Source organism: Oncorhynchus nerka, linkage group LG20 (genome assembly GCF_034236695.1).
Source record: "Oncorhynchus nerka isolate Pitt River linkage group LG20, Oner_Uvic_2.0, whole genome shotgun sequence".
NCBI classification, from domain to species: Eukaryota; Metazoa; Chordata; class Actinopteri; order Salmoniformes; family Salmonidae; genus Oncorhynchus; species Oncorhynchus nerka.
The window spans coordinates 47839279-47911367 of record NC_088415.1 but is presented as its reverse complement, the minus strand read 5'-3'; the positions used below and the strand labels follow the sequence as shown (position 1 = coordinate 47911367).

Sequence of the window (72089 nt, the reverse complement as noted above, 5' to 3'; positions counted from 1 at the left end):
GGAAAGAAGGGAGAGATGATAGTATAGGAGAGGAGAGAGAGATCAAAGATTGCAACAGCACATGAACATCTGGGTGGAGGCTGAGTAGCGAGGGTTGGAGGAAAGGGAGAGAAAAGGAAGCAAAGTAGTGATCAGAGACCTGGAGGGGGGTTGCAGTGAGATTAGTAGAGGAACAGCCTGTCTTGCCTTGCTTATCAAGGTGTCAAGCTCATTGAGGAACTCTAAGGGCACCTGGTAGGTGATATATGACAACAATGTTAAGCTTGAGTTGACAAGTGACAGTGACAGCATGGAATTCAAATGAGGAGACTGACAGGTGAGAGAGGAGATGGACAGGTGAGAGAGGAGATGGACAGGTGAGAGAGGGAGAAAAGAGAACATCTCCAATTAGGTGAAATAAGTAGCCCTGTGCCACCACCGGGACGACCAGATGCTCTAAAACTATGAGAAAAAGCATAATCAGATTAAGAGACAGCCGCTTAAGTAGCAGTGTTCTCTGGGGTGATCCATGTCTCCGTCAGGGAGTCTGAAGGGCAGTGGTGGAAAAAGTATCCAATTGTCATACTTGAGTAAAAGTAAAGATATCTTAATAGAAAATGACTTAAGTAAAAGTCACCCAGTAAAATACTGCTTGAGTAAAAGTATTTGGTTTTAAAAATATACTTAAGTATCAAAAGTAAATGTAACTAGCAAAATATAAAGTAGTAAAAACTATTTAAACAATCCAGACAGCACGATTCTTTTATTTTTATTTTTTACGGCTAGCCAGGGGCAAACTCCAACACTCAGAAATCATTTACAAAGAAAGCATGTGTTTTGTGAGTCCACCAGATCAGATGCTGTTGAGATGACCAGGGATGTCTCCTATTCTCGCTATACACCAAGTCACTTGGCTCTGTCATAACCTCACATGGTCTCTCCTATCATTGCTATGCAGACGACACACAATTAATCTTCTCCTTTCCCCCTTCTGATGACCAGGTGGCGAATCGCATCTCTGCATGTCTGGCAGACATATCAGTGTGGATGACGGATCACCACCTCAAGCTGAACCTCGGCAAGACGGAGCTGCTCTTCCTCCCGGGGAAGGACTGCCCGTTCCATGATCTCGCCATCACGGTTGACAACTCCATTGTGTCCTCCTCCCAGAGCGCTAAGAACCTTGGCGTGATCCTGGACAACACCCTGTCGTTCTCAACTAACATCAAGGCGGTGGCCCGTTCTTGTAGGTTCATGCTCTACAACATCCGCAGAGTACGACCCTGCCTCACACAGGAAGCGGCGCAGGTCCTAATCCAGGCACTTGTCATCTCCCGTCTGGATTACTGCAACTCGCTGTTGGCTGGGCTCCCTGCCTGTGCCATTAAACCCCTACAACTCATCCAGAACGCCGCAGCCCGTCTGGTGTTCAACCTTCCCAAGTTCTCTCACGTCACCCCGCTCCTCCGCTCTCTCCACTGGCTTCCAGTTGAAGCTCGCATCCGCTACAAGACCATGGTGCTTGCCTACGGAGCTGTGAGGGGAACGACACCTCAGTACCTCCAGGCTCTGATCAGGCCCTACACCCAAACAAGGGCACTGCGTTCATCCACCTCTGGCCTGCTCGCCTCCCTACCACTGAGGAAGTACAGTTCCCACGCAGCCCAGTCAAAACTGTTCGCTGCTCTGGCCCCCCAATGGTGGAACAAACTCCCTCACGACGCCAGGACAGCGGAGTCAATCACCACCTTCCGGAGACACCTGAAACCCCACCTCTTTCAGGAATACCTAGGATAGGATAAAGTAATCCTTCTCACCCCCCTTAAAAGATTTAGATGCACTATTGTAAAGTGGCTGTTCCACTGGATGTCTTAAGGTGAACGCACCAATTTGTAAGTCGCTCTGGATAAGAGCGTCTGCTAAATGACTTAAATGTAAAAATGTAAATGGATGTTCTCTTGATAAGTGCGTGAATTGGACAATTTTCCTATCCTGCCAAGTATTCTAAATGTAATGAGTACTTTTGGGTGTCAGGGAAAATGTATGGAGTAGAAAGTACATTATTTTCTTTAGGAATGTAGTGGAGTAAAAGTTGTCAAAACTAGAAATAGTAAAGTAAAATACAGATCACCCAAAAACTAGTAGTACTTTAAAGTATTTTTACTTAAGTACTTCACACCACTGCTGAAGGGCAGCATAGGCTGAGATGAACAGCAGTTCCAAACAGGATTTGCACCAGTGGAGGCTGCTGAGGGCAGGACTACTCATAATGGCTGGAACGGAACAAATGGAATGGCATCAAACCATGTGTTTGATACCATTCCACTAGTTCCGCTCCAGCCATTACCACGAGCCCGTCCTCCCCAAGGGGCCACCAACCTCCTATGAATTCCACATATGTTGTGCGAGCAGGGTACACCAAATTAGAAGGGTTGCAGCTAAGGGGTGTGGAGCGTCTTTAAAGTCAGCAGGGAGAGGAGAGAGCAGGTTTAGAAAACACACGTACATAGTCACAAAAGCTACAAAAAAGCATTTTGTAAGTTGTATGGGTTATCCCGTAGTCTAATGCCAGGTGTACACTACACGACTTTAAAAATTCTAACATCGCTGAGCCTCTCATATTGAATGACCATCTTTCCTGTTGTCTTGCCAAATGTTTGGTTAAACGCAAGTACAAACACATACCACTAGTAGGGATTGCTCCTGCTCGAGTTTACACATTCTGGGGGATGCCAAACGTTATCATGTCACTGGCTTCTTCTCTAGCGAGCTCTTATTGGCTGTTGCTGATCACTGTTCTCAAAGCTTGTTGTTAGACATCTCACACTACAAGAGCAGATTTTGAGCCAATAAAATCAAACATGTTTAAAAATATCGGGACGTCTGAGACTGCTCAAAATGGGATTGGTTGCCCTCAGGTTGCATCTCTGACCCTCTCACATGAAATGAGTGTCGGTGACGGCCACGCACCCAAAGTAGTCTCCGATTTCAAACACGTGCCTGGGACAGTAAAATCAGGGCCAAAATTGTTTAGTGTACACCCGGCTTAAGACAATGCAACCGGTGTGGATTAATAACCATACTGTCTACATAAGTTCAGTGAGGTAAACAGCAAAATAGAGTCTCAAACTCAAGGCCGGGAGCCACATTAGGTCCACAAGCTGATTTTTTTGTTGCCCTTAGACTGATATCTGATTGCTACATTAGGTCCACAAGCTGATTTTTTTGTGGCCCTTAGACTGATATCTGATTGCTATATTAGGTCCTCAAGAGGATTTCTATACTATTTGGAATCAATTCATGTGCAAAAATAGTTTTATAACTATGGCATGTTACAGACCATATTTTTTTGAAGCAACCACAGACCACCTAAACTGGCACAGCCATCACTATAAACTCCATTTAATAACAGTGAATACAGGTAAAAAAGTGAATGAGCCCCCAGTATATGATCATCTTTTTTGCACTATTTTGCACAATGCTGGCAATACTGGAAATTACCCCCATGAGAATAAGTAGGTTTATCACATTGGCCCCCAGGTAATTTGAGTTTGAGGTAAAGAAAGATAGAAGGATTGGCAGCACCTCCTATTTTTCTGTAAAAAGACCTGTGTTTCTAATTGCCAGACCACTAATTACACCTTGTTATTTATTTTTGGTATTTTCACCCCAATTTCATGGTATCCAATTGGTAGTTACAGTCTTGTCTCATCGCTGCAACTCCCGTACGGACTTGGGAGAGGCAAAGGTTGAGAGCCATGCATCTTCCGAAACACAACCCAACCAAGCCGCACTGCTTCTTGACATACTGCCCATTTAACCCGGAAGCCAGCCGCACCAATGTTTCAGAGGAAACACCGTACACCTGGCAACCATGTCAGCATGCACTGCGCCTGGCCTGCGCGATGGGACAAGGATATCCCTGCCGGCCAAACCCTCCCTTAACCCGGACAATGCTGGGCCAATTGTGCACCTCCCCATGGGTCTCCCGGTCATGTCCAGCTGCGACAGAGCCTGGACTCGAACCCAGGATCTCTAGTAGCACAGCTAGCACTGCGATGCAGTGCCTTAGACCACTGCGCCACTCTAACTATTGAAAATGAAATACAGAAAAATCTAATTTACGTAAGTATTCACACGTTAGAATCACCTTTGGCACTGATTAAAGCTGTGAGTCTTTCTGGGTAAGTCTCTAAGAGCTTTGCACACCCAGATTGTACAATATTTACACATTATTCATTTTTGAAATCTTTAAGCTCTGTCAAGTTGCTTGTTGATAATTGCTAGACAGCCATTTTCAAGCCTTGCCATATATTTTCAAGCTGATTTAAGTCAAAACAGTAACCAGGCCACTCAGGAACATTCAATGTTTCTCTAAGATGTTGCCTGTGCTTAGCTCTATTCTGTTTCTTTTTATTTAAAAAAACCTCCCAAGTCCTTGCCAATGACAAGCATACCCATAACATGATGCAGCCACCACCATGCTTGAAAATATGAAAAGTGGTACTCAGTGATGTGTTGTGTTGGATTTGCCCCAAACATAACACTTTGCATTCAGGATATTGTCACGACTTCCGCCGAAGTCGGTCCCTCTCCTTGTTCGGGCGGCGTTCGGCGGTTGACGTCACCGGCTTTCTAGCTACCGCCAATCCAATTTTTCATTTCCCATTTGTTTTGTCTTTGTTTCACACACCTGTTTTCAATCCCACAACCACCTGTCAATATTTATCCCTCTGTTCCCCCCCATGGTTTTTGTGAGTGATTGTTTATTTGTATTTTCGGTCTGTCATGGTGTACGTGGATTTGTTACTTTGTATATTGACAAAAGTACGTTTGATTACTCATATCTGCTGTCCTGCGCCTGACTCTCTACACCAGCTACACCTAGAGCCATTACAGATATGAAGTTGATTTCTTTGCCACATGTTTTGCATTTTTACTTTTGTGCATTATTATTACAAATATTTTTTATTCTGTACAGGCTTCCATCTTTTCACTCTGTCATTTAGGTTAGAATTGTGGAGAATCTACAATGTTGTTGATCCATCCTCAGATTTCTGCTAACAAAGCCATTCATCTCTGTAATGTTTTTAATGTCACCATTGGCCTCCCATAGTAGTTTCCTTCTTCTCCGGCAACTGAGTTAGAAAGGACAGCTGTTTCTTTATAGTGATTGGGTGTATTGATACCATCTGGTTGACCTGGTGTCTGTATTTGCTACATTATTAAGAGAATCATCAAGCCATTCTTTAGGGTAAGAACGAGTCTCAAACTGTGTACATTATCATAGCCTCATTCTTAAAGTTGATTTCTGTAGTACAATGTGCTTTCTAAGTATTCCTCTTTTTTATACTTACTCACCGAGAACTGAAACAATTTTTTTAAAGGACCTTTAAAGAGCGCAGATAGCCTCTCAACATTTCAAACTTCAAGGGCCATATTAGATAACTCTAGTCTAAAATGAATATGCCAATTACCAAAATGAAAGTGCAATTATCTCACAATTATCTACAACCTGGAGGTTTGAGCATTACCGTGTATAGTTCAACAGGTTGGTTATATAGCCACCCCCCCACCCTGGGCCAAAAACATGGTCTATCCACAACAGACAACGACATAGATGAAGTTGCACCACATATGAATTCTTCTACCTGTGAATTTAGTTGAGGAGTGGTCGTCTTTTAGTCTCTCTCTTCCCTTACAGCTCCAGTTGGTCTTCTAATCTCTGAGTTGGCTGCCCATGGCTCAAAAGACAAGGACTCCGAACACATCGCCCACATCGAAGCCGACGGACAGATGCGTAATAGAGAATCCAGGCTTGTTTTGTCACTGTTTTTCATGGGACTCGGACCCTGGTATGAATTATCACTGTAAGGTTCCAGCTCCATGGTGTAGGAGGATGGCAAAAACATATATTTAAGATGTCAAAACAGGACTATGGTGAGTAATAGGCCTATGCAACAGCTATATTGCCTGAAGATGTACCGTGTGTCCGTGCCCATCTATAAAGTGGACAACAAAGAGATTGTCCTTCAGTTGATTTGAGCACTACATCATCGAGCAAACATTGTTTTTTACAATAGTTTTTTGACACAATCTTCTCTAAGGAAAGTGCATGGATCATTCTTCAACATATAAAATAGCGCCTCCTGTTGTTGAAATTAGTGGCAATGGGAGAAAGATCACTGAATGGGTGTCAGGTCAGAGTTGGGGCATACAGTCAATCACTGAACACAACCAGTGCTTATTAGAGACAGGCTTCTATTTGAGCCAAGTGTCTATTTCCTTAACACTAGAAAAGCCGGGCCTCGATACCCCCGTACTTAAGTCAATGTCTTCTTGACGTCAACATTCTAACAACAGTTTAATAAATGCATTTCATGCCCAAGGAAAACTGATCACCAAAAAGTGGAAAAAATATCAATGCGCCACTTGCATGTATTGTCCATGGCACAGCAAATTAGATGGGGCCGAGATTGCAAGTCCAACAGCTTCCACACGATGTCGCCAGTCTTGTCAATTGCCTGGGGGTTGTTTCTTGGTCAAACGAGGAAGAGAGACCCCATTCCTTCCGGTCTCCGACAGGATGTTTTGGAAGAGAGATTTCCGACCATGATTTGAAGACGTGGAGCTATTGAATACACATCGCCCCGTGATCAATTTGATAGATTATTAATGTTTACTAATACCTAAAGTTGGATTACAAAAGTATTTCGAAGTGTTTTGTGAAAGTTTATCGTCGACTTTTTTAATTTTAAAAAATGACGTTGCGTTTTAAAACGTTGTTTTTTTCTCGATCACACACTTTTCATAGATCGATATTTTGGGTATATATGGACAGATTTAATCGAAAAAAAGACCCAATAGTGATGTTTATGGGACATATAGGAGTGCCAACAAAGAAGCTCGTCAAAGGTAATGAATGTTTTATATTTTATTTCTGCGTTTTGTGTAGCGCCGGCTATGCTAATTATTTTGTTTACGTCCCCTTCAGGTATTTCGGGGTGTTGCATGCTATCAGATAATAGCTTCTCATGCTTTCGCCGAAAAGCATTTTGACAAATCTGACTTGTTGGCTAGATGCACAAATAGTGTAGCTTTAATTCAGTACCCTGCATGTGTGTTTTAATGAACGTTTGAGTTTTAACGAGTGCTATTAGCATTTAGCGTAGTGCATTTGCATTTCCAGATGGCTAGATGGGACGCCTGCGTGTCGGGTGGGCTTAAGAGGTTTTAAGAACAAATTCTTATTTTCAATGACGGCCTAGGAACAGTGGGTTAACTGCCTGTTCAAGTACAACTGTCTATATAAGGTCCCACAGTTGACAGTGCATGTCAGTTTTACGGCCATCAACATCATTGTTTTCATGTGTAAGGTGCATTTTATGTGCCCTATATAGATTTTTTGACAACCATTTTTTTTCTTTAAAGCAGCAATATCTTATTCATTAAACATGTCCCACTTTCTCCTGTCACCAAGTTCTTGACATTACAACTTGCATATTTGTATGTATGCATAGGCAACTTAGCACCCTGAAAATAACATTTCATTCCACAGGTTGAAGGGTGATGATCACACCTTACACTTATTGGCTTGCATGGAAGGTTGTGATACATGTAATTCAATTGTCTCAAAATGTGTTGCAATCAGATAGAAACCAAGAGACCACATTATGTTCAATACCCAGGTGGGTATTGAAACCTGAGGGTTGCGAAATCTGGATTAAAATGTCATATTTCATAGTGAGACCTCATTTAAATGTGTTAGATATGACAGGATTATCAACCTTCTTGTCTGATGAGACAAAGACAGACAATCAAGACAGTAAACAAACTTGCGGTAAAGTTTTGTATTAACTTTAAAATGTCGATGTCGTGAGTGACTCAAACAAAATAAATGTTCACCCCAATCCTAACCCAAACACAGCCTGACTCTGGCCAGTCTACTCGAGTCTGTTCAAATGATAGCACTATCAACCTACACATGGCCCCCATGCAGCAGAATTCCATTCTATGTCCAAAAAAAGATCAAATAAAAAATACATTATTTAAAGATGACTTATGTCATATCACGTCTTATTCTACATGACTGAGAATCAGGTTATGACTTTCTGAATACAGGAACCCCTGAGTGCATGGAATACAGTTCAATTATTGATGAAAGACTGGAGCCTCTACACTGCCCATTGCTGTTACAGGTTATTGGGTTTGCCATAGATTTAGAGAAAATGTTTCCCCTAGTGGTTACTGAACACCAGGGGCCTCATTTATAAATGTGGTGTATGCACAAAATATGCCCAGTTTTCACAACAAAGTTGGTATTTATCAGAACTGACCTTGACATGAGAATGTGCTTATCTTCGCTCAAATTTCAGACCCTGCGTAATCACAGTTTATATTGGCTGAAGTATTGCAATGGGAGAAGGCAAACGTAGCCTATATTAGTAGTAGTCTTGTGCAAATGGGAAATAGATGACGAGAAACGTATTCATAACTAAAAAACAGGTAGACATATAATAACAAGATGTAATCATTTGCCTTTACTGAGAAGAGTGAAAATCAATGCATTCTAAAATAATTAGAAATAGGCATTTCCTATTATTAATTTTGTTTCGATGGTCATAGCATAATACATTTCTCACTTTTTTTCTGACTGTGATGGTTTGAAACTCACGAAATAGCCTAAAGGCTTACGACAAAGGATAGGCTGCCATTCGTCCCATCTCTAATTTAATTGGACCCCCGGAAGACCACACATTCCACTTTTACATCAACGTTTGTAGTCTAAATACTGTAATGTCACATTATTCTAGTACACAATATTTCATTTATATTCATAAAACATACATTATATACAAAAGTATGTGGACTCCCCTTCAAATGAGTGGATTTGGCTATTTCATCAAATCGAGCACACAGCCATGCAATCTCCATAGACAAACATTGGTAGTAGAATGGCCTTACTGAAGAGCTCTGTGACTTTCAACGTGGCACCGTCATAGGATGCCACCTTTCCAACAAGTCAGTTCGTCACATTTCTGTCCTGCTAGAGCTGCCCCAGTCAACAATAAATTAAGCCAAAGCATATTGAATGTACAGTAACAGACAGTTACATGACCTACAGCATGGTCAAGCAAGTTAATGTTTCCGACATTTTCGGACCACTTAACAACTATTGATTTAGAACCACAGAGAGTTACCGCAAGTTGCAAAGAAAACAGGAGCTGCCTCCACTATTCCAGCACCAATTCAACTTCAACATCGTCAAATCACCTCTGCTAATACAGTGACGACTAAAATATACCAATAACAATTTAGTTCAATCAACGTAAGCTATATATGACGTGGCTGTCCATTTCTGTTTGCACGTGTATGTACATGCCTGTTCGTACAAGCAGAAAAACATGTTCTGTCCTCGGTTGCAACACTCACTACCGAGTTCCAAACTGCCTCTGTAAGCAACATCACAACATCGCACAATAACTTTTCACTCGCCTAAGATCATCATGCGCAATGCCACGTGTCCCTGGAGTGATGAATCACGTTTCACCATCTGGCAGTACAACAGACAAATCTGGGTTTGGCGGATGCCAGGATACCTTACCTGCCCCAATGCATAGTGCCAACTGTAAAGTTTGGTGGAGTCCCAGTGAAGGGAAATCGTAACGCTACAGCATACAATGACATTCTAGATGATTCTGTGCTTCCAACTTTGTGGCAACAGTATGGGGAAGGCCCTTTCCTGTTTCAGCATGACAGTGCCCCCTTGCACAAAGTGAGGTCCATACATTAAGGGTTTGTCGAGATCGGTGTGGAAGAACTTGAATGGCCTGCACAGAGCCCTGACCTCAACCCGAACGAACACCTTTGGGATGAATTGGAACGCAGACTGCGAGTCAGGGATAATTACCCAACATCAGTGCCCGACCTCACTAATGCTCTTGTGGCTGAATGCAAGCAAGTCCCTGCATCAATGTTCCACCATCTAGTGGTAAGCCTTCCCAGAAGAGTGGAGGCTGTTATAGCAGAAAATGGGGGACCAACTCCATATTAATGCCCATAATTTTGGATTGAGATGTTCGACAAGAAGGTGTCCACATACTTTTGTAGTGTATATCATAACCATTGCAGAATAAATGTCTCACCTTTTCTGACGATGAGTTCATTTTCTCGAAGTAGCCTATAAAACCTATCGTTCCAGTGCTTTTCTTCAGACAGAAATTCTCCGGTTGGAAGCTTATTGATGTTTTCTGTTAAAAACATGCTAAAGATTGATTCCATACATCGTTTGACTTGTTTCTACAACCTGTAACGGAACTTTTCTAGTTTTTGTCTGGACGAAGTGTTTGCGCCTCAGATTAGGATAGAAAACACTCTAAAGTTTCCAAAACTGTCAAAATGTTGTCTGTGAGTTAAACACAACTGATATTGCAGGCTAAAACCTGAGGAAAATCCAATCAGGAAGTGCCCCTGTTTTTGAAACCTCTCTGTTCTTATGCATCCCTATTACCCATTTAAAGGGATATAACCAGATTCCTTTTTCTATGGCTTCCCTAAGGTGTCAACAGCCTTTAGACATAGTTTCAGGCTTTTATTTTGAAGAATGAGCGTGAACGACCACATTGCGTAAGTGGATAGGTGGGGGCTCTCAGAGTGAGTTGTGCGCAAAAGAGAAAGGCGGCCATTGTTACTCCCGGTCCTAGTGAAAAGCCAACTGTCCCGGTTGATATATTATCAAATAGATATTTGAAAAACACCCTGAGGATTGATTATAAAAAATGTTTGACATGTTTCTGTGGACATTATGGATGTAATTTGGAATATAATTTGGATATAATTTTTGTCTGCGTTGTCGTGACCGCTCTTTCCGGTGGATTCCTGGGCATAACGTACCAAACTAACGGAGGTATTTGGATATAAAAAATATCTTTATGGAACAAAAGGAACATCTGTTGTCTCGTGAGTGACAACATCCGAAGATCATCAAAGGTAAACGATTCATTTGATTGCTTTTCTGATTTTCGTGACCAAGTTACCTGATGCTAAGTGTACCTATTGCTTTGTCTAGCGATCGATAAACTTACACAAACGCTTGTATTGCTTTCGCTGTAAAGCATCATTTCAAAATCTGAGACAACAGGTGGATTAACAAAAGGCTAAACTGTATTTTGCAATATTGCACTTGAGATTTCATGAATATGAATATTTTCTAGTAATATTATTTGACTGTGGCGCTATGCTATTCAGCGTTGCTGATGACAATTATACCGGATCCGGGATGGGTGGTTCAGAGAGGTTAACAAGAATATAAGCTTTCTGCCCATATAAGACACTTATATTTACCAGAAAATTGGTTGTTGTTTACAACAACGCTCTAGTCACATTATGCATATTGAGCAACAAGACGGGACACCGACAAGTTGCCCTTAACTAACAATGCAGTTTTTTAAAAAGTGTTAAGTAAAAAATAGATAAGTATTTTCTTTTTATAACAAATATTTTAAGAGCAGCAGTAAAATAACAGTAGCAAGGCTATTTACAGGGGGTACTGGTACAAAGTCAATGTGCGGGGACACAGGTTAGGTAATATGTACATGTAGGTAGAGGTTAAAGTGACCATGCATAGATAATAAACAGAGAGTAGCAGTAGAGTAAAGGGGGGGGTGGCCATTTGATTAGCTGTTCAGGAGTCTTATGGCTTGGGGGTAGAAGCTGTTAATAAGCCTTTTGGACCTAGACTTGGTGCTCCGGTACCGCTTGCCGTACCAGAGCGCCATGCGGTAGCAGAGACAACAGTCTATGACTAGGGTGACTGGAGTCTTCAACAATTTTAGGGCCTTCCTCTGACACCGCCTGGTATAGAGGTCCTGGATGGCAGGAAGCTTGGCCACAGTGATGTACTGGGCCGTTAGCACTATCCTCTGTAGTGCCTTGCGGATTTAGTCCCAGGGTCCTTAGCTTAGTGATGAAGGCACTATGGTGTGCTGTAGTGGCGGCAGGTAGCCTAGTGGTTAGAGAGTTGGACTAGTAACCGAAAGGTTGCAAGATCAAATCCCCGAGCTGACAAGGTAAAAATCTGTCACTGTGCCTAGGCCGTCATTGAAAATAAGAATTTGTTCTTAGTTGACTTACCTAGTTAAATACATAAAAAATAGCATTCTCACACACAGTGGTCCTTTTGTCCAGCTGGGAAAGGGCAGTGTGGAGTGCAATAGAGATTACATCATCTGTTGATCTGTTGGGGTGGTATGCAAATTGGAGTGGGTCTAGGGGTTTTGGGAAAATGGTATTGATATGAGCAATGACTAGCCTTTCAAAGGACTTCATGGCTACAGACGTGAGTGCTACGGGTCGGTAGTCAGGTTAACTTTGTTCTTGGACACAGGGACTATGGTGGTCTGCTTGAAACATATTGGTATTACAGACTCAGTCAGGGAGAGGTTGAAAATGTCAGTGAAGATGTTGGGTTAAAATTGATTTTGGGGGTCTTTCGAAAGACTCCCACCATTGATTATGTTATCAGTTTGCTTATGTGCAATTGTACTTATGCTCACTGTATAGCTGAATATTGAGGCCTCTGTCTGTGTCTAGCTCTCTGCCAAAACCCACAGCCCCTGGGAAAGAAGGTGAGAAAAGAGACCGAGTGTAACTGCTGTCGTGGGTTGAAGAAGGTGAGGACCAAGGTGCAGCGTGGTACGTGTTAATCTTTTATTATGAATTGAACACTGAATGGAAAAAACAACAAAAGATAATGAATGAAACCGAAACAGTTCTGTCTGGTACAGAATACAAAAACAGAAAACAATCACCCACAACCAAAATGGGGAAAACAGGCTACCTAAGTATGATTCTCAATCAGAGACAACGATCGACAGCTGCCTCTGTTTGAGAACCATACCAGGCCAAACACAGAAATACAACATAAAAAAAGGACATAGACTACCCACCCCAACTCATGCCCTGACCAAACTAACACACAGACATAATAAAGGAACTAAGGTCAGCATGTGATACCCCCAAAGGTGCGGACTCCGGCCGCAAAACCTGAACCTATAGGGGAGGGTCTGGGTGGGCGTCTGTCCGCTGTGGCGGCTCTGGTGCGGGACGTGGACCCCACTCCACCCTAGTCTTGGCCCACTTAAGTGGCACCTTTGGACTGTGGACCCTTGCATCGAATAGATGGGAGACTCCGGCAGCGCCGGACAGGCAGGAGACTGCGGCAGCGCCGGAGTGAAGGGCAGCTATGGCAGCTCCTGACTGACTGGCGGCTCTGGCAGCTCCTGACTGACGGGCGGCTCTGGCAGCTCCTGACTGATGGGCGGCTCTGGCAGCTCCTGACTGATGGGCGGCTCTGGCAGCTCCTGACTGACGGGTGGCTCTGGCAGCTCCTGACAGATGGGCGGCTTTGTCTCCTACCGTCCAAAATCTCCTCCCATGTCCAGGAGTCCAGAACCCCCTGCTGCTGGTTGCCACGCTGCTTGGTCTGGTTGTGGTGGGTGGTTCTGTAACGACTGTCGTGGGTTGAAGACGGTGAGCACCAAGGTACAGCGTGGTACGTGTTCATCTTTTATTATGAATTGAACACTGAATGGAAAAAACAACAAAAGATAATGAATGAAACCGAAACAGTTCTCTCTGGTACAGAATACAGAATACAAAAACAGAAAACAATCACCAACAGATTTGCATGCCACTGAGACAGGTTCTCAGAAACCTTGTGTTAAGAATAACTTGTTCTTTTAGCTGCATATGCAGGTTTTGACATAGGAGATAGGTGTGATCTCGGGTATATAAGATCCGGTCTTTCTTTTGTTCGGGGCAGAACTCAGGAGAGACATCAGTTGTATGCCTGATGTTTTATCTTTGACTTCTGTCTCCAGCTGTATTTTGGTAAAAAAAATTATGATTTATAAGTGCACATTTTGAGTGTTCCTTATTTGTTATGTAAATAACAGAGCCCAGAAAAGTGGAACCAACAAAGACACTTGCCAGTTAGGAAGCGCATGCTCGGAGTACACGTCCTGGTAATCCGTCTGGCCCTGCGGCCTTGTGAATGTTGACCTGTTTAAAGGTCTTACCCACATCGGCTACGGAACAGTTTATGCTGTCATGCACGCTTCAGTGTTGCTTGCCTTGAAGCGAGCGTAGAAGTAATGTAGCTCGTCTGGTAGGCTCGTGTCACTGGGCAGCTCGTGGCTGTGCTTGCCTTTGTAGTCTGTAATAGTTTGCAAGCCCTGCCACATCCGACGAGCGTAGGAGCCGGTCTAGTACGAATCAATCTTAGTCCTGTATTGAGGCATTACTTGTTTGATGGTTCGTCAGAGGGCATATCTTATAAGCTTCCGGGTTAGAGTCTCACTCTTTGAAAGCGGCAGCTCTCCCCTTTAGCTCAGTACGGATGCTGCCTGTAATCCATGGCTTCTGGTTGGGATATGTATGTACGTATGGTCACTGTGGGAAAGACATCATCAATGCACTTATTGATGAAGCCAATGACTGATGTGGTGTACTCCTCAATGCCATCGGAAGAATCCCGGAACATATTGCAGTCTGTGCTAGCAAAACAGTCCTGTAACTTAGCATTTGCGTCATCTGACCACTTCTTTATTGACCGAGTCACTGGTGCTTCCTGCTTTAGTTTTTGCTTGTGAGCAGGAATCAGGAGGGTAGAATTATGGCCCGATTGGCTAAATGGAGGGCGGGGTAGAGCTTTGTATGTGTCTCTGTGTGTGGAGTAAAGGTGGTCTAGTTTTCCCCCCTCTTGTTGCACATGTAACATGCTGGTAGAAATGAGGTCAAATGGATTTAAGTCCATTTAAAGTCCCCGGCCACTAGGAGTGTCCCCTCTGGATGAGCGCTTTCCTGTTTCCGTATGGCCGTATACAGCTCATTGAGTGCGGTCTTAGTGCCAGCATCAGTTTGTGATGGTAAATGGACAGCAGAAAACTTTCTTGGTAAATTGTGTGGTCTACAGCTTATCATGAGATACTCTGCCTCACGTGAGCAAAACCTTGAGACTTCCTTGCATCAGCTGTTGTTTACAAATATACACAGACCGCCACCCCTTGTCTTACAGAAGGCGGCGGTTCTATCTTGCCGATGCAGCGTAAAACCCACCAGCTGTATGTTATTCATGTCGTCGTTCAGCCATGACTCGGTGAAACACAAGATATTACAGTTATTAATGTCCCATTGGTAGGATATTCGTGGTCGTAGTTTGTCTATTTTATCATCCAATGATTGTACGTTGGCTAATACTACTGATGGTAGAGGCAGATTACCCACTCGGCGTCATATAATTACAAGGCACCCCGACCTATGTCCCCGATATCTCTGTCTCTTTCTCATGCGAATCACAGGGATTTGGGCCTTGTTGGGTGTCTGAAGTCAAATCCTTTGCGTCGGACTCGTTACAGAAAAATCTTCATCCAGTTTGAGGTAAGTAATCACTTTTCTGATATATATATATATATATATATATATATATATATATATATATTAAAAAAAGCTGTTTTCGGTCATAAGAGACGGTGGCAGAAACATTATGTACAAAATAAATTTCAAATAATGTGATAAAACACACAGAATAGCACAATTGGTTAGGAGACCTTAAAACGGCAGCCATCTCCTCCGACAGTTAAGGTTTACAGTGGCAAGAAAAAGTATGTGAACCCTTTGGAAGTACCTGGATTTCTGCATAAATTGGTAATCAAATTTGATCTGATCTTCATCTATAGACAAACATAGCGTGCTTAAACTAATAACACACACACAGTATTTTTTTCTTGTCTATGTTGAATACGTCATTTAAACATTCACAGTGTAGGTTGGAAAAAGTATGTTAACCCCTAGACTAATGACTTCTCCAAACGCGAATTGGAGTCAGGAGTTTACTAATCACTTGCTCTGACTACCATCATTACGCAACCCTGGCACCTTTGTTACGCGCACCTGCGCCTCATCATGAGACACACCTGGACTCCATCACTTCACTGATTACCTCCCCTAGTCACTACTCTTGTCTCCTATCATTGCTTGTTCATTATATTATTAAACTCACCATCTGCTTCTGGACTCCCTCTACATTACAGAATACTTGGAAGCAGCAGGAACACAGGATATCTCCCAGACGGTCGACCAACAGGGATACCTACTTCGTCAGCACCACGATCAACTGGCGCAGCTGGGGATGGCTATGGAAGAGGTTCTTTGCAGTCTTCAACGTTTCGAACATAAGCGTTGCCTTCCACTAGCGGAGGATACTCTGCAACCGGCGGGCAGGCACACCAGTCCATTCAGCAGTCCGCCCAGGTCAGTAATGCCCATTTGACCCTCCTGGATAAATATGACATAACCCCATCTAAATGCCCTGGCTTCCTACTCCAGTGCTCCCTCTATTTTGCACACCAAATGGGAGCCCTCACCACCGAGAGGTCCAAGGTTGCCACGGTTATTTCTCTGCTGACTGGGCGGGCGTTAGATTGGGCTACTGCCATCTGTGAGAGAGGAGAGGAGGAACTGGCTTCGTATAGGGGGGGTCATGGCTCTGTTCAGAGGTATCTTCAATCATCCATCAGAGGGCAGAGGGAGGGGTGAGCGCCTACTCCAACCACAACAGGAACACCAGACCGCTGCCGGTACGAGCTCACCTTCTGGACATTAGCAGCATCCAGGGGATGGAATGAGCCGGCACTCCGTTTGCTATTCAGAAGAGGAATGCCCGAGGAGGTCCAAACGGAGCTGGCATGTCGTGATGACAACCTCTCCTTGGACACACTCATCGCAATGGGTTATCCATTTGGATAACCTACTTCGGGAGCATCTGTTCCCACATCGCTTCTCTCCCTTCCTCAGTGAACACTCTGTATCAGAGCCTGGCCCTATGGAGGTAGGGGTCACACGACTCCCCGCGGTGGAGTGAAGCAGACGGAGACTGCTGGGGCATATTGTCTTTATTGTGGTCAAGGGGGGCACCAGCTTCAACAGTGTCCGGTAAGTCCCAACTCGGGATCCACGAGAACAGAGGGATGGTCATGTGATCTTCCACCTCCTGGGGCAGGAATGAGTATCTCATCTTCATCATTTTCTGCCAAACCCTTTTTAGTGTTTTTCATACTAGCTGGCTGTCCCTCGTGCTGTTTCTACAGCGCTGATGGATTCCGTTGCCACTGGGAACTTTATTGACCAGACCCTTACCTCCTCTCTGAACATCCCCTCATACCCGCTCTCTTTTCTGTTTCCGTGTTCAAGCTTTTGATAATCGGCCACTAGGATCCGGAACCATCACACACAATCACCACACCACTCACCCTCACACGGAGTCCATTCATCAGGAAACAATTCCCTTATTCATCATTAGTGCACCAGCTCACAAGATCATCCTCTGCCTCCCATGGATCCAACGGCATAACCCCACCATCTCATGGTCGAGGATGAGAATCACGGACTGGTCACCCGAATGCCGGTGGACATGTTTTCCTGTTCCCTCTCGAGCCCCGTGGTCTGGGATGTAGATGCAGATATTCTCCAGGCTCTGGAGAGGGAACGCGCACCCACCACCTGAGCGCATCTACATTCCCACGGGGATAAGGGAGCGGCTGTTGACCTGGGCACACATAGCTGTCTTCGCTGGGCATCCTGGAATCACCCGTACTATACAATCATTCTCCTGAAAGTATTGGTGGCCAACCTTGGCACAGGATGTTATTCGCTACGTCAACTCCTGTTCTGTGTGTGCCCAAACTAAGTCCCCCCAGCATGCTCCAGCAGGGAAACTCCTTCCCGTATCTCAGTGTCCCATCTATCCATTGACTTTGTCACAAATCTCCCCTCTGACGGGTTCACCACCATTTTGGTGATTGTGCATAGATTCTCCTAATCATATCGTTTCATCCCTCTCTGATCTCTCCCTACTGCTATACAGGTCACTGAGGCACTGTTCCAGCAGGTCATCCGGCATTGTGGCCTTCCGGAGGACATCGTCTCTGACCGTGGCCCTCAATTCACATCACAAGTATGGAGAGCCATCATAGAGAAGCTTGGGGTCACGGTCAGGCAGGTGGAGAGGATGAACCAGGATCTGGGGAGGCACGTCCACCGGCTCCTGTGTTTTATCCTGGTGATTGCGTCTGGCTCTCCACCAGGAACCTCCCACTCCAGCTGCCCTGTAAGAAGCTGAGCCCCTGGTTTGTGGTGCTGTTTAATGTTCTCCGGAGGGTCAACGAGGTGACGCATAGATTACAGCTCCCCAGTGACTGACTCATGTCTCCCTTCTCAGGCCGGTGGTTCCTGGTCCCCTGGCTGAGGTTGTCCCCCACAACACCCCTCAGCCTCCCCTGGATGTCCATGGTGGTCCCGCCTATGCTGTCAGATCCCTACTGGACTCCCGACGTCATGGGGGTCAGCTCCAGTACCTGGTGCACTGGGAGGGGTACGGTCCAGAGGAGCGGTGTTGGGTTCCGGTGGAGGACATTCTGGATCCCAACATCATCCAGGATTTCCACCTTCGCCGTCCGGACCGGCCCGCTCCTCGCCCTCGAGGCCGTCCCCTTGGCCGTTGTCGTCCTGCGGCTAGAGCCGCTCGCCGGAGTACTGTTACGTCTACTCCCTCTCCGGCACTCAAAGTTTCCTAATTTGTGGATGTGGTCGAGGGGATTTCCTTATGACATGAATATACTCCACACCATAGTATGCCTTGATTGTGTAGTGCTTAATATAGACTTGTAGTATCCTGTAGTATCCCTCGATCATGTAGTAATAATAATAATATATTTGTAAGGCACTTTTCATTATACAAGAATGAGCTCAAAGTGCATAAAATAAAAAGACAAAATAGAGAAATAGTAAAAAGGTTAATAGAGGGAATTAGGTAGGTGTTACGTCCGTCGTCGGGATGAGACCAAAGTGCAGCGTGGAAAGTGTTCATCGTACTTTATTAGAATGAACAGCAAAAAAAACAACAAAGGGCGAAAAAATGAACGTAAAGCTCTGCAGGGCTAATACAGCTACTGTGCAAAAACAACATCCCACAAACTAGGGTGGAAAACAGGCTGCCTAAGTATGATTCCCAATCAGAGATAACGATAGTCAGCTGCCTCTGATTGGGAACCATACCCGGCCAACATAGAAATAGAAAACTAGAATGCCCACCCAAATCACACCCTGACCTAACCAAATAGAGAGTACCCCCCCCTCCCCCCCCCCCAAAGATGCAGACTCCGGCCGCAAAACCTGACTCTATGAGGGAGGGTCCGGGTGGGCATCTAGCCTCGGTGACGGCTCCAGTTCGGGGCATAGACCCCGCTCCGCTTGCTGATCCATCCGCCTCCATGGAACCGGACCGTGGATCGTCGCCAGAGGCTCCGGACTGCGGACCGTCGCCAGAGGCTCCGGACAGCAGACCGTCTCAGGAGGTTCCGGATTGCGGACCGTCGCCGGAGGCTCCAGAATGCGGACCGTCTCAGGAGATTCCGAACTGCGGACCGTCTCAGGAGGTTCCGGACTGCGGACCGTCTCAGGAGGTTCCGGACTGCGGACCGTCTCAGGAGGTTCCGGACAGCGGACCGTCTCAGGAGGTTCCGGACTGCGGACCGTCTCAGGAGGTTCCGGACTGCGGACCGTCTCAGGACGTTCCGGACTGGGAACTGTCGCCGGAAGCTCTGGACTGGTGTCACGCTCCTTACCCGCTCTGCAGCGTTCTCAACGCCAGCACCTCTCTCCGGAATCTTGCATCGAGCTCCTCACTCGACTCCCTGACTGGCTCTGGTTCACCCCTCGACTCCGCCGACCACTCCGTGTGCCTCCCCCCAAAAGAATTTGGGACTGCCTCTCGGGCCTCCGTCGTGGTTGCGACTCCCGGAGTCGTCGTTGATCCTCCTTCGCTGCCTCCCCCTGCTTCCATGGCAGGGTCTTGTCCCTCGCCATAATCTCCTTCCATGTCCATGATGTCCTCCACTCACTTTTCTCCCGAGCCCAGGATCCCTGCTCCTCCTGGCCACGCAGCTTGGTCCTTTGGTGGTGGGATGTTCTGTTATGTCCGTCATCGGAATGAGACCAAAGCGCAGTGTGGAAAGTGTTCATCGTACTTTATTAGAATGAACACCAAAAAAACAACAAAGGGAAAAAAACTAAAGTAAAGTTGCAGGGCTAATACAGCTACTGTGCGAAAACAACATCCCACAAACTAGGGTGGAAAACATTCCCAATCAGAGATAACGATAGACAGCTGCCTCTGATTGGGAACCATACCCGGCCAACAAAGAAATAGAAAACTAGAATGCCCACCCAAATCACACCCTGACCTAACCAAATAGAGAAATAAAAAGGCTCTCTAAGGTCAGGGCGTGACAGTAGGAGCATCTGATGGCATTTAGGGTTTTGTACTTGCCACTACCTTCTCCAGGACTTAAGACAAAAATGGGAGATTGGAAATAGGCCTATAGTTTGAGAGAAGGTCTTGTCAAGGGATAGTTTCTTGAGCAAGGGGGTGGAGGGACTTGTTGAACAGGTTGGTTACAAACTGGATGAGAGCAGATGAGCAAGTTTTGAACAGTGATGTTGGAATAGGGTTGAGTGGGCGACTGGTAGTTTTCATTTTTAGATTTCTAATACGGCAGCAGGTGAGACTAGAGCAAAGTCACTTAGAGGGGGGTGGATATGGATGGGGGAGTAGGAGCCGGGTTGGGGGATACTATCTTCTTTCGGATGGTGTTGATTTTATCCTTGAAGAACTAAAATCGGTTGCATTGTTCCGTAATTGCTGTTGGAAGGCCACTGATGGGGAAAACAAGGTCCTGGGATTTCCTCGGTCGTTGTCTATCATGGCAGAGTAGAAGGTGGAGCGGGCTGCTTTTAGTACCTTGAAATAGCAAGCATGGTGGTCTTTATACGCCAACACATGAAGAGTTAGGCCAGTACTACAGATGCTCTAGCACCTCTGTGAACCACGGGGGGGACCATTGGTAGGATACTTAGCGTGTTTTTTTAGGGACAAGGCTATTTGTGTTGCCTAAATACAGTGCAGGTAAATACAGGTCGAACATCTCGTCAGGGTTGGAAGTCCAGGAGTACTCACAGATTTTGTCACAGACCTATGATCAGATACAGCTAGCTCATGTACATCCAGGTCTGAGGCAGGGACTTCTCCAGTGATGATGAGGTCTAGTGTATTTCCACGATTGTGTGGGGACGTTGACATGCTGTACCAGGTTGAGACAGTCAAGCAAGTTCAGGAGGTCAGTAGCAGAGGAACATTTTCTTGAATCAATGTGAATATCACCTAGGATAACAACATTGGAGACGGTAGGACACAAAGATGAGATCAACTCAGAAAACTCTGTATTACGTTAGTGCCTTGTTGCAAACAGGATGCATGTTTTTGAATATTTGTTATTCTGTACAGGCTTCCTTTTTTACTCTGTCAATTAGGTTAATATTGTGGAGTAACTACAATGCTATTGATCCATCCTCAATTTTATCGTATCACTGGCATTAACCTCTCTGCGCACCGAACCCGTTAGCGGGATTAAATTCGACAACATACAGTGATCGCTACATAAATAGTCATATTAAACATTCATGAAAATACAAGTGTCTCACATGGGTCGAAAGCCTAGAATCTTGCTAATCCAACTGCGTTGTCAGGTTTAAAAAAGGATTTACTGCGAAAGAATACGATGTGATTATCTGAGAACAAAGCCCCATAAAAAATAATTATTTCAACCAGCACAGGCGTAACAACATCACAAATTGCAATAAAATAAATTGTTTACCTTTGACGATCTTCCTCTGTTTGCAATCCCAACGCTCAATGTTACACAATGAATGGTCTTTTGTTTGATAAAATCCATTTTTATAGCCTAACACAAACCATTTTGTGAACCGCTTGTGTCGTGAATTCCGTCTCATTCCATTTTCACCGACACATTCGATGTAAATACACACACTAAACGTGACTTTTCCAGTCATGTTTGGTTTCATTGCAATCAACTGGTTTGTTTGTAACACAACCAAACCTGATGGGTCATTTTGCGGGACGTATTGCCTGAAAGAAACTGATTTGAAGACAAGTAATGACATCATTGTCCACCAATGATATGACCGCTGTTTTGTTGATTGACTGTATTTTAACCCAATGACCACTGATCGTCTTGAAATCTACCTGGGTAGATAGCCAATGAGCTGAGGTAAACGGCAATATGTAATGTTTATGTGTTGGAAGACCAACCCATGTAGTAAACTCCGGCGTAAAGAGGTTCATTCGCCATTGAAGATTCATACCGGTAGGAGCCACGCATGTTACGCACAGCATTGTTTTGGTAAAGCACATCTTCAGCTGTTTATATATCAATCAGTATGGCGACTAAGTCAGGGAAAGCTAAATCTAAGTCTAGATATACAGATGTACACACCATTTTAGAAGAAATTGATCAGGAAAGTGAGACAGAGATTGTTGGAGGACGATTCATTTAGCGATTCCCAAATGGAGGAATATTTTTTGAACGGAGAGGACATCGTTTTGGACTGGTAAGTTCTTCTCATGCTAATGCCGTTGTTTGAAATGAATAATATAAAATATTATTTGTGAAATGAAATAGCCTATTTGAGGCTGTTGAGGGGAGGGTAAGGCCCACAACAATGGCCAAAGTGAAATGGAGACAGTAGATACAGCTGGTCTGTTGTAATATAATAAAGACAGTAGATCTAGCTGGTCTGTCATAATATAATAGAGACAGTAGATCTGGCTGAAATGTCATAATATGTGAAACTATTCTAACTGAACATTTTCTATCACAGTGACACTGACTCTGAATGGCAGCCCCCAGGGCCAAGGTTTGCATCCCCCACTGAAGCTGGTTCATCCATCTCCTGCCACAAGTAGTGTTCATCTGCCCAAATGTATTTATGCAGGCATGAATGTGCCTCAGGGCCAAAAGGGCACAGCATGGAGGCGTCGCTGTGTTCTTTGCAAAATGAAGTCCCCCATCACCTGCACCACATGCTTGGTGACCCTCTGCTTTACAGCAGAAAGAGACTGCTATGGCACCTGGCATCAGCAGCACAATATTGTGTAGAGGACTGAGGGTCTTCCAAATATTGAAAGTGTTATTTTGTAAATGTATATATATATATATTTTTTTTTTCATGTTTTTTCTCCATTTTTTGGGGAGGGGGGTGTGTTAGTATACCATTTTGGTATTTTCTATATAGTTATTCCATTCAAAATGTATAACTTCACCAATTTGGCCACTTGGGTACATTTGGGCTACTTGTGTGGGACACCTGGGTGACTTCATGATAAATGTCATGTAGCACACTCATTTTGGAAGTTATCATTCTGAGACTTTGCACAAGTACTGTTGCCCTCTTATGTTTTTCACTGAAACTGTCCCCATCATCCTATCTGAATGTTTGTTTTGTCTTGTTCATTTTAAAGACGTATGGTTTTTTCATTGTATTATCTAAACCAGATCTATTTGGTTTATATTCTCCTACATTCAATTCACATCTACACAAACTTCAGAGTGTTTTCTCTTTCAAATAAAATCAAGAATATGCATATCCTTGGTTCTGAGCCTGAGCTACAGGCAGTTAGATTTGAGTATGTCTTCAGGCGGGAATTGAATAAAGTAGGGGGGTAGCTGTTAACCTCTGTAACTGTTTTAATGTCACCATTGGCCTCATGTAAAATCTCTGAGAGGTTTCCATTCCTCTCTGGCAACTGAGTTAGGAAGGATGCCTGTATCTTTGTAGTAATCAATAGCTTCACCATTACTCAAAGGGATATTCAATGTCTGCTTTTTGTTTTTTTTTACCAAGTGGGCCAATAGGTGCCCTTCTTTGTGAAGCATTGGAAAACCTCCCTGGTCTTTGTGGTTGAATCTGTGTTTGAAATTCACTTCTCGCCAGAGGGACCTTACAGCTAATTGGATGTGTGAGGTACAGAGATCATATTAAACACTATTATTGCAAACAGAGTGAGACCTTGCAACTTATTATGTGAATTGTTAATCACAATTTTACTCTTGAACTGTTTTAGTCTTGCCATAACAAAGGGTTTGAATACTTACATTTTTATTCATTTGTAAAAATGTGGAAAAACCTAATTCCACTTTGACATTATGGGGTATTGTGTGTAGGCCAGTGACACAAACTCTCAATTTAATCCATTTTAAATTCAGGTTGTAACAAAACAAAATGTAGAAAAAGTCAAGGAGTGTGAATACATTCTGAAAGCACTGTATATATACATTACGAAATAAATAGTAACAAAAATACCTTATAAGTATTCAGTCCCTTTGCTATAGACTTGAAATTGAGCTCAGGTTCATCCTGTTTCCATTGGTCATCCTTGAGGTGTTTCTACAACTTGATTGGAGTCTACCTTTGGTTAATTCAGTTGATTGGACATGATTTGGAAAGTCACACACCTGGTCCTACAGTTGACAGTGCATGTAAGAACAAAAACCAAGCCATGAGTTTGAAGGAATTGTCCGTAGAGCTTCGAGACAGGATTGTGCCGAGGCACAGATCTGGGGAAGGGTACCAAAAAATGTCTGCAGCAATTGAAAGTCCCCAAGAAGACAATAGCCTCCATCATTCATATGGAAGAAGTTTCGAACTGTTGGGGTTCGTTCTGTTTTCAATTATTTGCTCATTGGTAAAATTAGCATTCAGACAATATCTTTAATTAAATCCTTCAAAAACCTTTATTAATGCAATTGCAGACAGAAGGTGACAACAGGAACACAGCACGCATGTTTCAGTGTAAGTTCTGCAAAATAGGAAAAGTCCAGCCCTAGTGATGTCACTGCACACATCATTACCTTCTACTCATCAGGCCAAGCCCATGCATACACAGCTATACAAACTTGCAAGAGAGACACAATAGTTCCAGTGTTTTCTAAGGGCTAAGCAGTAAATGTCCACTTCCCAAGTTGATTTATAGTGGAATGTCTGACTAGTCTCTTATCTCTTATACTCCCCTGCAGAGTTCTGTCTCAGTCACACATTTCTCAGACCGTTTCTTTATAAGAGGCAGAGAGACTAGAAAAAAACTGCGGAACAATTTTAAACCCCTATAATGAATATATATATATATATATAGTTAATCTGTAGTCTAGGACCCTATAAATGTAAGGAGGGAGGGGTCTTCTAACCCCTCCCCTTCTATTAATACAACATAAGCATAATCAATTATTAATTATTATTATGTCATATTTCAGTTATTTTTATTCAGACAATATGGATATATTTTTTCTTCCCGCTGTATAAATATATACAGTGGGGGAAAAAAGTATTTAGTCAGCCACCAATTGTGCAAGTTCTCCCACCTAAAAAGATCATCATAGGTACACTTCAACTATGACAGACAAAATGAGAAAAAAAATGCAGAAAATCACATTGTAAGATTTCTAATGAATTTATTTGCAAATTATGGTGGAAAATAAGTATTTGGTCAATAACAAAAGTTTATCTCAGTACTTTGTTATATACCCTTTGTTGGCAATGACAGAGGTCAAACGTTTTCTGTAAGTCTTCACAAGGTTTTCACACACTGTTGCTGGTATTTTGGCCCATTCCTCCATGTAGATCTCCTCTAGAGCAGTGATGTTTTGGGGCTGTTGCTGGGCAACACAGACTTTCAACTCCCTCCAAAGATTTTCTATGGGGTTGAGATCTGAAGACTGGCTAGGCCAATCCAGGACATTGAAATGCTTCTTACGAAGCCACTCCTTCGTTGCCCGGGCGGTGTGTTTTGGATCATTGTCATGCTGAAAGACCCAGCCACGTTTCATCTTCAATGCCCTTGCTGATGGAAGGAGGTTTTCACTCAAAATCTCACGATACATGGCCCCATTCATTCTTTCCTTTACACGGATTAGTCGTCCTGGTCCCTTTGCAGAAAAACAGCCCAAAGCATGATGTTTCCACCCCCATGCTTCACAGTAGGTATGGTGTTCTTTGGATGCAACTCAGCATTTGTCCTCCAAACACGACGAGTTGAGTTTTTACCAAAAAGTTATATTTTGGTTTGATCTGACCATATGACATTCTCCCAATCTTCTTCTGGGTCATCCAAATGCTCTATAGCAAACTTCTGACGGGCCTGGACATGTACTGGCTTAAGCAGGGGGACACGTCTGGCACTGCAGGATTTGAGTCCCTGGCGGCGTAGTGTGTTACTGATGGTAGGCTTTGTTACTTTGGTTCCAGCTCTCTGCGGGTCATTCACTAGGTCACCCCGTGTGGTTCTGGTATTTTTGCTCACCGTTCTTGTGATTATTTTGACCCCACGAGGTGAGATCTTGCGTGGAGCCCCAGATCGAGAGAGATTATCAGTGGTCTTGTACGTCTTCCATTTCCTAATAATTGCTCCCACAGTTTATTTCTTCAAACCAAGCTGCTTACCTATTGCAGATTCAGTCTTCCCAGCCTGGTGCAGGTCTACAATTTTGTTTCTGGTGTCCTTTGACAGCTCTTTGGTCTTGGCCATAGTGGAGTTTGGAGTGTGACTGTTTGAGGTTGTGGACAGGTGTCTTTTATACTGATAACAAGTTCAAACAGGTGCCATTAATACAGGTAACGATTGGAGGACAGAGGAGCCTCTTAAAGAAGAAGTTACAGGTCTGTGAGAGACAGAAATCTTGCTTGTTTGTAGGTGACCAAATACTTATTTTCCACCATAATTTGCAAATAAAATCGTTAAAAATCCTACAATGTGATTTCCTGGATTTCTTTTCCTCATTTTGTCTGTCATAGTTGAAGTGTACCTATGATGAAAATTACAGGCCTCCCTCATCTTTTTAACTTGTTATGGAAGCGGTTCCCCATTGGGAATTGCATTTTCTGAAATTTCAAGTGCACCACGCATAGTTTATGATAAAAGTCAAAATGTCATAAAAATTGACATCCAATATACCAAATTAAAGCTACACTCGTTGTGAATCTATTCGCCAAGTCAGATTTGTAAAATGCTTTTCGGGGAAAGCATGAGACGCTATTATCTGTACCATGCAGCCTCACATAAATGCAACATCACAAAAACGACAGATTTTTCGTTAGCGCTCGCAAACGAAAAGGCTGAAATAAAATATAAAACATTCCTTACCTTTGACGAGCTTCATTCTTGGCACTCCTAGATGTCCCATAAACATCATTTAGGGTCTTTTTTCGATTAAATCGGTCCATATATAGCCTAGATATCGAGCTAGGAATACCTTGGAATTGGAGGAAAAAATTAACATTTTATAACGTAACGTCATTTTTTAAAATGCCAAAAGTCGACGATAAACTTTCACAAAACACTTCGAAATACTTTTGTAATGCTACTTTAGGTATTAGTACACGTTAATAGGCGATAAAATACCTCAGGAGACGGTGTGAAATCGTTAGCTGGTCCGTGGAGAAAAACATGTTTGAAAATGGTCGCTCGAAAATGGGCGGTGGCAAATTTGTTTCGGTTAGACCAAGAATCAATTGCGAAACTAATGACGTAACTCTAGACAGCATGGGGAAGCTGTAGCCAATGAGAACGCGGCTCTATTTAATTCTGTTCTCTGTAAACAATTGCCTGCAGGCGCGGAAGAATATATTTTTACACTTTCAGTGAACAGATTTTCATGACCTATTCGACCGAAACGCACGTTCTGTAAATGGCACAGGCGTGATTTAAACACTTTTGGAAAGGTCTGACTGTTTCCTTTCCACACAAACTAACCAAATGAACGTACCATATTCCTGGCATGAATAGCAGGGCGCTGAAATGTTGCGCAATTTTTTTTTAAAGACTGCGAAAATTCGCATGCTCCATAACAAAGTGGGAGAACTTGCACAATTGGTGGCTGACTAAATACTTTTTTGCCCCACTGTATGTGAACCCTTTAGAATTACCAGACACACTGGCTCCAGGTCATCTATAAGTCTATGCTAGGTAAAAGCTCCGCCTTATCTCAGTTCACTGGTCACGATAACAACACCCACCCGTAGCACACGTTCCAGCAGGTATATCTCACTGATCATCCCCAAAGATGACATCATCCCCAAATGTCATCGAGTCTCACCACAGTGGACAGTGGTGTAATGTGAACTACGACCAACAACCCTGGCATTGTACTGGAGATTGAAGAACATAATGTCAACAAGTTCTACTGGCTGAGCACAAGAGATGATATCTCGTATGGAGATAACCAGATTGTTTGTCTAATGCCAGAGCCGCTGCCAGTGAACAAAAGATCAGTTCAAATTTGCCACAGTATCTGGAAGTACTTGGAGGAGCACCTGACTGTGAAAGTGGCAGATGTGCACTGGCTACAAGTGAAGAAGCTGTCAGTAGCTAGAAAGCAATGGAGATTGGCTCAGAGATGATAAGTGATGAACGCAACACAATAACATGGCAAAGACAAACATACCTGAAGTAAAAGTGAAGAACAATGCAGGAAAAATTCCATGAACAGGTTGTACTGCATACAAAATGTTCGTATCAGTGTGGTTAGGAAAACTGTTTTAGTTTATGTTCAATGTTAGTGTTTCTAATGTTCTAGTGGACATGTTTAATATGTTTGTATGACAATGTTGTGTTATGAAAGACACTGTCACGCCCTCCTGACCTTAGAGATCCTTTTTATGTCTCTATTTGGTTTGGTCAGGGTGTGGGTATTCTATGTTCTATCATTTATATTTATATGTTTTGGCCGGGTAGGGTTCTCAATCACACCCGCTGCTGTGCGTCAAACTGGGGCGGCAGCGTAGCCTAGTGGTTAGAGCGTTGGACTAGTAACCGCAAGGTTGTGAGTTCAAACCCCTGAGCCGACAAGATACAAATCTGACGTTCTGCCCCCGAACAGGCAGTTAACCCACTGTTCCCAGGCCGTCATTGAAAATAAGAATGTGTTCTTAACTGACTTGCCTGGTTAAATAAAGGTAAAAAAAAATCAGGGACAGCTGTCTATCGTTGTCTCTGATTGAGAACCATACTTAGGTAGCTCCTTTCACACCTGTCTTTGTGGGAAGTTGACTTTTGTTTATGGCTCATAGCCTTTAGTTTTTTTTTTGTAGTGTTTATTGTTTTGTTCGGTGTCTTTTTTGCAAATAAAAAGATAAATGTACGCTTACCACTCTTCACCTTGGTCTTCTTCCTTTAACGGCCGTGACAGACACATTTTAGTCAATAGGTGTAACGGCTGTCGTGGGAAGAAGAGGAGGACCAAGGTGCAGCGTGGTAAGTGCTCATATTTGAAATATTTTAATGAACACTGAAAAAAAACAATAAACAACCAACAAACAGTCCTGCAAGGTACAACACTAAACAGAAAATAACCACCCACAAAACACAATGGAACACAGGCTACCTAAATATGGTTCTCAATCAGGGACAACGATTGACAGCTGCCTCTGATTGAGAACGATACCAGGCCAAACACAGAAATAGAAAATCATAGACAAACTAACATAGACAACCCACCCAACTCACGCCCTGACCATACTAAAACAAAAGACAAAACAAAGGAACTAAGGTCAGAACGTGACAAACTGGCTTCATCTTTTGGTCTTAATATTTGACCAATAACCCTCATATTGTTCATATTAAATTAAATCTGAAATGATTTGTAATAAAAAATATTACTAATAAATTGTTCAAATGTATTTCAAGTAATCTCATGTTTGTCATTGGTTTCACATTGTGTCACTGGTGTTACATTGCGTCACTGGTATTACTTTATGGCATATTGGTGTTCTGGCATCAGAGTTGCCCAATTTAATTTAACATGGTTTTTGTATCTACCTAACTGTTGCTACATTCATTAGTAAACATTTTAAGGATATGATCATTCAATTTTGACGACTCAACCTCAATTATTTGTAACGTTACAAAAAACAATAGTATAAATGGAAAAACGTCAGACAATAGAACATTACACATGCATGTTTAAAGTAAATTATTACTAATCCAAACAATTTCTTAGTATTATCATTAACCTTTTCTGTCTTTGATTATATATGCAAATTAAGACTGAAATTACATTCTAGAAAGCCTGAATTCTCATCTAAAATATAGGTAACACCAGTGACAAAAAAGGCAGCACAAGCATTTTTTTATGTAATGTAGTAAAAATTAAAAAAATATGTTAAGCTGTCAATTATGTTGATTTATAATGTTAAGTGGTTAACTAATATCTGACTAAGTTTTGATTTAAAAAAAGTAATTACAATTTATCAATGTTGGCTGTTCAAAAAGCCACCATTTTCATAGAATGACCCACATATGTCTTCACATTTTCCATTTCACAATTACATCATCGGAGTTTACACGGCATATGAATATGGATTCATCTTCGGCAGTAGAACTAGGCTCTTGTACTGAGCTGTAGTGAACTGTCAAAAGAAGAAGAAGCAAACAGTCCCATCTGCTGGATAGAAAGGAGCATGCAGCTCCTTCCGCAGGGAGGTAAAGTAGTCCAGCCTCTTGTTATGATCCTCGACCGAATCACGTGACATGTTCTTGTTTTGCGCATCCCGTTCCCCGCACAGCCTGTGGACTGGACGACTCCTCCCAATATCGCGGTGAAAATGGGGACACCTGAGAACCTGTCTGGCGGTACAGGTGGGCGAAGGGAGCCCCTCAGATTTGACCAGGATGCGTCCGCGACGGCCGTGGACATGGACACGGCAATTGTACTTCTCGGAGCCGGGGTGACAGCTATCACACACCCGCTGCTGTACGTCAAACTGCTCATTCAGGTAGCTAGCTAGTTACTCAATTTAGCTAAATCTACATTGGTTTGAGTTATTCATTATTTTGCCAGCAAGCACGAGGGCTATCACTTTGAGGTCCCACTTTCAGGATTATGATTGGGGTGTTTGAGTTTGCTTGCCGGCTAGCTAGGGAGTTTGCGGTCAACATCTAACGTTCGCTTATTTATAAATGTTTTGGTATTTCACCCCCTTTTCTACCATATTTCGAACATGCTAGCTTGCTAACTAAATAACTAACGTCAGAGATGGCATCATCTCTAGTCCTGGCTTGGCCCACCCCCAGTCAAACCTCAAGCGTTGAGCATAGCCAATATTATCTCTCATAAGTATGTGTGTTTGGGGAGGACAGATAAAGCGAAATTGACATTATTTGCATTTAATCCTAGCTGCATTTGGTCAAATTCTCTGCGTGCCAGCCTGCCCTTTTCAGTACCTAACTATCCAAGATGCCACTTCTCTGCCAACTGCAAGTGCCAAGATCCTACCACTACAACTAGGGCCTAGTTAGCTACGACAGCTGTGAAAAATACATCAAAATGATTCCCCTTCAGTATGCCAGCTTGCTTCCAGTGAGTTGTGTGTGCTTTCAGATTGGACATGAGCCCCTCACCCCAACTGTCGGAACCACCATGTTTGGGAGGAAAGTGTTGTACCTACCTGGATTCTTCTCCTATGGTGTGTGAGTCTTGCTCATTGGTTATCGTCCTTTGTCACCCTGTATATGGGGAATACGAGTTGACAGGACTGTGATGGCTATCTGTCTGTCCACAGCACAGCACATCGTAAGGGTTGATGGAAAGATGGGACTCTTCCGAGGTCTATCCCCTCGTATAATGTCCAGTGCCATCTCCACCATGGTCCGGAGTAAAGTCAAACAGGTAAGGGAATCCTAAACCCAGAGGCGTGGTCGTTCATAATCACTCATAACTGCAACTGCTCTCAATAGGTTTTTGAAACTCGCCACAAAAGCCTATAATCCAACCAATCATCGGAGCTTGCCAATGTGTAGTCCGTGTCCTTATCAAATGAGAGAGACACGTGTAATTGTATAATGCATTTGTGACAGTATGTGGGAAGAACCCCGTATATCAAGTTATTTAAGCCTTTCTTTTTCCTCTCCAGGCCGTCCCAGCAGAGCAGGCGGAGCATGTATCGAACAGAGACGACTTGAAGACCTCCCTCAGGAAAGTGATGAAAGAGGTGAGAGGTCGAAGTGTGATAGGGAGCATAATATGAAAGTATAAAATGTCAAGTGTGTCCATGTGAAGCCAGTTGAGTTTATTAGGTTGGAGTGAATTCACTCCATTTTCTAGACATTCTGGTCTGGAAGTATAATGATTACGATATCCATATAATGTGTGTGTGTGCATGTACGCACGCACGCACAAAACATCTCTTTCCGTGACATGGACTATCCAGGTGAAAGCCATGATCCCTTATTGATGCCACTTGTTAAATCCACTTCAATCAGTGTAGATGAAGGGGAGGAGACCGGTTAAAGAAGGATTCTTAAGCTTTGAGACAATTGAGACGTGTGTGCCATTCATAGGGTGAATGGTCAAGACAAAAGATTGAAGTGCCTTTGAACGGGGTATGGTAGTAGGCGCCAGGCGCACTGGTTTGTGTCAACTGCCACGCTGTTGATTTTTCACGCTCAACAGTTTCCTGTGTGTATCAAGAATGGTCCAACACTCAAAGGACATCCAGCCAACTTGACACAACTGTGGGAAGCATTGGAGTCAACATGGGCCAGCATCCCTGTGAAACATTTTCGACACCTTGTAGAGTCCATGCCCAGGTTAATTGAGGCTGGTCCGAGGGTGAAAGGGGAGGGGTGCAACTCAATATTAGGAAGGTGTTCCTAATGTTTGGTATACTCAGTGTATTATTTAAATAAACACATCAATACAGTAACTTTTTTGAATGAAAGCATGGACTTCTAATATATGTATAATAACTGTAATAAGATATTCATAAATCCCCTCTTATGTTGTGGTTAATGATATATAATATTGTTGTGCAGTTCTATATTTGCTGGTCTTATTTTTAGTGTTCGCAATAGATTCCAGTGTTGCCTACTTGGTCATTTCTGAACGGGTTAGATGTAGCAGTTTTGCATAGCTATGCCCACTGATACTTGATACTGGCACAGTTTGATTTCCTCTTTCTCTCACTCAAGACCTCACATGAGATGGTCATCCAGTGCCTGTCCAGAATAGCCACTCATCCCTTCCATGGTAAATCCTGGCGATTGTCTGTCTGTTTATTTTCTTTATTGGAGTTTATAGCTTTGTTTCTTAATTTAGACTAGCTAGGTTTCCATCCAATATGCAACAGATTTTCAATGCAAATATTCAAAAATCCACATAGAAAAATATGAGAATTTTGAGTTTCCATCAAACTGACATGTTGTGGATAAAAAGCTGTGCTTGATGACGTAGTGCACATTTGAAGCACTTTTGAGCTTAAGTTTCCAACTACCGAATAAAAATCAGAAGTTCAACGTGTTTACATCGCATTTTCAACTCTACTGATGGCTTAGTCACAGATACTGTTGCGATAAATAGCCATCTTGCCCAATCTGTTTTTGGCATATGCTCTCTAGTCTAGACAGTGGCCGCTGAAAAATTTGACAGGGTAGGTTATATGATGAGAAATGGATAAGATAAATATTATTTTTATTTGATAATGGAAGCCCAGCAACGATCATCATGTCACCAGCTTTCAAATAATACCTTCGATATTTATTGGAAATTTGAATCTCATCACTGTGCACTTTTAACTACAATATGAGGAAGTTCATCATAGCTTATTTAATCTGCCTATAAACTCTTCATGCTTTTTCCACATCGTGGTGGGCTATAGGCTACAGCGTAACATATCATCACATGAATCCAAGTTTACTTCAACATTATGGTTATTATATATTTGTAAATATATATATATATAAAGTTGTAAACTGTCTTGTTCAAAACATATTGATACAACAGTAGCTAAGATGTGGAGAAGTCTGTCTGTAATAAAGCGCTGCTCTACCTTCTTAATAGCACTATCAACAAGGCAGGTCCTACAGGCCCTAGTTTTGTCACACCTGGACTGCTGATCAAGTGCCACAAAAGGGGACTTAGGAAAATTGCAATTAGCTCTAAACAGGGCAGCACAGCTGGCCCTTGGATGTGCACGGAGAGCTAATATTAAGAATATGCATGTCAATCTCTCCTGGCTCAAAGTGGAGAAGAAATGTATTTCATTACTACTTGTATTTATGAGAGGTTGAATGCACCAAGCTGTCTGTCTGAACTACTGGTGCACATCTCAGACAACCACGCATACCCCACAAGACATGCCACAAGAGGTCTCTTCACAGTCCCCAAGTCCAGAACAGACTTTGGGAGGCGCACAGTACTACATAGAGTCACGACTACATGGAACTATATTCCACATCAAGTAACTTAGAATTAGATTTAAAAAACAAACAGATAAAAATAAACCTTATGGAACAGCGGGGACTGTGAAGCAACACAAACGGGCACAGTAACATGCATACACATACACAATCTTAACTTTTTGCCTCTTCCATTTTTGCGGCAATGCTGCAATTAGTTGGCAGTGGTGTAAAAATACTTTAAAGTACTACCAATGTATTTTTGGGGGGTATCTGTACTTTACTTTTCTATTTATATTTGTTACAAATTGTATTTTTACTTCACTTCGTTCCTAAAGATAATAATGTACTTTTTGCTCCATACATTTTCCCTGAAACTCAAAAGTACTCGTTACGTTTTGAAAGGCTAGCATAATAGGAAAATGGTCCAGTTCACGCACTTATCAAGAGAACATCCCTGCTCGTCCCTATTGCCTCTGATCTGGCAGACTCACTAAACACAAATGCTTTGTTTGTGTTTAGTCCCTGTGCCCAAGGAAGCGAAGGTAACCAGCCTAAATGATTACCACCCCGTAGCACTCGCGTCGGTAGCCATGAAGTGCTATGAAAGGCGGGTCATGGCTCACATCAACAGCATCCTCCTGGATAACCTACACCCACTCCAATTTGCATACCGCCCCAACAGATCCACAGATGACGCATTCTCAATCACGCTTCAAGCTTCCCTTTCCCACCTGGACAAAAGGAACACCTATGTGAGAATGCTGTTCATTGACTACAGCTCAGCATTCAACACCATAGTACCCACAAAGCTAATCACTAAGCTATGGACCCTGGGACTAAACACCTCCCTCGGCAACTGGATCCTGGACTTCCTGATGGGCTGCCTGATCACCGACAACTTTGAGTCAGCCTATAGGGAGGAGGTCAGAGAACTGGCAGTGTGGTGCCAGGCCAACAACCTCTCCCTCAATGTGAGGCAAGACAAAGGAGCTGATTGTGGACTACAGGAAAAGGAGGACCGAACAAGCCTCCATTAACATCGACGGGGCAGTAGTGGAGCGGGTCGAGAGTTGCAAGTTCCTTGGTGTCCACATTACCAACAAACTATCATGGTCCAAACACACCAAGACAGTTGTGAAGAGTGCACAACAACACCTTTTCCCCCTCGGGAGACTGAAAAGATTTGGCATGGGTCCCCAGATCCTCAAAGTTATTCTACTGCCCAATTGGTTGCATCACTGCCTGGTATGGCAACTGCTCGGCCTCCCACTGCAAGGCACTACAGAGGGCAGTGCGAACGGCCCAGGGGCCAAGCTTCCTGCCATCCAGGACCTCTATACCAGGCGGCGTTAGAGGAAAGCCCTAAAAATGTTCAAAGACTCCAGCCACCCGGGTCATAGACTGTTTTCTCTGCTACCGTGCGGCAAGCGGTACCGGAGCGCCTAGTCTAGGTTCAAAAGAATTAACAGCTTCTACCCCCAAGCCATAAGACTCCTGAAAATCTAATCAAATCGCTACCCAGACTATTTGCCCCTCCCCCCTTTTACACCGCAGCTACTCTCTGTTGTCATCTATGCATAGTCAAATTAATAACTAGCAACATGTACATATTACCTCAACTAACCGGTGCCCCAGCACATAGACTCTGTACTGGTACACCCCTGTATATAGTCTATTTTACTGCAGCTCTTTAACTACTTGTTACTTTTATTTCTTGTTCTTATCCATATATTTTTTTTAACTGCATTGTTGGTTAGGGGCTCGTAAGTAAGCATTTCACTGTAAGGTGAATGTGCATGTGTCTAATACAATTTGAATCGATTGGTTCGCTGCTGTACATAAGTGATCACTCACTCTCTCCCAGTTGCTTGGGGGTATGTTGATTTTAGAGGCTTCATTTAAACGTTGTCTGGTTTCTACATATAACCACATTTTTGTCAGTTCAAAACAGAGCTACTCACTCCCCATCTGTCCTATCGGTACACACATGCTCCTCCTTTTATGGTTATTATATCAGTAGTTGAGCATAACAGCGTTTCCACTGCAATTGTCACGTAATTAATTAGGATATTTTGCTGACAAATTTGCCGTTTCCATCAGGCCTGCCGTGAGTTTTTTTTTCTAATTCATCCGCATGAGTTGGTTGGATGGAAACCTGGTTAGTGTAGCTTTCTAGAAGCAGTTATCTTAAGATTTGCTGGTCTCGTTCATTTGTTAGCTCTCAGATTTGTTTTCTTTGTGATGTCCTGCAGATAACACCGTTTGCTCCCCTGACGTTGTTGCCCTGTCTTTCAGTGATCTCCGTGCGATGCATGGCTCAGTTTGTGGGGAGAGAAGTAAAGTACAGGTAAGGTGTGACACATGCAGCATACCTCAGATACTGAATGCAAATGAACCAAGGGAGTTGTTGACTTGACTCGGTTACCTTACAGTTTCTCAGTGTGTCATGGTAGTTCATCTAACACTTGGCATGAATGCCATAATTGACAAGAAAGTGTCCATTTCATTACTGCAACTTCATGACTCCATTGACAGTGACATGGTACAATACAGAATGTTTATTCCAAAATTCTAAGCGGTCTACATTAGTTGAAGTAATAGAATTGGATAGCTTAGTTTAATGAGAGGCACTCAGAGGTTCTAAACATGTAGTTGTAAAAGATTAACACTTGGGTGATTTGTGTTTAATTTGAAGTTTTCATCTTGGTTTCCTCTGGGATTGACTTTGACAGGGGGCTGTTCAGCAGCATCACCAAAATCTTCAACGATGAGGGCATTGGGGGATTCTTTGTGTAAGTAATGCTTTTTTTATTCCACTTTGTAAAGTAATTAAATTTCTTACTAGTCAGACTTTGTAAGTAGGAGAAGTGAGACATTCTTTGTCATTAAGTGTAATTCTTACTGACATCACCCTAATGGTAGTGTGAATCTCCTAGTTTGTGTAGCACAGTGGTCACCAACATTTTCTGAGTCAAGATCACTTTCTGAGTCAAAATGCATGCCGAGATCTGCTACTCTGATTTTTTTAATTAACATGACTTAAAAAATGTAAGCCTATGCAACATTAACCAATTAAAAACAGTACTGTAGCAATTAGGTTTGTGCAGTAAGCTATAGGCCCAATACATTAACACAGCATACTGGCTTTGCTTGAATTGACCTGCCAATGTATTGTTGTTCAGGACATTTTTTAAAATTATATTTCACATTTTGAGTTGGGCTATCTCATCACACCGGTAATAGAACCATTGTTGTATTACTTGTTAGGCACAGCTGAGTGAGCATACATTTAAGTAATTTGCTTTTTATTTTACTGGGCTGATGGTGCCTGCATCTGATGGTCAGTCTCACCGTCTTCCAGCCAATGGCAAAACTCGAGCCGCACTGCATTATTTCTGCCTTATGCACAAATTCATGTTGTTACTCCTATGAACAGAGAAATGAAATGTATGATATTAAAAAAAGACCCAAGCTGCTAATAATAACAACAACAACGCAAGCCTATAGCTACACTTTCCTACTCATACAATACTGTTGCAGTGCTTGTTGTAGCGCTGAGTGGAAATAGGAAGAGCATGCATTTTATGGGTTATAAAAGTGTTGAATACAAAGTTGATAGTGCTAAGTAAGAACTTGAAACATGAACTCACTCATAAAAACAGCAGCTCTGCTGTATTCGTTGACAGTCTCTCTCTAGTTAAGGTTTTAAACATTTTGAAATCTCAGTTTAAATTTTGCCGTAGCTTTCTTGTATGCCTGCTACGTTACTGCAGACTCTGTCATCTGAGCAATCTGATTGGCCAGCGGTGGCATAGTGCACTTGATTTCCTCTCCAGGCCCACCTGGAAGGCAGAGTTTGTACCTTCAGACACATGAAATGGCAACGGTTTGTCTACCCGGCACGCAGGGCAGCTGAATTGGCTGCACCTACCATCAACAGCCCGAGACTAATATTTTTTTTATTTTTAAAGGCTTTATCGTTGAGTTTTGTACAGAAATGCCTTGGAGATCGACAAGTCGATCGCGATCCACAAGTTGGTGACCACTGGTGTAGCACTATAGGTGAGGGACATTATTATCCTTTGTGTTAGGGCTGAGACCTCACGATACGATGTTATGACGATACTTAGGTGCCAATACGATATGTATTGCGATTCTATATGTATTGCTATTCGATACTGCGATTTTATTGCAATTTGATGTTCCAAACATATATTGCTCACTATGGGCCCGATCCCAACTTAGGAATTGATGCCTTCCCTATACTCGCCTTTCCTACACACTTCTCAGAATTTGGTATTCAGACTTACCTTTTCCAGTCGCGTAACGCGCTCTGCAGGTGTGGCTACCTTGCGCGCTCTCAATACATATAGTTGAAGTTTTCATTCAATGGGGTTTTGAGTACATTCATCTTAAGCCATTGCTTTTAATACGATGTACCTTTTTTAATTAGAATTTTGTCAACAGACTCAGTAGAATACATTGAGAGAACGCGGTCAGAATATTAGGGATCGATGAAAGAAAGCCATCTATGCGTCTTCGTTTCAGTACGCACTGGCAGATTTAAAAATACTCTGATTTTGTAGATCATTTAGGCACATTTTAGGGTTAGTATCCCCAAAAATACAGTGGTTTGATTCATCCTGAAAGTTGTCATATTCAAGTTAAATCCATAAAATATTGGAAGGTGGAAAAAAGTGTTCAATAGGGGTTGAACTATAGTCCTATAAATCCACCCTAATTCTCACTAACCATGGAACTGTATGACAACGGTCCAGTCCTTGTGAACCGTGCGCCAGGTTCTAGGTTTAACCTGCTACATAATCATAGGCTACATGTCCCAAATGATTGCACAACGTTAGCCTAATATGACCCACTAATGCCAGGAACTTACAAGGATGTGACAGAGGAATGAAAGGTAAACTGAATGGAATAGAGTGATGCATAAATAAATGTATGTGGGTGTTACTGACGGTGGCTCCTGATTGTGGCTAATATTTAAGGTCAGAATACGGCGTGTCTAGACACAGTGGCGGATTTAGGTAAAGGCGACATAGGCATCTTGCCAGGGCGGCATCTTGCCGGGGCGGCACGGGGCGCCCGCACAAAACTTTTTTGGAATGGAGACATTTAAGCGATCGGTTTTCTATCGCTCATTTCCGCATCACGTTAATGATATCATGTCACCGTGTAGGATTGTGGGTCAATTAACCTTGTCGGAGTGGGGGCTCTGATTCTAGTTTGTGAGCTAGGCAGGCTACTGCCTGGGAAGGTCTCACATTCAGAAGTACGAGATGGAGGGGGGGTGGGGGGTAAGTTGACCTCAGGTCTCCCCACTGGAAGCCTGAGGTAGGGGGAGCAAGGGAATCTATCAAATAGCGCACCTCCAACTTTCTACAGTACTAATGCAATTATACAAGCTAGAACCGCCACTGTCTATTCTCATGTTAAGTTCAAGGTCAGAGAATGCATAGAGAGAGCGCATAAAAAGGGAATTACATTACATTTACATGCCCTTTACTTTGGTCGGAATTGTGGCCTAGATATCTGCTGCAGAGAGACGAGAGAGCATGAAAATGTTTTGATCAGCCATGGAACTAAAAGTGCTGAAAACATGTTGGCTCACTATTTAAATAGAAGATGGGGGAACAAGCTATAGGATGACAAATACCAGAGTTTTGCCGCAGGTGCAGTCGACTAGCGCTAGCTAGTGCCAAAAATAATACACTGAACAAAAATATAAACGCAACATGTAAAGTGTTGGTCCCATGTTTCATGAGCTGAAATAAAAGATCCCTGACATATTCCATATGCACAGCTTATTTCCCTCACGTTGTGTGTACTGCGACCTGGCCAAGATAAAGCATAGCAGTGTGAACAGACAACACAGAGTTACACATGGAGTAAACAATTAACAAGTCAATAACACAGTAGAGAAAAAAAAGAGTCTATATACATTGTGTGCAAAAGGCATGAGGAGGTAGGCGAATAATTACAATTTTGCAGATTAACACTGGAGTGATAAATGATCAGATGGTCATGTACAGGTAGAGATATTGGTGTGCAAAAGAGCAGAAAAGTAAATAAATATAAACAGTATGGGAATGAGGTAGGTAAATTGGGTAGTCTATCGGTAAATAGCCCATGTACAGCTGCAGCGATCGGTTAGCTGCTCAGATAGCAGATGTTTGAAGTTGGTGAGGGAGATAAAAGTCTCCAACTTCAGCGATTTTTGCAATTAGTTCCAGTCACAGGCAGCAGAGAACTGGAACGAAAGGCGGCCAAATGAGGTGTTTGCTTTAGGGATGATCAGTGAGATACACCTGCTGGAGCGCGTGCTACGGATGGGTGTTGCCATCGTGACCAGTGAACTGAGATAAGGCGGCGAACGGATGAAAAGCATGCATTTGGTTTTACTAGCGTTTAAGAGCAGTTGGAGGCCACGGAAGGAGTGTTGTATGGCGTTGAAGCTCGTTTGTAGGTTAGATAGCACAGTGTCCAAGGAAGGGCCGGAAGTATACAGAATGGTGTCGTCTGCGTAGAGGTGGATCATGGAATCGCCCGCAGCAAGAGCAACATCATTGATATATATACAGAGAAAATGAATGTCCACCAGAGCTGTTTGCATGTTCATTTCTCTACCATAAGCCGCCTCCAACATTGTTTTAGAGAATTTGTAATAAAGCCCTTTTGTGGGGAAAATATTATTCTGATTGGCTGGGCTCCCCAGTGGGTGGGCCTATGCCCACCCATGGCTGCACCCCTGCCCAGTCACGTGAAATCCATAGATTAGAGCCTAATTTATTTATTTGAATTGACTGATTTCCTTTTATATGAACTGTAACTCAGTAAAATCTTTGAAATTGTAGCATGTTATGTTTATATTTTTGTTCAGTATGTGCCTTCAGAAAGTATTCATACTTTCAGACTTTCATTTTGTATTACTTTAAAACAATTCTAAAAACATAATTCCATCGGGGTCTAGGGTACAGACATCCCAAGTATTCCGGATAGCACCGACCACCAAACAACAATCTCTTCTTGGTACACACTTGCATTAAAGGGTGACTACACCCATAATTAACATTTCAACAAAAAAATCAGGAGAAATAGTCTCCTGATGTGATTTAAACATTGTTGTGGACTTAGAACTTCAAATGTTTTGTTTTTTAGCCAAAACCTGGAAACACTGAAATCTGTAAAAACGTAACGGTGAAAACGGAATTTGGGGGAAAAAATTACGTAATCAAACAAAAAATCCAGCTGATTTTATAGGACCCTAGGTAAGAATCAATATTCCTGGTTCAAAACCATTGACATTGTTTTGTTTCGATCTGTACTGTATTTATGTCCTTTCCCCTTATTGGACGCTTTATGTTTGCAGGGGGGTTGTGCCCCATGTCCTGGGTGAGGTCATCTTTCTGTGGTGTTGTAACCTCCTGGCCCACTTCATCAACACCTACGCCGTGGACGACAATGTAAGCACGGTACCTACACCTCTAAGCACTGATCTAAGATCAGCGGTCACTTTAATAACCTAAGTGAGACAACACATGTCAGTTGAAGTTGTAGATACTTTACGAAGCCATTTCTATTTGCATTTTTTTTATTTAACCTTTATTAAACTAGGCAAGTTCTTATTTACAATGACGGCCTACCCCGGCCAAACCCGGACGACGCTGGGCCAATTGGCCGGTTGTGATACAGCCTAGAATCGAACCAGGGTCTGTAGTGACGCTTCTAGCACTGAGATGCAGTGCACTCGGGAGCCCCATGAGGGCAGGAAGAATACAATAATCTACTTGTTTTGTTACCAACTCTTGAATAACAGGAAAATAAACCTGGAAACAAATTCTAGTTCATCCTTGGTTCAGCACTGGACATGAGTTTCATAGTTACAATGTCAGAATAAAGTCAGCAATGTATTCTTTGTACTTTTTCTTTAATGATACCTTTACATAGGAATAGTACCACAATAGTGGCCCTCTTGAATCATGTGGGAACAGCAGACTGGGATAAGGATTGATTGAATATGTCCGTAAACACACCAGCCAGCTGGTCTGTGCATGCTCTGAGGGTGCGGCTGGGGATGCCGTCTGGGCCTGCAGCCTTGCGAGGGTTAAAACGTTTAAATGTTTTACTCACGTCGGCTGCAGTGAAGGAGAGTCCTCAAAGCGGGCAAAAAAGTTATTTAGTCTGTCTGGGAGCAAGACATCTTGGTCCGTGACGGTGCTGGTTTTCTTTTTGTAATCCGTGATTGACTGTAGACCCTGCCACATACCTCTTGTGTCTGAGCCGTTGAATTGTTTGGTTAGATTACTCGTTGGTTATTACCGCATTGTCGGAACTAGAAGCACAAGCATTTCGCTACACTCTCATTAACATCTGCTAACCATGTGTATGTGACAAATAAAATTGATTTGATTTTGATTTACAAAAAATATATAAATATATATTAGGATCCCCATTAGGCGGATCCCCAGTGGCGACAACTAGTCTTACTGGGGTCCGACACGTAACAAAAAAAAAACATTACAGACAAAAGACTGTAAAATGTACATACATTTTGTGTGCATCTATCAGTTACACATACATGTCAGTACATACACACAACAGCTAGGTCACATGGTGGGAAATGCTTGTGCCGTGAGGGGAAATGCTTGTTTTGTTGGACCCAGGTTTGCTGTTCACTTGCGCTATATGAGATGGGAGCTCCATGCACTCATTTCTTATAAAAACAGGAAGTGATGCAGTTTTTCTCAACTCTTAGCCAAGAGAGACTGGCATGCATATTATTAATATTAGCCATGTCACTCTGTTCTGGGCTGCAGTTTAATTAGGTCTTTCCATGTGAATTTACAATAATCAAGATAAGATAAAACTAGAGATTACAGGACTTGCTTTGTCGAGTGTGGTGTCAAAAAGCAGAGCATCTCTTTAGTAGGGACAAACCTCTTCCCCCATCTTTACAACCATTGAATCTACAGTGCCTTCGGAAAGTATTCAGACCCCTTGACCTTTTTCAAAATAAAAAACATAAATATTTACTTAAGTATTAAGGTGCATCCTGTTTCCATTGATCATTCTTGAGTTGTTTCTACAACTTGATTGGAGTCCACCTGTGGTAAATTCAATTGATTGGACATGATTTGGAAAGGCACACACCTGTCTATATAAGGTCCCATAGTTGACAGTGCATGTCAGAGAAAAATTCAACCCATGAGGTCGAAGAAATTGTCGGTAGACTTCCGAGACAGGATTTTGTCGAGGCACAGATCTGGGGAAGGGTACCAAAAAAGGTCCCCAAGAACACAGTGGCCTCCATCATTGTTAAATGGAAGAAGTTTGGAACCACCAAGCATCTTCCTAGAGCTGGCACCACGGCCAAACTTAGCAATCTTGTTCCTGTAGTGTTTGTAAACACCCTGGTAGGTTGATTAATATCCTGAACCAGATTACAGGCACTGGTTACAGTGAGAAGTGTTCTCTGAATATGTAGGTCCCCAAGAAAGTAGACCTCTCTTTTTACATCAGCTACACTATCAAGTATTTCAAACACATTATTTAGATACTGACTGTTAGCACTTGGTGGCCTATAGCAACACCCCAAAATAATAGGCTTTAGATGGGGCAGGTGAACCTGCAACCACAACACTTCAATTACACTTGGCATGAGATCTTCTCTTAGTGTTACAGGGAAATGGCTCTGAATATATAAATATATACAGGAACACCTCCCCCATAAGCATTCCTCTCTCTTCTATAGATGTTATATCCTTGTATTGCTAATTCTGGATCATCAAATGAGGAGTCTCAGAAATAGCTAATATATGAATGTTATCTGATATTAACAAGTTATTGATTTCATGAACCTTGTTTCTAAGGCTACATATATTAATATGGGCCATTTTCTGCCCTTTCCTGGGTAGCTTATAAGAAATAGACTAAACTTGGAAAATGGCAAACAAAGCAAGAGAAAAAAACAAACATTCAGAAGTCCATTAATCAGTTGGTGTGTGTGTGCTGAAGCTACGAACGCACAGGCATGGCTCTCTCATCCCTTGCAGGATTTTGGGAGGGATGGTGGACAATGAGCCTGTCATAGTGGATGTAAGCAATGTCCCCACACACTCTGGCAGCTTTCATGGCTGAGATCAGTTCTTTCCTCTTCTTGCGCACAGCTTCAGGATATTCCTCGTTGAGGAAGATGTCGGTTCCTCTCAAGTTCTTGGCTCTTTCCAGAACAGCTACCTTGTCCTTAAACCTCAGTAACTTGACCACTTTCTGCCTGGGCCTGTCACTAGGGCCGTTGGTGAGTTTTCCTGTCCCGTGGGTGCACTCCACCTCAATCTTCCTGTGGTCCATCTTCAGTTTCTCCAATATAATTTCCCTCACTTTGTCCTCAGACGCTGCAATTCCGTCCACAACAATCTTGTTCCTCTTCGATTGTCCCTCGAGATAATCTGATTTCTCTGTCATTGTTGTCATGGATTCACATATAGAACTGATGTCCTCCCTCAATGACTTACAGATTGCTGTCATCTTGCCGTTCTCCTGTTTAAACTTAATGAGCTGACCCTGGGGTAACTGCAAACTGTTCTTCGGGTCCTGGACCTCTGGTCAGGTCATCCATTTGTTTTATTAGTTGACTCCACCAGTATTTTCACACAACACTTGAATCTATTTCCTTGTTGTAACAACTGCATATATAATGATTTTTGTTTGTTTAAAATAACCGTTCACCTGTAGTAAAGAGACACCACTGTCCTCAACGGTACCACCGGCTTTGGTCATGTTACCAACGTAGGCTACGCTGTTACTCCTCGCAGTTCCAGTCAGGGCAGGTCGCAGGGAAGATGGAAACAGAAACAAACAGCATAGATCTAGAGAGCCACAAGCCCGGGACAATCTGCGGTCCCAGCCACAGGGGCTAACCGTGTCGTGGGCTGTGCTCAAGCCCTCAAGAAAACCCAGCTAGCTTGATAGGCAGTTAGCTGCTAGGCTAGATGCTACGCCAAGCAGCTCCTCAGACCCATGTTTGGCAAGATCCCTGGACAGATAGCAGTGGTCCCAGCAACTGATGCCAACCGTGTCATGGGATCCAAACTCAAAAGGTAGCTAGCTAGTTACCAAGCTTTTTCAATAGAACACTTTTTCAGAGACTTTCAAAACTTTCCAAAACGACAAACAGAGCTGTTCCGTGTTCAACAGGAAGTGGGTTTAGCTAGAGAGCACCAGAGATGAGGTAGGTAGTCATTCAAAAATCATGTTAAACACTTATGTTGGTTATCAACAGTGCTCCGTCATGAAAATACTGTTTTCCAGCACATGATCTCTAAGATCGTCATGCTATTCTGTTTAAAATGTATGTGCACATATGCACAATACGTATGAGGTTGGTACTGGAGGGTGATGGTTCAAGGCCTCCCTTGGATCCGTCTGAGGCATGGTCTGGTAAACCCAATGACGATGGGGTACAGGGTAGGGGTTGATACTTGGCAGTTCAACACTGGGCTGGAGGATCTGGTAATGCAGAGATGACTGGGTAGCCAGTTTGCATCTGGTCTCTCAACACCGGTTCAATATCTAACAGATCAGGGCAGATGCCCCAGAGCCAGTCATCAGAAGAGATCATGTGTTGGAAAACAGTGTTTTGTGCAAGAAAATTATGTCCTAACACAATTATTTTGTAAATGCTTCCGTCTCACACTTTTCTGCAGTTCAGCCAAGCCCCAGCAGTGAGAAGCTACACCAAGTTTGTGATGGGGGTAAGTTAAGCTGCACAACCTCTACATGTCTTTGTACACATTTTTCTGAAACTGAAATGTGGTGAGGATATAAAAGCCTCCTTTTACTTTGTTTATCTGATGGTGTTGCAACTACAGCACATGTGTCCATCTTATTTTCCCGTGTTTGATCTCCCTACCCCTGTCTCCAGATTGCAGTGAGTGTGTTGACGTACCCATTTATGCTGGTGGCAGACCTAATGGCAGTTAACAACTGTGGGTAAGGCTGGGATCACATCCATGTTTTCTTTTCTGTTTAAAAAAGTAGAAATGTTTTCAACTCCAGACTACCGGAGCCCCCGCACTACAAAAACGTGCATGCTTTGGAGGAGCCGTGCGTTTAAGAGCGTTGGGCCAGTAACTGATAGGTCGTTGGTTCGAATTCTCGAGGCGATTAGATGAAAAATCTGTCTATTCCCTTGAGCAAGGCATTTAAGCCTAATTGCTCCTGTAATTCGCTCTGGACGAGCGAAATGACTAAATTGCTCAAATGTTAATTATTTTTGTTCTACACTGAGCAAAAATTCTAAACACAACATGCAACAATTTTAAACATTTTACTGAGTTACAACACATGAGCCAACATTTTATTGTTCACAGAAGTGGTAACGGTGTTCATCTGTTTAACTAATTAAATTAGTAACTCATTGATCCATTTGTATTTATTTTCTGGAGATAAGGTTAAGAGGTTGAGACTACAATGATTGTTCACAAAGCTAGCATGTGCCTGCAGAAAACCGTAATAGAAAGGAAAGTGGTGTATCAACCTTTTTGGCTTAACTACCGTCATTTACTGTTTAGACAGTTTTATTATTGGGAAGTGAAGCAAGGATTAGCTAATGCTAATTAGCTAGCAGTACTTATTATATATTATTTATCTAGCTAATTCATTTTTAAGCAAATACATGGTATAGACTATCAATATTTTTTTACATTTAGTAGACGCTCTTATCCACAGTGACTTACAGTTAGCTTGGTGGGAAAACCCCTTTTTACAGGTATAGGGGGTGGTCAAGTGCAAGTGTTGGTTCAGAATATTTTTTTTGTATTTGAGGTCGAGGTGAGGAGGCGGATTATTTAATATACTCTTTGAAGAGGTAAAGTTTCAGGTGCTTTCGGGAGATGGGCAGGGACTCCTAGCTTCAGGGGGAAGCTGGTTCCACCATTGGGGTGACAGGGCAGAGAAGAGCTTGGCAAGGCTGAGCGGGAGGGGCCGATACACCAGAGGTGGCAGAACGGAGTGCTCGGGTTGGGGTGTAGAGTTTGAGCATAGCCTGAAGGTAGGGATGGCCAGTTCCTCTTGCTGCTCCATAGGCAAGAACCATGGTCTGGAAGCCAGTGGAGTGTGTGGAGTAGCGGGGTGACATGAAGGGTACTTGGGCAGGTTGAAAACCAGGTGGGCTGCAGCGTTCTGGATAAGTTGCAGGGGTTTGATGGCACAAGTAGGGAGCCCAGCCAACAGAGAGTTGCATTAGTCTAGACAGGAGATAAGTGCCTGGATTAGGACCTGCACCACTTCTTGTGTGAGGTAGGGTCGCATTCTATTGATGTTGTAGAGCATGAACCTGCAGGAGCAAGTCACTGCTTTGATGTTTGCGGAGAACGAAAGGCTGTTGTTCAGGGTCACGTCAAGGTCTGAGACGCTCAGCTCTGAGAGAGTGGAGAGGAGGATCTGATGGTTCACGATGTTGAAGGCAGCGGATAGATCTAGGAGGATGAGGAGGGAGAGTCAGCTTTGGCAGTCAGTACAGATTGCCTCTGTGACACAGAGAAGAGCAGTCTGGAGTGAGTGTCTTGAAGCCTGGTTAGGGTCAAGAAGCTCATTCTGAGAGCGATAACAAGAGAGTTGATCAGCGACAGCACGCTCAAGAGTTTTGACGATAGAGGTCTAGGTTTTGACGTCAAATGAGTCGAGTGTTGGTTTCTTGAGGAGCGGAGCGACGTTTTGAAGTCTGAGGGGATGCAGCCAGTGGTCAAGGATGAGTTGATGAGGGAAGTGAGGAATGGGAGAAGGTCTCCAGAGATGGTCTGAAGAGGGGGTGGGGTCGAGCGGGCAGGTTGTCAGGTAGCCAGACTTATCTAGTCTCAGGATTTCATCTGGAGAGAGAGAGGAGAGCAAGAGGTCAAGGCGTATGGTAGTTCTGAGTGGGACCAGTGGACCCAAAAGACTAAGTGAATGGGGAGCGGATGTTGTCAACCTTGTTTTCAAAGAGGTTGACAAAGTCGTCCTTGGAGAGGGGTGGGTAGAGGATTAAGGAGGGAGGAGAAGGTGGAAAAGAGTTTCCTGGGTTTAGTGGCAGAAGATTGAAATTTAGTGATAGAAAGTGGCGTTAGCAGCGGATAGAGAGGAAAGAAGGTAGGGAGGGAGTGGAAGGAAGTTAAGTTTTCCTCCATTTTCGCTCAGCTGCCCGCAGCCCTGTTCTGTAAGCTCGCAATGAGTCACTCAGCCACGGGGGAGAAGGGGAGGGCCGAGCCGGCCGGGAGGAAAGGGCACAGTGCGAGTCATAGGATGCGAAAACGGAGCAGAAGGGGAGGGCCGAGCCGGCCGGGAGGAAAGGGGACAGTGCGAGTCATAGGATGCGGAAACGGAGCAGAAGGGGAGGGACGAGCCGGCTGGGAGGAAAGGGGACAGTGCGAGTCATAAGATGCGGAAACGGAGGAGAATACGGTCAAAGAGGCAGAATCAGGAGGGAAAAGGATTTAGCAAAGTAGTGATCAGAGACCTGGAGGGGGGTTGCGGTGAGATTAGTAGGCGAACAGCCCCTAGTCAAGATGAGGTCAATCGTATTGCCTGCCTTGTGAGTTGGAGGGGATTGGTAAAGGGTGAGGTCAAAAGAGACAGGGAGGGGAAAGAGAGAGTTGGAATTATATATGAACTTTACCCAGTTATAAGATGCAAGTTTTTCGCATCCTCTGAGAAATGTGCGTGAAAATTCAGCGGTTTTAGTAATTTATCATAGCTGCTGAGCAGGTCAACACACGTGAGCCAAAAGCAGGCATGCATCATTCACGGTAGTGGCAACATGTTCATCGGTTTTGCATTTAGTCATTCACTCATTCATTAAAAAAATATATCTTTATGAAAGGTAAAGCGGTTAAGACCAATGTACCCTCTACGCTGCGTGCACACCTTCTCCAGGACTTCCGCGCAGAAGAAATGCCAGGCCGTAACTTTGCAAGATTGAGTCTGATTTTGTTGTAGGCAGAGACAGAGCGCAAAGGAGTAGAATTCTATTGGCGGACGAGCTGTCTTTCAATCATCCCAGAGTGATTGCGCTTTTTAGATCAGATCAGAGCAGTATGCACATTTGTTGATATTCTTTGAAAAGCCAGTCGGGTAAAAAAAAGTTACTAGCCATTTTTCATTGTTAGCCACTGCTAGCGGCCTTTACCTTCTGCTCAGGCACCAGCCGTTTTTTTAGTCTGGATAATACCTGCCGGCCTCGGACAGTTTTTCTCCACTACAACACGAGATTCCTGCCAACCATTGATCATCACAGCTAGCTATCTTCAACTGAGTGACCCAGCCCCGAAGCTGTTTGATTGCAAATATGCAGACAGAGTCGATAAAGAGAACACACTGGCTGTTGTATAAAACACCTGTCTCCGGATTACATCTTCAAACTAAAGGCAACAATGGCATCCGTGACAGAGAGGGAGAAGCATCCATGTATAATTGTCTAGCTAGCTACATTTTCAGATATTACACATTTCTGATTTTGTCAAAGTCGTTTTCATTTCAAGTTAGTGTACTGTTAGCTAGGCAACGTTAGCTGGCTGGCTAGCTAGCTAACGTTATGTGTATGATCTGTGTAGTTGTTATATTATTCTTATCTCAGAGCCATTTGCATTGCTAGTTATAGCCTAATGTTAGCTAGCTAACATTGAACCTGGTTGGCTCTATAATGCCAGCTGATTCATGATTTTGACTGGCTGAGAAACGCTGCCTGCCTGTCTCTCGTCCCGACTACAGACATGTTCATTACTATGGGACAGCTGTAGGTCGAATTTGAATATTGAAACAATGTTGCAAATGTCGGAGAGACAGAGAGCAAGGTTTATACAAATCTCTGCTGTTGAAAACTAGTCTAAGAGAAATGTGAGATAATGTCTAGATGCTTTTTATAGTGAAGATGAAGTTTATAAATTGCTTGGTAGGTCCGATGAGACAGTGGATTGCGCAGTCAGATCGAAAATAGTAAATAGGCATTTTAACGTCAGTGTCCAGTGTCTATTCCACAAGTTACCACCGGCTAAATCTATGACGTTAAAATGCCTATTTACCAATCAGCATCAGACCCACCTGTTGTATAAGGCCAAATATACACTGGAGCTGCTTACCAAGACATTGCATGTTCCTGAGTGGCCTAGTTAAAGTTTTGACTTAAGATTACTCAACATCATGCATCATTTGTTATTACATTGCATATTTGAATAACTAGATTCAATTTATAAGGTTTCCAAGCATACCCAGGTCAGTGATCTCTCACTGAAGCACATTTGATTTAAGTCAAGAGTACAACAATAGAAAGTACCACATGGCCTTGTTACTGTCTGTTACCTGTACTTAACTGTCCTATAGCTGGTGCCATTTGAGAATAATGGTGTATCTGTCATGACTTTCATATCAAAGTATAGTCTTGATATATCACAAAATAATAGGATACAGTTTAAATGTGTTTGTTTGAGAGACAAATAACATGAAGTGTTAGCTTGTGGGTTCAGCTTATAATGGATCTCTGTCTTGTGTGTTCACAGGTTGGTGGCTGGTCTTCCCCCTAACTCTCCCATCTTTAAGTCCTGGGTCCACTGTTGGGCTCATCTGAGCCACGAGGTACAGTCACGCTCATTCAGCTGGAGCAAATGGAACACACGTGTGTGTGTGTGTGTGTGTGTGTGTTTTCTCTGGTAGTGCATGTCTGAAACTGTCTTTTTATTTCTCACCCATTAGGGCCATCTCTTCCGAGGATCCAGCTTCTTTTATCGCCGCGTGCCTGTGACAGGGATGGCTTTGACTGAGGAGTGATAAAATCAACCACCACACAACCTGTGCCACTGTTCTCCTTCCTAACCGGTACCTCAGTGAGACCAATGTACAACCACCCCCTCACCTTAAACCCCCCAGTGGATAAAGCCGGAGCAGCATGTTATCAATGGGCTAGGTGTTTTACTGAAGTAAAGTTACTTACAAATGAAGAGTTTTGTTAATCTTGTTTTTAATCTAAATAATAATGTAGCCACTCAAAAGTAAGAGGTCGGAGGAGTGAAACTTAATGTGAACAAATCAAAATGATATCCAATATATTTTGTCTTGGTTGAATGCTGAGGGTATAATCTCCTTTTACAATACCAGCAAAGTTGCACTATTTTTTTATTTATTCGAATCTATGACTTAATTTTGCCATATTTATAGGCCACAGTTTAATTAAGTTCTATGTAGGCTTTAAAATGGGATAGTTGATTTCCATCTATTGAAGAAATGCCAAATGTTTATTTTTCAAAGGGTCTCACTAGTAGTAGCATGATATATGGTTGCATTCGAAAGTGCTAATTTGCCTTCTATCAGAAGTGCTTTACCCAATAATTATACCTATTCACAAACACCATAAGCCCACAAAAACTGGAGTGCTCTCTAGTGATGCACCGATATGACTTTTTTGGCCGATACCGATATCCAATATTTTCCTTGCCCAAAAAAACGATACCGATATTTTAAGAAATTAGCGGCCTTTTAAGCACTCTAGTACAGGTAAATAGTTAACACACACACATGGACGCGGCGGTCTAAGGCACTGCATCTCAGTGCAAGAGGTGTCACTACAGTCCCTGGTTCGAATCCAGGCTGTATCACATCCGGCCGTGATTGGGAGTCCCATAGGGCGGCGCACAATTGGCCCAGTGTCGCCCAGGCTGTCATTGTAAATAATAATTAGTTCTTAATTGACTTGCCTAGTTAAATAAAGGTTACACACACCACCCTGACCAAAAAGTTATTTTGTTGGCATTTACATGTCCCCATTACCAGTCAAACATAATCAAAACCTATTTCTTTCACTTACAGTTGAAGTCGTAAGTTTACATACCCCTTAGCAAAATACATTTAAACTCAGTTTTTCACAATTCCTGACATTTAATCCTAGTAAATATTCCCCGTCTTAGGTCAGTTAGGATCACCACTTTATTTTAAGAATGTGAAATGTCAGAGTAATTAGTAGAGAGAATTATTTCTTTCAGCTTTTATTTCTTTCATCACATTCCCAGTGGGTCAGAAGTTTACATACACTCAATTAGTATTTGGTAGCATTGCCTTTAAATTGTTTAACTTGAGTCAAACGTTTCGGGTGGCCTTCCACAAGCTTCCCACAATAAGTTGGGTGAATTTTGGCCCATTCCTCCTGACAGAGCTAGTGTAAGGCCTCCTTGCTCGCACATGCTTTTTCAGTTCTGCCCACAAATGTTCAATAGGATTGAGGTCAGTGCTTTGTGATGGCCACTCCAATAGCTTGACTTTGTTGTCCTTAAGTCATTTTGCAACAACTTCGGAAGTATGCTTTGGATCATTGTCCATTTGGAAGACCCATTTGCGACCAAGCTTTAACTTCCTGACTCATGTCTTGAGATGTTGCTTCAATATATCCACATAATTTTCCATCTTCATGAAGCCATCTATTTTGTGAAGTGCACCAGTCCTTCCTCTAGCAAACATGACAACAACATGATGCTGCCACCCCCGTGCTTCACGGTTGGGATGGTGTTCTTCAGCTTGCAATCCTCCCCTTTTTTCCTCCAAACATAACGATGGTCAAACAGTTCTATTTTTGTTTCATCAGACCAGAGGACATTTCTCCAAAAAGTACAACATTTGTCCCCATGTGCAGTTGCAAACTATAGTTTGGCTTTTTTATGGTGGTTTTTGAGCAGTGGCTTCTTCCTTGCTGAGCGGCCTTTCAGGTTATGTCAATATAGGACTCGTTTTACTGTGGATATAGATATTTTTGTACCTGTTTCCTCCAGCATCTTCACAAGGTCCTTTGCTGCTGTTCTGGGATTGATTTGCCCCAAAATACGTTCATCTCTAGGAGACAGAATGCGTCTCCTTCCTGAGCGGTATGACGGCTGTGTGATCCCGTGGTGTTTATACTTGCGTACTATTGTTTGTACAGATGAATGCGGTACCTTCATGCGTTTGGAAATTATTCCCAAGGATTAACCAGACTTGTGGAGTTCTTGGCTGATTTCTTTTGATTTTCCCATGATGTCAAAAGCAAAGAGGCACTGAGTTAGGTCTTAGGTAGGTCTTGAAATACATCCACAGGTACACCTCCAATTGACTCAAATGATGTCAATTAGAGCCTGTCAGAATCTTCTAAACCCATGACATCATTTTCTGGAATTTTCCAAGCTGTTTAAAGACACAGTCAACTTAGTGTATGTAAACTTCTGACCCACTGGAATTGTGATACAGTGAGTTACAAGTGAAAGAATCTGTCTGTAAACAATTGTTGGAAAAATCATGTGTGTCGTGCACAAAGTAGATGTGCGACTTTCCAAAGCTATAGTTTGTTAATTAACAAGAAATTTGTGGAGTGGTTGAAAAACAAGTTTTAATGACTCCAACTTAAGTGTATGTAAACTTCACACTTCAACTGTACTTGCTGTGCTGTTTCGTTGTTCAGTCATTTCATTCTCAACCAGGATTTCTATGGAACGCCGTTTGAGTCTTTTCGTGTCAAATAACACCATTTTACCAATCAGGACCTGAATACGACTGCACGTCAAATAATAATTTAACTCGTTCATACATTTTTTTACGTAGTTTTGACACATTGATTGCACTCACTTGTATTTCCCCTCACAATGATTCATCGAAATGCTATGATGCTGGTAAAGTTGTCTCGCGCACCTACAGTGCTGGTCATAAAAACAATCTAGCTAGCTGATGGATGCAAATAATTTTCTTCCCCAAAACATAGCAAAATGACAATCTGTTTCAGTAGCTATATAGTTAGCTAGCTAACTATATAGCAATATGTCATCTAAAATAAGCCTAATTGATAAGATAGTTCTTGTTTGATTAATGGTGGTCGGACCCATCTATGTGGGTTTAGCCACGATAGTGGACTTTGCGCTTTAGCCTTCGAAATAAAAGTATGGCATAATTCTACTATTTCTATTCATTTGCATCACTGTCAATGACATACTTTTATTTTGAAGTCAAACCGCAAATTCCACTATTGTGCTTAATCCTTATTGTGGCTAGCTTCACAACACATAACCCGGTCCAGTCGAGCCTCACTAGCCAGATGAAACTAGCTAGCTGCTTATAACGTTAGCTTTGGGTAACAGGGTTAAGTAGCTGGCTAGCTATTTATTTTCATGAACAGAAGTTCAATTTTAATAGGCTAACAACAAGTAGCAACCTAGCTAATACTTACTCACAAGGATCCCTAAATAATTGTTAAGAATAATGAAAATGACTGCAGTTTCTACTGGTCATTGTTTTCAGGCTGGTTGTATTGGTGTTAGCTAGGTACCAAGCTAAAGCTAACTAGCTACCCCAGAAGTTGCAGTCGAACAAATAATGCTTTATTACCAAGGCGGTATTGTTAACACATCGTTCGTGGCCGATGTTTGCAGACTTTTTTTGTACAGCTTTGAGAGTGCTACTGTCTACTATCTTTTTTGACACGCAAAGACCCAAACGGCGTTCCATAGTATGTATGTCGTGAAGCTAATAGCAGTGACGCTATCAATGTGTGACTTCGGTAGGGCAACATCTGAAAAATAGCACACTTGGTAGTGTGTACCGGTGCTCGACCAGTCGGGAAAGCCATCATCACCCACGACAGAGCGGTTGATTGTCAAGGGCAATGAATTCCATTATCTTGGCTTTAATGGATTTCACCTTTGAGTTGTCTCGCTGAAATGTTCTTACTCTTTCAAATGACTGCTTGACTCGTTGACTGCTCAATCCACACAGCAGACATTGTGGGCTAGGTTAGGAATGCTGTGTTGCACCTGTAGCACATTTTACGTTGCGTCATTACGTCCTATACATTATATAGGTATGAACGGTAACTTTGACATTCGTTTTTAGCATCGCCGTTAAACTAGACATCGGGGTGATACCGATGTTGGCATTTTTAGCTAATTTCGTCTGATTCCGATATGTCCACCTATATATTGTGCATCCCTGGTCCTCTCCTTTAAAACTAATTTGACCACAGGTTCTTGCAACTTTGTACAAATTGCAGCTCCAGTGAGCTCTTGCCACGAGAGAAGTAAGAAACCAGGGAGGAATTCAGAGGGCAACCAGTAGTTTTCAGTGATGTTCAAAAACGTGGCCTGCCATCCACAAAAGGTTGTCTGTGGCCATATATTAAGAACATTTGTCAATATCACAAATTTTGTGTTCTAATTTGTGTGAAGTGATGGGTATATTTGTGTTACCAGTGACAAAGAAATGCTAAATTACAGTGCCTTCAGAAGGTATTCACACCCTTTTGACTTTTTCCACATTTTGTTGTGTTACAGCCTCAATTAAAAATGTATTCTGTCACTGACCTACCTACATACAATACCCCATAACGTCAATGTGGAATCATTTGTTTTGAAATGTTTACTCATTAATAAAAACTGAAAAACTGAAATGTCACGAGTCAATAAGTATTCAACCCCTTTGTTATGGCAAGCCTAAATAAGTTCAGGAGAAAACATTTGCTTAACAAGTCACATAAGTTCCATGGACACACACACAGAATTGTAAGGTACCTCAGTCGAGCATTGAATTTCAAACACAAAGACCAGGGAGGTTTTCCAATGCCTCGCAAAGAAGGGCACCAATTGGTAGATGGGTAAAAAAAAAAAAGTATACATTGAATATCCCTTTGAGCATGGTGACATTACTAATTGCACTTTGGGTACATTGATACACCATCCAGTCACTACAAAGATAGAGGTGACCTTCCTAACTCAGTTGCCGGAGGAAGGAGACCTCTCAGGAATTTGACCAGAAGGCCAATGGTGACTAAAAAAAGAGTTTAATGGCTGTGATAGGAAAAAACTGAGAAAATGTCTAGATGTTTTTTTATAGTGGAGATGAAGTTTATAAATTGCTTGGCTGGTCTGAGACAGTGGATTGCACAAGTCAGACCGAAAATAGAAAATAGGCATTTTAATGTCATATTTAGCTAGTGTCTATTCCACAAGTTCCCATCTATGACGTTAAAATGCCTATTTACCAATCAGCATTAGACCCACCTGTTGTAAAATGCCAAATATACACTGGAGCTGCTTGGATCAACAACATTTTTAGTTACTCCACAATACTAACCTAATTGACAGAGTGAAAAGAAAGCTTGTACAGCATATAATAATAATAATAATAATAATAATGCAAAAATGTGGCAAAGCAATTCACTTTTTGTCCTGAATACAAAGTGTTATGTTTGGGGCAAATACAAGACATTACGGAGTACCACTGGGAGATGAATTCACCTTTCAGCAGGTCAATAACCTATAACACAAGGCCAAATCAACACTGGAGTTGCTTACCAAGAAGACAGTGAATGTTCCTAAGTGGCCGAGTTAGTTTCGTCTTCAATCTGCTTGAAAATCTTTGGCAAGAGTTGAAAATGGTTGTCTAGCAATGATCAACAATCAATTTGAGCTTGAAGAATTTTGAAAAGAAATAGGTAAATATTGTATATTCCAGGTGTCCAAAGCGCTTAGAGACTTACCCAGAAAGGCTCGCAGCTGTAATCACTGCCAAATGTGATTCTAACATGTATTGATTCAGGGGTGTGAATACTTATGTAAATGAGATCTTTTTGTCTAAAAATGTCTAAAAACATGTTTTCACTGTGTCATTATGGGGTATTGTGTGTAAATGGGTGAGAAAAATAAATATTTAATCCATTTTGAATTCAGGCTGTAACAACAAAATGTTGAATAAGTCAAGGGGTATGAATACTTTCTGAAGAATGGTTATAGTGGTTGTGCATATTATGCCACTTTTTGCATTCAGATTAAGGGTGTGTGCCTGAACTCCGAACTGGCCACATCTGTTGGATGAGTCTCTTTGACTTCAGTTGAACATCCCAGTTAACCTGCCAATTTACAGTTGACCACTAGTAGCATATAAATAAAAGGAATCCCCTTACCACCTTTTACATGATCATTATCTGGCCCTGTGATCAGTGTTGACCACAAAATAATCCTGACTGGGTTTGGTATGGGCTGTTTTGTGTCCTTATTCCTGTTTTTGTGATGGATTCCTCCAATCATGTCTACTTTAAATAATGTGTGGACATAACATGCAGAGGAGACACATGCTTCTCCAAGTGTGTGTGTGGGTTTATAATTTTTTTAAGCAAACATTTTTTGATCATGTATTAAGAATATGGTGTCCGGTGCTGTAATCTGTATTTCTTCTCATAATGCCATGAGTATTCACTCTCGTGTGTTCTGAGTTCACAGTCAAACATTCCCTGTAAACTGTGATCTCTGAAAGAGGGAGAAGCAATGACGAGGCAGTTGCTTTGCAACGTTGCATTTCCAATGTCTCTTATTTTCATAAAAATGTCATGAAACCTGGAATGTTTGCCTATCCTATCTGTGTTTGAACCTAGCCTGTGATCTTGTTTTATTTATAAAAAGAAATGACATGAATGTGATGGTCTACAAGCAGTAATTTCTGGCGGACTTACCAACTGGACAGACACACACAGCTATACATTCATACTTTCGGTGCCAGGCAGAGGCTTGAATGAGAGGGTCGAAGAGTGGTAATTATCTGTATATTTATTAGTTGGGAGTCTTGTTCCCTGTACAGTTCATCATTCATCAGCTTTTCATTCAACCCATTTGTAATATAAAATATCTTAACTGACCAGCTAAGGTACATGCCAAGAGTTCAATGTGTCCACTCTTTTTGTTTCACCCAGTGGAACAGAGGTGACCCGGTCTTAACCTGAATAAGTTCACAACCCCAAAATAGCAGGTTTTCCTGGTTGATGACGTAACATAACTTGAACAAGGCACTCGCCTAAAAAGGTTGCATGTTTATGGTCATAGCACTAACAAATGGGCAATTGATATTGCACTGGACCTTACCACAATTTGTATTCATGTTGCAGTAAATAATGTCATGGGATCCATTGGCGTGCATGTTGAGATAAAACTATTTTAGAACCAGAACAACACCTCTTGCAAGTATTTATACTGAACAAAAGTATAAACTCAACATCTAAAGTGTTGGTCCCATGTTTCATGAACTGAAATAAAAGAATCCCAGAAAATGTACAGAAGCACAAAATGCTAATTTCTCTCATTTTGTGCACACATTTGTTTACATCCCTGTTAGTGAGCATTTCTCCTTTGCCAAGATAATCCATCCACCTGACAGGTGTGGCATATCAAGAAGCTGATTAAACAGCATGATCATTACACAGGTGCACCTTGTGCTGGGGACAATAAAAGGCCACTCTAAAATGTGCAGTTTTGTCACAGCACAATACCACATACAGTGGGGCAAAAAAGTATTTAGTCAGCCACCAATTGTGCAAGTGTGTGTGTGTGTGTGTGTGTGTGTGGACAAAACATGTTGACAAAACATGTTGACTCATCCTACTTGTATAAAACCGCCAAAGCCATCTTCCTCTCATGGCTCTGTCATACTATTCACGCTTTTAGTTTAGTCTAACATTATCCTACTACATCTAGCTACATATTGAACTTCCACCCTCTCAGGTTAGGGGCACAATGTATGGTTAGATCAGAATCACCATCATAATCATTGGACAGTACGGAGAATTAAGTATCCACCCAAATCCATATCTCCATCAGTGGAGATTTTAGCATGTACATTTTGATGGGGCAAACTAAAATAAAATTATGTTGATGTTGCATGCCAGCAAAGTCAATACAACACTAAACAATACATTAATTGGACTATAACGGTGACAAACGGTGCCCACAAACTGTTAAGGCCTACAGGACATAAAGCTGTCCCAACACCTTACCACTGTTACAGCTGGTTATCAGCGAAGCCTTGTCTGGCAGCAAAACAGTTCATTCAGCCTCATTTACTGCCTTTAAAAAAACATATCTTATACGGCTGACTTGCCTAAACAAATGTGGTTTCTACTGACAATTGAGGTGTAAAAACTATGGCATAAGGGGACAATGAGCGGATAAGAGGCAATCTGTCGTTTTGATTAGGAAAGGGAAAGGGGGATACCTCTTCAGTTGTACAACTGAAAGCATTCAACTGAAATGTGTCTTCTGCATTTAACCTCTCTTAGACATTAATGAGCGAGCTAGGGCGGATGTAGTCAATATAACTCTTTGTTTAGCACTTCTGAAATGTACAACGACAGAATTCAGAACATGGACTGTTACAGTATTCACCCTGTACACCAAGTCAGAACCGTATGATAAATAAAGCAGATAATAATAATTAGCAGATAATGAAAGCTCTTACAATATTTAATGATGACATTTCTCTAAAACAGGTTATAGGCTACATGTAAACCACCAAGTCAGAACAGTAGGCTATTATGAGGGGAAAAGGGACCAAATTATTAGGGTGAGGCACATGGGCTACTAACAGCTTACTACACAACATACACTTAGTATTACTTTGTTAGCTACAGTATACATATCTCCCTGTCATATTACATCATTTATGCAGCAGCATACAATACATTTTTGGAATCACCTTGTTGTGCTGTGCTCACTTGAACAGGATGGTGGTCAGTCTTTCATGGGCAAATTTATCAACAAATTCTGTCATTCTCTGGTTTTATGGTGCTTTCAATGGGAACTCAGGAAAAAAACAAGGTTGAATTATGACGTTAGTGATATGTTCAGGTCAGAGCTCTAGAAAGAGGCTCTAGTTCCCGACTTGGAATTCTGAGTTGGATGACAGTTCAAAACGTATTTTCCCAGTCAGAGCGACTTTTTTTCCGATTTCCCAGTTCTCTTGAACTCACTGAAGTCTGAGATTTCCAAGTTCCAGTTGTTTTGAAAGCGGCAGAAGTCATGCTGGATTGACAGCATGGCCAATCTTATCCTGTTAAGCTTGGAAAAAAGAGACCCTTAAAACACAGACTTGGACCACACATCCAATCCACTGAATAGCAGGCTAGTGATTGCTTTACAATGCTTGCAGTTAGCCACTGATTCCTTCCAAACTCATTGTCCAATGGCCAATGAGCACCAATATGTTTTATCTATCATATATCTCCTCATTATTTATTTTCATTTGACAAAGATTGAAAAGGATTTGCTAGTAGATTGTCAACTTGATTCATGATGACGGCTAGCTTGCTAGCTAAGATTTTGAAGGTATGATCTTGACATGATCAGCCCAATCAACGCTACTGTAGAGATAACATGAGGGCTCCCGAGTGGCGCAGCGGTCTAAGACATTACATCTCAATACAAGAGGCGTCACTACAGTCGCTGGTTCAATTTCAGGCTGTATCACATCTGGCCGTGATTGGGAGTCCCATAGGGTGGTGCACAATTAGTTAAATAAAGGTTACATTTAAAATAACAAAATCGACATTTTATCTGCAGCCAATGACCTTGAGCCTTCTTGGATGGGCACTTCTAATGTAACTATGGCAGCACCTAAGGAGCTTTAATTTTCGAGCTCTCCCCGTAGATTTTGCGGTGACGTAATGTCCCCGTGAGTTTTTATTTTTGGTTCACCTTTATTTAACCAGGTAGGCCAGTTGAAAACAAGTTCTCATTTACAACTGCAGCCTGGCCAAGATAAAGCAAAGCAGTGCGACAAAAACAACACAGAGTTACACATGGGATAAACAAACGTACGGTCAATAACACAATAGAAAAATCTGTATACAGTGTGTGCAAATTAAGTAAGGAGGTAAGGCAATAAACAGGCCATAGTGGCGAAGTAATTACAATTTAGCAATTAACACTGGAGTGATAGAATGTGCAGATGAGGATGTGCAAGTAGAAATAATATTGTGCAAAAGAGCAGAAAAACAAAAATAAATATGGGGATGAGGTAAGTAGTTGGATGGGCTATTTACATATGGGCTGTGTACAGCTGCCGCGATCGGTAAGCTGCTTTGACAGCTGAAGCTTAAAGTTAGTGAGGGAGATATAGATCTCCAACTTCAGTGATTTTTGCAATTCATTCCCGTCATTGGCAGCAGAGAACTGGAAGGAAAGGCGGCCAAAAGAGGTGTTGAATTTGGGGATGACCAGTGAAATATACCTGTTGGAGTGCGTGACCAGTGAGCTGAGATAAGATAGAGTTTTACCTAGCAAAGACTTATAGATGACCTGGAGCCAGTGGGTTTGGTGACGAATATGTAGCGAGGACCAGCCAACGAGAGCATACTGTACAGGTCGCAGTGGTGGGGAGTATATGGTGCTTTGGTGACAAAACGGATGGCACTGTGATAGACTGCATCCAATTTGCTAAGTAGAGTGTTGGATGCTATTTTGTAAATGACATCGCCGAAGTCAAGGATCGGTAGGATAGTCAGTTTTACTAGGGTATGTTTGGCAGCATGAGTGAAGGAGGCTTTGTTGCGAAATAGGAAGCCGATTCCAGATTTAATATTGGATTGGAGATGCTTAATATGAGTCTGGAAGGAGAGTTTACAGTCTAGCCAGACACCTAGGTATTTATAGTTGTCCACGTATTCTAAGTCAGAACCGTCCAGAGTAGTGATGCTAGTCGGGTGGGCGGGTGTGGGCAGCGATCAGTTGAAGAGCATGTATTTAGTTTTACTAGCATTTAAGAGCAGTTGGAGGCTTCGAAGGAGTGTTGTATGGCATTGAAGCTCGTTTGGAGGTTTGTTAGCACAGTGTCCAAAGAAGGGCCAGATGTATACAGAATGGTGTCGTCTGCGTAGAGGTTGATCAAAAAATCACCCACAGCAAGAGCGACGTCACAGAGTCGAAACCCTTGGCCAGGTCGATGAATAGAGCTGAACAGTAATGTCTTTTATCGATGGCTGTTGTGATATTGTTTAGGACCTTGAGCGTGGCTGAAGTGCACCCATGACCAGCTCGGAAACCAGATTGCATAGCGGAGAAGGTACGGTGGGATTCGAAATGGTCTGTGATCTGTTTGTTAACTTAGCTTTCAAAGACTTTAGAAAGGCAGGGAAGGATGGATATAGGTCTGTAACAGTTTGGGTCTAGAGTGTCTACCCCTTTGAAGAGGGAGATGACTGTGGACATGTTTACGGATTTAGGGTTGTACCTGGTAGGTTCCTTGATAATTTGTGTGAGATTGAGGGCATCTATCTTAGATTGTAAAACGGCAGGGGTGTTAAGCATATCCCAGTTTAGGTCACCTAACAGTACGAACTCTGAAGATAGATGGGGGACAATCAATTCACATATGGTGTCCAGGGAACAGCTGGGAGTTGAGGGTGTCTATAACAAGCGACAACAGTGAGATACTTATTTCTGGAGAGATGGATTTTTAAAAGTAGAAGCTCTGTTTGGGCATAGTAGAAACTGTTTGGGCATAGACCTGGATAGTATGACAGAACTCTGCATGCTATCGCTGCAGTAGATTGCTACTCCACCCCCTTTAGCAGTTCTATCTTGATGTAAAATGTTGTAGTTGGGGATGGAAATGTCTGAATTTTTGGTGGCCTTCGTAAGCCAGGATTCAGACACGGCTAGGACATCAGGGTTGGCAGAGTGTGCTAAAGCAGTGAATAAAGCTAACTTAGGGAGGAGGCTTCTGATGTTAACATGCATGAACACAAGGCTTTTACAGTTAGAGAAGTCAACCAATGAGAGCGCCTGGGGACACACAGGGCTTGGGTTAACCTCTACATCACCATAGGAACAGAGGTGGAGTAGGATGAGGGTATGGCTAAAGGCTATCAGAACTGTTCATCTAGTGTGTTGGGAACAGAGAATAAAAGGAGCAGATTTCTGGGTGTGGTAGGATAGATTAAGGGCATAATGTACAGACAAGGGTATGGTAGGGTGCGAGTACAGTGGAGGTAAACCTAGGCATTGAGTGACGATAAGAGAGGTTGCATCTCTGGGGGCACCAGTTAAGCTAGGGGAGGTCTCTGCAAGTGTGAGGGGTGGGACAAAGGAGCTATCTAAGGCATGTTGAGCGGTACTAGGGGCTCCGCAGTAAAATAAAACAATGAGGAGCTACCCGAAACAACAGTATACAAGGCATATTGACATTAGAGAGAGGCATAAAGCAATCACAGGTGTTGATTTGGAGAGCTAAGACAAGGGGTAAACAGCTAAGACAACAACAACGGGTAAATAGCGATGGATGGGCAGAGAGGGTCAGTTAGCTACACACAGGGCCTGAGTTCGAGGCTGGGGCCAACAGATAAACAAAATGAAGTACCATGTTAATGAACAGTCCAGCAGGAATCAGCTGTGTAGCCGAGTGATCATAGGGTACAATGAGCAGCAATAGATGAAACAGGGAGCCGTTAGGTAGTCGTTACTACGCTAGGCGAGCGGGAGACACGGCGTTCAGAAAGCTAGCGGGCCGGGGCTAGCAGATGGGTCTTCACTGACATCCACGATGCAGAGACCGGTGGAGAGCACATCGGCCGAATCAGCAGACCAGTCGTGATGGATCGGCTGGGCTCCGTGTCGACAAAGGGTCCAGGCCAATTGGCAAGAGAGGTACTGTAGTTTGTGTACTTCGTTGGCTAGCCGGGAGATGGGCCTAGCTCTAGGCTAGCTTGAGGCTAACTGGTGCTTGCTTCTGGACAGCGGCGTTAGCCACAATAGCCACTCGGTAGCAGCTAGCTAGCTGCGATGATACAGTGTAATGGTCCAGAGCTTGCAGCAGGAATCTGGTGATGTAGTGGAGAAAAGCAGTCTGATTTACTGAGGGCTGATATCACTCTGTGCAGACTGGTAGGTATTATCTGGGCTAAAGCGGCTGGAGTCTGAGCTAAAAGGTAAAGACCGCTAGCAGTGGCTAACAATGACTAAATAGCTGGTAGCTAATTAGCTTGCTAGCTTCTGAAAGAGGTTCCAGTTTAAAGGTCAAACTTTTTTTTTTAAGTGCAGATCCATACCAAATTGGGTGAAGCGGGTTGCAGAAAGGTATATTTAATTTGAAGATTGAAATATATACAACAACAAAAAACAGGAAAAAAATGAATATTTACATGGGACAAAATAACCTTGGAACACGAGTGACAGAACATTGAGCCAATCACGGACAAACTAGAGAACATTACCAACCCCTACGCTCTGTATTTTTTTTTTCTCCCCAATTTCGTGGTATCCAATTGTTGTAGTAGCTACTATCTTGTCTCATCGCTACAACTCCCGTACGGGCTCGGGAGAGACGAAGGTTGAAAGTCCTCCGATACACAACCCAACCAGCCGTACTGCTTCTTAACACAGCGCGCATCCAACCCGGAAGCCAGCCGCACCAATGTGGAGGATACACCACGGACCTCCCGGTCGCGGCCGGTTACGACAGAGCCTGGGCTCGAACCCAGGGACTCTGATGGCACAGCTGGCGCTGCAGTACAGCGCCCTTAACCACTGCGCCACCCGGGAGGCCTTACGCTCTGTATTTTCCACTGGCTGCCCCACCACCACAGAAAGCACAGGGCTAGGCTGAATCACCTGCATTTTGGAGCTAACTTAGTCAAGAAAGCAAAATAACAGACCAAGTAACTCAATTATTATTTTTCTGCCCCACCTACCCTGAATGACGGGTCGCCACAGATCTCCATCCATGGCTAATTTATGAAAGGGACGATTTTAGCTAGCTAGTTACCCACCGGAGGACAAAAACAAAATGCAACAATTAAAGTTTTCTGTAAATTACGTGTGATTTTGATGTGGTTGGGGTGAAGCCAACTTGAGTTGAGTTAACTGATTGGCTATTATTTTTATTTATTTTTATCAAGGGAAGACAAATGCTCTCGGGCTTCCCTTGCATTCAATGCTATGATCACTAACATTGTCATAGTCTTTTTGACCAGACAGCATCAGATAGATGTCCTACACATATTGAGACATGAGGAGGGCTGTTTTGTTCGCTTGAATGCTTTCTCCGTTGAGATACATTCAACCACTTGCAAGTTGAAGTAAAATTATGAAAACAGAGATGGAAGTGTTTTTTCTTGGTACATTTTTTGTAAAAGCCAGGCTTTTTTTACACTGTAGTGAGGTCTGTGCTTGGATTGATGAGCAGAGGTAAATTGAGTGATATGAGAAACATTTGCATAATCGAGAATGTTTTCATAAAACTAAAATAGATTTACTGTTGACACGAAGACTTCACACTTGGTAGCTAAAAAATAATGGCACAGATAATCTGGAAAACGGGAATTGTTAGAAATCTGTTTTACAAATATTTACATACAAAGAGATAAGCACAGTATGCCATTTTTGTATTTGTATTTATTATAGATAAATACAAGGCAGAAGCTACTCTTCCTGGGGTCCAGCTAAATTAAGGCAGATATTATATATGTATATATTTTTTTACATTACAATACATTCACAACCGATTTCGCAACATATTAAGTGTCCCCCCTCAGGCCCTACTCTACTACCACATATCCACAACACAAATGCCATGTGTGTATAGTGAGTATGTTAAAGTGTGTTTGTATGCATTTGTCTGTGCCTATGTTTGTGTTGCTTCACAGTCACCCGCTGTTCCATAAGGTGTATTTTATCTGTTTTTTAAATGTAGTTTTACTGCTGGCATGATTTACTTGATGTGGAATAGAGTTTGATGTAGTCATGGCTCTATGTAGTACTGTGTGCCTCCCATAGTCTGTTCTGGACTTGGGGACTTGTGGGGTATGCGTGGGTGTCTGAGCTGTGTGCTAGTAGTTTAGACAGATAGCTCGGTGCATTCAACCTCTCAATACCTCTCACAAATAAAAGTAGCGATGAAGTCAATCTCTCTTCCACTTTCAGCCAGGAGAGATTGACATGCATATTATTAATATTAGCTCTCTGTCTACATCCAAGGGCCAGCCGTGCTGCCCTGTTCTGAACCAGTCCCTCTTTGTGGCACCTGACCACACGACTGAACAGTAGTCCAGGTGTGACAAAACTAGGACCTGTAGGACCTGCCTTGTTGATAGTGCCGTTAAGAATGCAGAACAACACTTTATTATGGTCAGACTTCTCCCCATCCTAGCTACTGTTCTATCAATATGTTTTCACCATGACAGTACAATCCAGGGTTACTCCAAGCAGTTTAGTCTCCTCAACTTGCTTAATTACCACATTATTCATTACAAGATTTAGTTGAGGTTTAGGGTTTAGTGAATGATCTGTCCCAAATGCTTTTAGTTTGAGAAATATTTAGGACTAAGTTATTCCTTGCCACCCACTCTGAAACTAACTGGAGCTCTTTAAGTGTTGCATTCATTTCAGTCACTGTGGTAGCTGACATGTTTAGTATTGAGTCATCCGCATACAAAGACACACGGGCTTTACTCAAAGCCAGTGGCATGTCGTTGGTAAAGATTGAAAAAAGCAAAGGGCCTAGACAGCTGCCCTGGGGAACTCCTGATTCTACCTGGATTATGTTGGAGACTTTCATTAAAGAAAGCCCTCAGTGTTAAACAGGTAACTCTTTATGAACACCCTCTGTGTTCTGTTAGACAGGTAACTCGTTATCCACAATATAGCAGCGGGTGTAAAGCTATAATACATACGTCTTTCCAGCAACAGACTATGATCGATAATGTCAAAATCTGCACTGAAGTCTAACAAAACAGCCCCCACAATCTTTGTATCATCAATTTCTCTCAGCCAATCATCAGTCACTTGTGTAAGTGCTGTGCTTGTTGAATGTCCTTCCCTATAAGCGTGCTGAAAGTCAGTTGTCAATTTGTTTAACCTCTTGCTTCTACCTGAGACGCTTGCGTCCCAACTAGAGCTCTGCAAATGCGCTACGCTAAATGCTAATAGTATTAGTTAAAACTCAAACGTTCATTAAAATACACATGCAGGGTATCGAATTAAAGCTACACTCGTTGTGAATCCAGGCAACAAGTCAGATTTTTAAAATGCTTTTCGGCGAAAGCATGAGAAGCTATTATCTGATAGCATGCACCAATACACTACAACACAAAAGCCACGCAGGGGACGTAAACAAAATAATTAGCATTTCGGCGTTACACAAACCGCACAATAAAATAGAAAACAGTCATTACCTTTCACCATCTTCTTTGGTGGCACTCCTAGATGTCCCATAAACACTATTGGGTCTTTATTTCGATTAAATCGGTCCATATAAAGCCAAGATATCGTTATATGTAGACTGTGTGATAAACGAAAAAAACAGCGTTTTCAAAACGTAACGTCATTTTTTAAAATTCAAAAAGTCGACGATAAACTTTCACAAAACACTTCGAAATACGTTTGTAATGCAACTTTAGGTATTAGTAAACGTTAATAAGCGATAAAATTCATCAGGAGGCGATGTAAAGATCATTAGCTGTCCGTCTGGAAAAATGTCCGGCTAGAAACTCAACGAAAATATCCGGTCCTAGACCTGAAGAAATACGGTGCCCTGCATGTGTTTGACCAAGAAAAAACTCGAAGGGAAATGACAAGACTCTAGACACCGTGTGGAAGCTGTAGGTACTGCAACCTCAGTCAATTAATTGTGGTTCACCTTTATCAATGGGTTCAAGTAGCGCATGGATATATTTTCCCATTTTCAGTGATCAGTTTTTCCTGTGCTTTTCGATGTAAATGCCGTTCTGGTAAAGCCACAGCAGTGATTTAACCAGTTTTATAAACGTCTGAGTGTTTTCTATCCACACAGACTAAGCAAATGCATATACTATATTCCTGGCATGAGTAGCAGGGTGCTGAAATGTTGCGCGATTTTTAACAGAATGTTCAAAAAAGTAGAGGGTAGAAGCAACAGGTTAATGTAAAATAGCACTGTACTGTATCTGGTCAAACTCCATTTTTTTTACAAAAGTTTACAAAAGGGTTAGTAACAGTATGATTGGTCAGCTATTTGAGCCAGTAAAGGGGGATTTAGGCAGGGGAATAACTTTAACTTCCCTCCAGGCCTGAGGGAAAACACTTTCTAGTAGGCTTAAATTGATATTTAAAATATCCAAGTTGTCAGACCCGGGTGGCTTGGCATTGTGGACACATTTTTTCACCTCTTCCACACTTACTTTACAGAATTCAAAATTACAATGCTTGTCTTTCATAATTTGGTCAGATATATTTGGATGTGTAGTGTCAGCGTTAGTTCCTGGCATGTCATGCCTAAATGAGCTAATCTTGCCATTAAAGTAGTTGGCAGTATCAGTGGGTTTTGTGATGAATGAACCATCTGATTCAATGAATGATGGAGTGGAATTTGCCTTTTTGCCTAAAATGTTATTTAATTAAGGTGCTTTTACTATCATTCATCTTTGTTTCATAGTGTTTTTTTTATTTTAAATTCAGTTTAGTCAAATTATTTCTCAATTTGCAGTACATTCGCCAAATCGGTTGTACAGCCAGAACTACTTGCCATTTATTTTGCCTCATTCCTCTCAACCATACAGTTTTTCAATTCCTCATCGATCCACTGGGATTTAACCATTTTTACAGTAATGTTCTTAGTGTGCATGCTTATTAGTAAATGGGATAAGCAATTTCATAAATGTGTCTAGTGCAGCGTTGGGTTGCTCCTCACTACATACCACGGACCAAAAAAACATTCTTTACATCAACAACATAGGAGTAGCTACAAAACGTACAGTTGAAGTCTGAATTTGACATGCACTTAGGTTGGAGTCAACAAAACTAATTTCACAAATTTCTTGTTAACAAACTATAGTTTTGGCAAGTCGGTTAGGACATCTACTTTGTGCATGACACAAGTAATTTTTCAACAATTGTTTACAGATAGATTATTTCACTTATAATTCACTGTATCACAATTCCAGTGGGTCAGAAGTTTACGTACACTAAGTTGACTGCCTTTAAACAGCTTGGAAAATTCCAGAAAATGTACACCCCTTTGTACTACCACCATGTTGTGCTGCTGCAATGTGTCGCTACCGTGTTGTCACGTTGTGTTGTCATGTGTTGCAGCCATGGTGTTGTCTTAGGTCTCTCTTTATGTAGTGTTGTGGTTATTCTATTGTCATGGTGTGTTTTATCCTAAATATTTACTTTTACTCCCAGCCCCCGTCCCCGCAGAAGGCCTTTTGCCTTTTGGTAAGCCGTCATTGTAAATAAGAATTTGGTCTTAAAGCAGCCACCCTTTGCCTGAAAGACAGCTTTGCACACTCTAGGTACTCCCAACCAGCTTCATCAGGAAGTCCGCTGGAATGCATTTCAATTACCAGGTGTGCCTTGTTAAAAGTAAATTTTGAATTTATTTCCTTCTTAATGCATTTGATCCAATCAAGTTGTGTTTGACGAGGGGTGGTATACAGAAGATATTGGTAAAAGACGAAGTCCATAATATGGCAACAGCTCAAATAAGCAAAGCAAAATAGCCCACGAAGATCTCCACCACTGCACAAGCCCGAGGGGGCAGAAAACTGGACAGGAAGATCACGTCTGTGACTCATCCCATTCAAGTGATGCAACCCTCCTAGGGACGGCATGGAAGAGCACCAGAAAGCCAGTGACTCACCCCCATAATAGGGTCTGAGACAGAATCCCAGTGGAGAGAGGAGCCGGCCAAGCAGAGACAGCAAGGGCGGTTCTTTCGCTCCAGTGCCTTGCCTTTCATCTTCGCACCCTTGGGCCAGACTACACTCAATCATAGGACCTACTGAAGAGAGGAGTCTTCGGTAAAGACGTCGAGACCGAGTCTGCATCTCTCACATGGATATGCAGATCATTCCATAAAAATGTAGCTCTATAGGAGAAAGCCCTGCCTCCAGCTGTTTGAAATAGAAATTCTAGGGACAGTAAGGAGCCCTGCGTCTTGTGACCATAGCGTACGTGTAGGTATATACGGCAGGATCAAAATCAGAGAGATAGGTTGGATCAAGCCCATGTCATGCTTTTTTAGTTAGCAATAAAACCTTGAAATCAGCCCTAGCCTTAACATGAAGCCAATGTAGAGAGGAAAACACTGGAGTAATATGATAAAAATGTTTTGCTTCTAGTCAGGATTCTAGCGGCTGCGTTTAGCACTAACTGAAGTTAATTTAGTGCTTTATCAAGGTAGCCTGAGAGTGGCTTTGACTGGTACTGTAGTGGCTTGCAAAAGTGTTCACCCCCTTGGCATTTTTCCTATGTTGTTGGCTTACAACCTGGAATTTAAATAGATTTTTGGGGGGGTTGTATCATTTGATTTGCACAACATTTACACACTTTGAAGATGCAAAATATTTTTTATTGTAAAACAATAAGACAAAAAAACACTACAAAAACAGAAAACTTGAGCATGCATAACTATGCCCATTCTTCAAGGCAAAACTGCTCCAGCAAGTTGGATGGGTTCTGCTGCTGTACAGCAATCTTTAAGTCATACCACAGATTGAGGTCTTTGCTTTGACTAGGCCATTCCAAGACATTTAAATGTATCCCTTAAACCACTCAAGTGTTGCTTTAGCAGTATGCTTAGGGTCATTGTCTTGCTGGAAAATGAACCTCTGTCCCAGTCTTAAATCTCTGGAAGACTGAAACAGGTTTCCTTCAAGAATTTCCCTGTATTTAGCACCATCCATCATTCCTTCAATTCTGCCCAGTTTCCCAGTCCCTGCCGGGGAAAAACATACCCACAGCACCACCATGCTTCACTGTGGGAATGGTGTTCTTGGGGTGATGAGAGGTGTTGGGTTTGCACCAGAAATAGCATTTTTCCTTGATGGCCAACAAGCTCAATTTTAGTTTCATCTGACCAGAGTACCTTCTTCCATATGTTTGTGGAGTCTCCCACATGCCCTTTGGCAAACACTAAACATGTTTGCTTATTTTTTTCTTTAAGCAATGGCTTTTTTCTGGCCACTCTTCTGTATAGCCCAGCTCTGTGGAGTGTACGGCTTAAAGTGGTCCTATTGACAGATACTCCATTCTCCACTGTGGAGCTCTGCTGCTCCTTCAGATTTATCTCTGATTAATGCCCTCCTTGCCTGGTCCGTAAGTTTTGGTAGTCGGCCTTCTCTTGGCAGGTTTTTTTGTGGTGCCATATTCTTTCCAATTTTTAATAATGGATTTAAAATGGGGCTCTGTGGGATTTTCTAAATTTCCGATATTTTTTTAGAACCCAACCCTGATCTGAACTTCTCCACAAATTTGTGGCGGACCTGTTTGGAGAGCTACTTGGTCCTCATGGTGCCCCTTGCTTAGTGGTGTTGCAGACTCTGGGGCCTTTCAGAACAGGTGTATGTATACTCAGATCATATGACAGTTAAATAAAGTCCACCTGTGTGCATTCTAATTATGTGACTCTGATGGTAATTGGTTGCATCCGATCTTATTTAGGGGCTTCCTAGCAAAGGGGGTGAATACATATGCACGTACCACTTTTCCATCTTAAAAAAGTTTTTAAAAAGGTGTTTTTTATTTTATTTTTTATTTCCCTTCACCAAGTTGGACTATTTTGTGTACGTCGATTACATGAAATCCAAATAAAAATCAATTTAAATGACAGGTTGTAATGCAACAAAATAGGAAATACACCAAGGGGGATGAATACTTTGCAAGGCCCTGTATGTAGTTTTTTTTTGACATAGCTAGTTGTGCTAGACATTATATAGGTGTTAAGGGAATTTTTATCTATAATGACTAATTATGTATACATTTCAATTAGGATGAATTAAAGGGCTATTATGTTACTGTACATGTATGAATTTTGAATATATAATATGTAGTGAATGTAGTCGGGAGTTTAGTACAATGACGGTCTGTTCCTTTGTACAAATGAATGAACTATCTCCAGATGGCAGGGATGGACTATCTCCAGACTGTCTAGAATGCTTATCTACGCTGACTGACCTTGGTTCTAGGCGAGGAGGGAAGGCTTGAGAACTATAGGGCCTTTCTACCAGTGTCAAGAAGACGGAACATTTAGAAAACGCTGACGTCATTTTCAGTTTATAACCTGTGGTAAAATGTGTATGAACTTAGTACTCTCTTGAATTAAAGGCTGTAACCCAACTTAAGACCGGGGCTCTGTCCATTCTTATAAAATAAGGGTCTTACAAACCCTTAATGCATTGACAGTGTTT

General features: G+C 42.4%; 2 protein-coding genes across 3 annotated transcripts; both read left to right on the top strand.

Annotated features, from left to right (window-relative positions):
* The first annotated feature begins 19187 nt into the window (after window positions 1-19187).
* LOC135563103 (guanine nucleotide-binding protein G(s) subunit alpha isoforms XLas-like) lies at window positions 19188-19904 on the top strand. Its single transcript, XM_065006065.1, has one exon. The coding sequence runs from the start codon at window positions 19188-19190 to the stop codon at window positions 19902-19904; it is 717 nt and encodes a 238-aa protein (XP_064862137.1).
* A 10551-nt stretch (window positions 19905-30455) lies between these two features.
* On the top strand, window positions 30456-57576 carry LOC115102589 (mitochondrial carrier homolog 1-like). 2 transcript variants are annotated; one of them, XM_029622693.2, is made up of 12 exons: window positions 30456-30717; window positions 31323-31407; window positions 31504-31610; window positions 31855-31932; window positions 32912-32969; window positions 36416-36467; window positions 36853-36912; window positions 41505-41598; window positions 45841-45888; window positions 46059-46122; window positions 50665-50740; window positions 50858-57576. In XM_029622693.2, exons 1-11 carry the CDS (start codon window positions 30547-30549, stop codon window positions 50730-50732), a joined length of 885 nt encoding a protein of 294 aa, XP_029478553.1. In that variant the 5' UTR covers window positions 30456-30546; the 3' UTR covers window positions 50733-50740; window positions 50858-57576. The 2 variants fall into 2 exon arrangements, with proteins under 2 accessions (XP_029478553.1, XP_029478552.1); XM_029622692.2 differs by having other exon boundaries at window positions 30458-30717; window positions 46059-46126; window positions 50858-55556.
* Window positions 57577-72089: the final 14513 nt, after the last annotated feature.

Bases quoted from the DNA above. Each gene is read 5' to 3' on its own strand.
- LOC115102589 (XM_029622692.2), top strand. From the start codon at position 30,547: ATGGGGACACCTGAGAACCTGTCTGGCGGTACAGGTGGGCGAAGGGAG. The intron at 30,718-31,322 runs GTAGCTAGCTAG...GTGTGCTTTCAG, and splicing joins ACGTCAAACTGCTCATTCAG to ATTGGACATGAGCCCCTCAC. The intron at 41,599-45,840 runs GTAAGCACGGTA...ACTTTTCTGCAG, and splicing joins CCTACGCCGTGGACGACAAT to TTCAGCCAAGCCCCAGCAGT.
- LOC135563103 (XM_065006065.1), top strand. From the start codon at position 19,188: ATGCAGACTCCGGCCGCAAAACCTGACTCTATGAGGGAGGGTCCGGGT.